The 69,937-nt window shown below is 40.5% G+C and overlaps 6 protein-coding genes across 10 annotated transcripts; 5 read left to right on the forward strand and 1 right to left on the reverse strand.

Annotated features, from left to right (window-relative positions):
- Nucleotides 1-2,837: 2,837 nt before the first annotated feature.
- SYNGR2 (synaptogyrin 2) lies at nt 2,838-7,748 on the forward strand. Its single transcript, XM_058166571.1, has 4 exons — nt 2,838-2,994; nt 4,780-5,017; nt 6,335-6,474; nt 6,966-7,748. Exons 1-4 carry the CDS (start codon nt 2,890-2,892, stop codon nt 7,161-7,163), a joined length of 681 nt encoding a protein of 226 aa, XP_058022554.1. The 5' UTR covers nt 2,838-2,889; the 3' UTR covers nt 7,164-7,748.
- A 1,984-nt stretch (nt 7,749-9,732) lies between these two features.
- TK1 (thymidine kinase 1) lies at nt 9,733-14,515 on the reverse strand. 2 transcript variants are annotated; one of them, XM_058166569.1, is made up of 7 exons: nt 14,364-14,515; nt 14,189-14,220; nt 13,306-13,419; nt 12,001-12,094; nt 11,051-11,140; nt 10,849-10,968; nt 9,733-10,735 (listed from the first exon to the last, which is right to left on the reverse strand). In XM_058166569.1, exons 1-7 carry the CDS (start codon nt 14,427-14,429, stop codon nt 10,550-10,552), a joined length of 702 nt encoding a protein of 233 aa, XP_058022552.1. In that variant the 5' UTR covers nt 14,430-14,515; the 3' UTR covers nt 9,733-10,549. The 2 variants fall into 2 exon arrangements, with proteins under 2 accessions (XP_058022552.1, XP_058022553.1); XM_058166570.1 differs by lacking the exon at nt 11,051-11,140.
- Nucleotides 14,516-20,211: 5,696 nt separating this feature from the next.
- AFMID (arylformamidase) lies at nt 20,212-32,668 on the forward strand. 4 transcript variants are annotated; one of them, XM_058166566.1, is made up of 11 exons: nt 20,218-20,697; nt 22,419-22,509; nt 23,713-23,817; nt 24,443-24,491; nt 24,631-24,716; nt 25,069-25,141; nt 25,343-25,440; nt 25,623-25,701; nt 26,284-26,416; nt 28,810-28,914; nt 31,767-32,668. In XM_058166566.1, exons 1-11 carry the CDS (start codon nt 20,695-20,697, stop codon nt 31,794-31,796), a joined length of 852 nt encoding a protein of 283 aa, XP_058022549.1. In that variant the 5' UTR covers nt 20,218-20,694; the 3' UTR covers nt 31,797-32,668. The 4 variants fall into 4 exon arrangements, with proteins under 4 accessions (XP_058022550.1, XP_058022551.1, XP_058022549.1 ...); XM_058166564.1 differs by having other exon boundaries at nt 20,221-20,828; XM_058166567.1 differs by lacking the exon at nt 25,623-25,701 and having other exon boundaries at nt 20,212-20,828; nt 26,289-26,416.
- A 707-nt stretch (nt 32,669-33,375) lies between these two features.
- Nucleotides 33,376-43,313, forward strand: LOC131189926 (baculoviral IAP repeat-containing protein 5-like). Its single transcript, XM_058166572.1, has 4 exons — nt 33,376-33,532; nt 37,288-37,397; nt 39,479-39,596; nt 40,437-43,313. Exons 1-4 carry the CDS (start codon nt 33,410-33,412, stop codon nt 40,518-40,520), a joined length of 435 nt encoding a protein of 144 aa, XP_058022555.1. The 5' UTR covers nt 33,376-33,409; the 3' UTR covers nt 40,521-43,313.
- Nucleotides 43,314-50,888: 7,575 nt separating this feature from the next.
- Nucleotides 50,889-58,339, forward strand: LOC131189927 (baculoviral IAP repeat-containing protein 5-like). The gene is made up of 4 exons (XM_058166573.1): nt 50,889-51,060; nt 52,790-52,899; nt 56,248-56,365; nt 57,747-58,339. Exons 1-4 carry the CDS (start codon nt 50,938-50,940, stop codon nt 57,822-57,824), a joined length of 429 nt encoding a protein of 142 aa, XP_058022556.1. The 5' UTR covers nt 50,889-50,937; the 3' UTR covers nt 57,825-58,339.
- A 5,444-nt stretch (nt 58,340-63,783) lies between these two features.
- TMEM235 (transmembrane protein 235) lies at nt 63,784-67,268 on the forward strand. Its single transcript, XM_058167914.1, has 4 exons — nt 63,784-63,999; nt 65,517-65,597; nt 65,932-66,069; nt 67,036-67,268. The coding sequence occupies exons 1-4, from the start codon at nt 63,792-63,794 to the stop codon at nt 67,266-67,268; spliced, it is 660 nt and encodes a 219-aa protein (XP_058023897.1). The 5' UTR covers nt 63,784-63,791.
- The last annotated feature ends 2,669 nt before the right edge of the window (nt 67,269-69,937 follow it).

The following is a 69,937-nucleotide window of genomic DNA, read 5'->3' on the forward strand; positions in this document are numbered from 1 at the left end:
TTTGGATTGAGTTACAAAATGGTGCTCTGAAGAATGTAAAATACACAAATATAAAACCTATAGGCAACTCTTCAAAATAGCCCTGTCTTTTCTGGGATTATATGGCAGTCACAAAAAGCAGCCATCATAAATGCATGCCAACTGCCAAGCTTCCAAATTTTGATTCATTAACACTGAATCACAGCTTTTTGTGTTTCCATAATAATATAAACAAGTCATTTCTATTAAGATCCATCAATCTAATCTATAAGACCCGAAGTCCATAAATTTTTTTAATTTTTTAATTTTTATTAATAAAATAATAAAATAAATAAATAAAATTTGTTTTTTTATGCCGTATCCTTAAACTCTTTCATTTCACTATCTATTCAGTGAGGGAAGTAAAAAGTAAGAATACAGGAACTACTGGCATTAGCGTGACAGTTTCTCTTTGGCCTCTCGCAGCATTGTCTTTGCAGTTTACATTTTTCAGACACTGGCAAATAGACAAAGCGTTACAGACTCAAGAGGCAGGCAACACGTACAGTGAGCAATCCTGTAATTTTGCAGAAGGATGTTGGATGAGAGGCATTAATATCCAGTGTGGAATCGATGATGGGAAGATGTTTTGTTTTGACATGTATTTAATATAATGATTTCACGGTTCATTTTTTCTTGTTAACATGAATTTTGTGTGCCTAAGAAAAGTGATATTTAGTGACGAAAAGAAGAGTTCCAGTGGAATTCCCCTAAACTTGGTGTAAAAGATTCTGGAGAAAAAAGGAATGTAGAAGAAGCTGGTAGGAGAGCTACCGGATGCTCAAGCAAGAAAATGTATTTTCTTCTGAAGAGACTAGAACCCACAAAATAATATATCCAAACTAGGGAAGGTAGAAAATTATCCTAATCTAAACATGAAACTGGAGGAACCTTATCGACCAGAGCACAGACCAACTCTTCGATCCACTGCATCATATTTATGACTCACATAACACAAACTCACGATAGGTATTTTATTTAATAAATCACATGTATTTGATTTCTAGAGTCCTGCATAATCATAATGAATCTAAAACACTGAATCAGTTGCAATAGTTTGAACTCAAAACTTATTCCAACAAGACTCAGGACTTTCCCCTACTATTGAGCTGATGGGAATAGAAAACAACACTTAAATTTGAGGTCTTCATTGCTGATCCTTATTTTGCCGCTGAAACTTCTGTTTCAAGTCACTGCAGGCCCCTGAGGTCCCTCTAAGGTGGTGAGAACCAAAGGCTAATTGTTTTTATATACCTTAAAGTGGCCTTCAGCAGTATCTTGGTAAGGAAAACATTGTTTCAAAAGTAGTACAGCTAAGGGTGACTCATGAAAAGGAGCCATGATAAAGGCCACGTCATAAGAATGTGGCAGAAAAAATATGCCAGGGCATGTTTGTGAGGGTTGGATTCAAGTGGGGGTAAGGCCATAAACTATACAATTTAGTTCAAATGAATCAAAACCACTTCTGTGGAGTTTGGAAAAAATCAGTGTATTTCAGATTAGATAACACTAGAAATTGAGATAAATGTATCTTGTGAGATTAAAGGTGCTACAATTGCTCAGGATTTAACTACTTGCTACATGCTCAGTATATTCCCTTTGTTGCATTTAATATTAAAGAAAATTTCTTCAATAAGAATTGATCCGTTTTCTTTTTTTCATAAAGGGAGCTGATGTCCTAAAGCCTTGATCCGAATGTCATTCAGGCCGATAGGTTTTGCTGAAAATTCTCCAACCGTGAACAAAATACACTCTTCAGAGAAAGAGGAACTACTCTCAACCTGTATCCCGATTGCTGTTCCTTCAATATAACAAGCAGTTGATAAAACATATTTCATTTATTCAATGTGGGTACTGCTCAAATCCAACTGCCTCTAAGCAGCTCGCAACCATATGCAAAAAATGACCAGAGTAGTACAAAAGTTACAAAATAAATATCTGAGGGCAATCTAAACAACAAAGCCAACAAAGAATGTCACAAGTGGGGAATCCCACACACCTTACTATAGGTTTTTCAAGGCCTTCCAAAACATCTTCAGGGTGGGAGCTGCACAGATCTGGGGTGGAACTAATTCCAGAGGGGAGGTACCACTCAGATAAAGCACATTTTCCAGCTTCAGATGACACTGTTTAATTAAGGGGCTTTGGAGCATGTCCACCCTGCCTGCTCATAGAGGATGGACGGAAAGCATGAGGCAGATGGTCCTTCAAATAGTAGCCCTATGCCATATATGGCTTTATAGATAATAGTTACTATCTTAAATTGTATCCAGAAATCTGGCAAACTATGTATCTTGCAAAGCAGGGGTACCATGTGGGCATTTCTTTAAATTCACATTTTTTTAAAAAATAAATATTTTAACGAGGTATGCTTAGTGTTATGCCAATGGATATTTTGCTTTCTCTGTTAGTTCAGTAATCGCTCCTATAGCGATTATACGTTCCTATATATGCCATCTAGAAATTTGCCCGACTTCAGGAGACTGAACGAGAAGCTATTTTTTCCCCCTTGGTATTGTCCCCGACCAGACTTGCATCGCTTCATCCCCTTTCCCAAAAGATCCCAAACCTGAACCACAACCCGAAAATGCATTACAATAAGGCAAAGCCTATTGTAACCCACACGCCTAACACACGCGCCCGCTCCCTTGCTTAGGAAGGGAAGAAGGAAAAAGCGAAGCGCTTTGAGGCGAGTTGGAGCAGAAGCCTCGATTCCGGTCTGTCTTAACTCAGCACGCTGTCCCTCGCTTCCGCGGTCCCGGGTCTCCTCCCAAGGGGCGGGGCTCGTGAACGCTCAAACACAAGTTTGGGCGAGGCGGCCGTAGGGAGTTTCCGGGCTGGGAGAGTCTCGGAGAGCAGCGTCAGAGAGTTATGGAGAGTGGCGGAGGCGCCTACGGAGCCGCTAAAGCGGGAGGCACGTTTGACCTGTGGCATTTCTTGCAGCAGCCACAGGTCATTGCACGCATTTTCAGTGCGGTGAGTGGCTGAAGCTGGCTCGAGCCCCGGAGAAGCTTGAGACCACCAGCGGGTTCGAGCTTGCCGGAGACCGGTTCGCTCCTTCTCTTTTCCCTCCCTTTCGCGGGCACGCCTGCAACGGTGGCTCTCACCTAGGGGGTGACGTGGCCGGAGTGCCGGTAGGTTAGGGGTCCCGGCAGCACTGAAGTGGAACCCCTAGAGGAGTGTCTGCTTACTTATTGCGAACCTGAGCTGGGACCAATACCTAGGAGTAGCCTGAGCGGAGCAGTGCAGAGTCACGCAACACTCTTAGAGCGGAGGGCCCCGGCTGGAGGAACGGCCGAGGCTGTTTCCCTCGGAGAGGGATTATTGCATTAACCCAGGGCGGATGCTTAGAGGACTCTCCCCTTCGGTGTTTCGCTTCTCCAAAATCCCGGCGGCGCTGAGCCGCTTGGGAAACTTAACGGCCGGGCTGGGATCAAGTCTTGCCCTTTGTTTTGCAAAACGAGAGGCGGGTGTTTTTGACCCTCGCCGGGCAGGACCCCTTCGGGTGCTTGAGGCGGTGACGGAGGATCGGGGTTTTGCTTCGGGTTAGCTTTGCTTCGGTTCGGCCGGATAAAACCCCTCCGTTTTTGCACCGAGCGTTGTTTGTGCGGCAGCCTAGTCATAGGAAGGTCAGCTGATGATCCACGGGCGGCGCGAGGGGCTGGCTTCCTTACAATGTAACGAGAATAGGACCAGCAAAAGGGGCACGGTCATGGCTCGGCTCGGCTCAGCTCTTCCCTTGCTTTGAAGTTCCCAGCCCTGCCTTGAAAAGAAGGTGGCAATGCCCTGCGCACCGGCTGCTACTGTAGACTTAAGGAAATAAAGTCTAGGCCAGGGGTCTCCAACCTTGCCAACTTTAAGACTGGTGGACTTCAACTCCCAGAGTTCCTCAGCCAGCTTTGCTGGGAGTTGAAGTCCACCAGTCTTAAAGTTGGCAAGGTTGGAAACTCTTGGCCTAAGCACCGTAGTACAGATAAAGACCCATTCAAATCGAGCACGACCCGTCCTTCTGGTTTTCTTAGCCAAAACAGGGAAGTAGATGGCAGCTGTCTTCTTGACTCTACTACCTCTTAACTTTCTTTTAAAGGAGGGGTAGCCTGAAATCCTAGGAAATTTGTATTTGTTAAAGACTTGAAGTAATTTATTCCGTGGCTTAAAAAAAAACTTTTAGATGTTTCTGTCCTTGTCTTCAAAAATTGCAGCCTAGGCAAAGCAAGTCCCGCAGGCACAAGAAAAGGCTGCTATGCTGATTTGGTTTGAGAAGCACGTGCTTGAGGGTGTGCTTGCTTGCTTGATTGCCTGTGATGAGCATTCAGTTTGTAATTTGGTGAGCCTATCTCAATTCCATTCCATTAACAGGAACCTGGAAACCTTTTAAGGTAGAGTTTCTTCTGTTTGTGAAAAGTGAGAACATTAATGTGAATAGTGAATTCCTCTTGAGCCTGAACACCAGAGCTAAATGATTACAGTTTTATCGTTGGGCCATGATACTTTGTTTTGTTTTGTTCCTCCTCCTCCTCTTTATCAAAGCTTTATTTTATGATGTTAACCAACCTAAAGTCTTTGAGGATTGGGCACCCAGCATACCAATAAAGTGTACATATATTGCAAGTTGGTTGCTTGCCCTAGAATAGCGCCAGGCATGAGTATTTAAGTTCAAAAACTTGGCAGAATCTATAATTCGATAAATGGTTATTATGGGATTTCCCTGGGAAGTGTTAGCATTGACCTTTTCCTCTTCTCTCTCTTATTATTTTGCAGGTATTTGCACTCATTGTTTTCTCCTGCATCATTGGGGAAGGTTACACCAGTAATACGCAACACCCTAAACTTTACTGCATCTTTAATCATAGTGAGGATGCCTGTCGTTATGGTATCGGCATTGGTGTGGTTGCCTTCCTGGCTTGTGTATTTTTCTTTATGGTCGACATCTACTTCCCCCAGATTAGCAGTGCCACTGATCGCAAGTACCTCGTTATGGCCGACCTAGCTTTCTCAGGTATGCTGCTGGGAGATGTAAACTCAAACAGGACCCTGGGAAGAACACAGCTGAGTTCTTTCTTCTCTTCCAGTCTTGGGACAGCATTTCCCCTTTTGGCTCCTATTCCTCTGTGCTTGCATGGAATTGCTCAGATCTTTTGGAATGATGCCCTCTAAAGTTTGCTTTGTGAAAGGGCAAAGGGGCTTTAAGAGAGGAGACCTCCTCCTGGGTGCTTCTTCATGAGGATTATTATTGAAGGATAAGAGAACATAGAATTGGAGCCTGTTCTCTGAATAAAAAGTCATTACTGGTAGTCTTCACTTACTGTCACTAAGCAGTCATGTGATTGCAATCATGAAACACATAACCCAGTTAAGTGCAATGTCACTTGACTATAATTTGCAACTTCCTGCTGGGTTCCCCATTGATTTTGCTTGTCGGAAGTTGGCTGTGAGGGTTGCAAATGGCAGTCATGTGACTGGAGAGCACTGCAGCCATCATAAATGTGGGTCACCAAGCACCCGAATCGTGATCATGTGGATGCTATAACGGCTATAACATGAACGAATGGTCAGAAATTTGCTTTCTCAGTACCATAGTAACTTCAGTCATTGAACAAGCAGTCCTTTAAAATTTCTTGGACTACAATTCTCCTCGGTCTCTGCCATTGTTGCTAATGATCAATACTGGGATATTGTTCAAAGCGTTTGAAGGATATATTGCCTAATGCCTATCACGAAGTTGGAATGAAGCTTGCCCATGCTGTACACCAGGGGTCCTCAGCTCATAGACTGGCACTGGTCTGTGGCCTGCCAGGAACTGGGCTACACAAGTGAGCGAAGCCCCATCTGCACATACATGGGATCCAGGCAGTGATACCACATTCCCTGATCCACAAAAAAGCCACCCTCTACGAAACTGGTCTCTGCCACACAAAAGGTTGGGGGCCGCTTCTCTAAACCATTTGTCTAAAGTGGCCAATGCTGACTTGAATACCTCCCCCCCAAAAGAATAGCGCTTTGGCTGTCTCTAAGCAGTTTACAGAATCAGCCTCTTGCCCCCAACAGTCTGGGTCCTCATTTTACTGATCTCGGAAGGAGGGAAGGCTGAGTCAACCTTGAACCGGTGAGATTCAAACTGCCGAACTGCTGGCAATCGGCAGTCAGCAGAAGTAGCCTGCGGTACTGCATTCTAACCACTGCGCCACCACAGCCCTTCAAGAATATCAGAATAGGATTAATGTGCCGTACTATAACTTTTCATAACTATAGTTAAAATGTTACTTTCATGCTATCATGTAATCTATAAGGATGTGTTCTCTTGTCCTCTGTCTAGCTGTTTGGACCTTTTTGTGGTTTATTGGATTCTGTGTGCTGACAAACCAGTGGTCATCAACGCAGATTAGTGAGATAACAATTGGGGCTGATTCTGCCCGTGCATCAATTGCCTTCAGTTTCTTCTCCATTTTTTCATGGGTGAGTAGAGTTTCTTCACGTCTCAAGAAAGTCCAGGAATGAATAGTCAGCCTAGGGAGATCGAGCAGCTTTAAGGCTTATTTTGCCTAGTTGGCAAACAGGATATGAAACTGGTGATTTTTGCTATTTTACTTTTGCTATTTCATGAAAGGACGTCAGCACAAAACCAGAGACTAATTCAAATCTCATTGTCATTAACACAGCCTTCTAATTGCCTGAGGAATATGAAAGTTATTCTTTTATAAAGGCTGTAAAAACCTTGAATGAAGGAATGCCAGGGAAATGCATCCAGGCACCTTTACAATAGAACTGACTTGATGAGATGTAACTTTTTCAGTTTGATTCCATAAGTTACAGTGTGATTAAATTAATTAAGGTGATGGCGTGTTCACAGAACACTGTGCTGAGTGTTGCAGAGGATATTTGTTCTCTAGCAAGCAAGTCTTTGTGCGCAGATTCCTACTATTGCAAATAACTCTTCCTCTCCATAGGGACTCCTGATTGCCTTCGCCCTTCAGCGTTACCGTATGGGTGTCCAAGATTTTGACCAAAGTTACATCGACCCAGCTCCAGGTCCGACACCCCCATACTCCAGTTATCCCAATGCCAGTCATGAGAGCTACCAGCAGCCACCCTTCACTCACACTGGAGAGAACTCTGAGGGCTATCAGCCTCCACCTGTGTATTGATTGCTACTCATTGTTCAAAGCAGCTGGCAGGGATAGTATCCTAGTGCTATGTATTCATTTTTCGGGGTGGGGACTATGTCTACTGTGAAATTGTGAGAGTGCCACAACCAAGATTGCGGGTTATGCCTGTATATGTATTGGGTTCTGAGATAGTCTATTGTTTTCAACTATTTTCAAAACTTGCTTCTTGCAAAAAAAAAAAAGCTGTTTCTTTTGTGGGCACAGGAAGCTTGCTGTGTGACTTGCAAGGCATATTAATTGCTGAAACGGTATTGACTACTTGGTCTTATTACTGCTGCAGCTAACTAAGCTGCTTGCTGGAAAGCTAGAGTCATTTTGCAGCAAAGGAAAACTGTCCTTCTACTGGATATGCCCCAGTGGGATCCTTGCCACTGCTATCTGCCCGGTGCTGTTACATCTGTGCCTTGCTGTGCTTGTTCATCTTGACCATTCCAGACCTCCAATGGGTCTGGTGTTCCTATGGCTCTGTGGTGCTACCCTTCCAGACTGGGAAATACCTGTGCGGTGCTTTCTTACCATTTCAGCTGCTGATACCAAAATCAATTAAAAGCATTTCTAGGTAAAGCTTTAGACGTATTGCATTAGTGATTCAACTGAATTTACCATATCGTACCTTTTCTTTGGTTTAAAAGTGGGAAAGACTTGGCTCCATGAAGAATTGTAAGACCTGTTTTAAGTATTCTATAGAGACCTACAGGGTTTCAATAATGTACCGAAGACAAACTCACTCTTACAAATTTTATTCTCCTAACCTTTCCTGATTCAGTAACAAATAGGAATGTGTGTGAAATGGAAAATATACTGCTTTGAACCCATAACACTTTGCATTCTAGAAGAGCTCAAGAACAATAGCTGCAATACTGTCTTTTGATCAAATACAAATCAGTAGGATTTTTCTGGTGAATAGAATAGGCATATTACCTTCAACCGCAGCCAATGCCAAAGCACAGCATATACCATTGCCTCACTTGTCCTGATCTTCCCAGCAGTCCCTGCCCCAAAAGCACTGCAGAGCCTATCCCCAATCTTTACAGTGCTTTTCCTTCCTCCCTGCTGTGACTGCCAGCCTCTGCATGTGGCACCATTCTTGCTTTATCTGAAACCATCTGTTTCAGTCTACCACTGGAACAAGAGACACCCCCCCCCCCATTTTAGTCTGTATGCAGACCAGAACATTCAAAATCGTATTTTAGTTCAGGCAGAAACCAGCTAAAAATGGCTGTTCTGCACACAATGATTTATACATCTCCATTAACAAGTCTTTCAGAGAATGGCTTTTTTGTATCCATAGCCTGTGGCTGTTAACACTGTTGTTTTCTAATTGCATGTTTTGGGAAACTTCAGGCAAATATCACAATATTGGGGCTTTGAAGTGTTTTAAATTTTTGCCATAGTAGAAGTTGAATTATATGTATCCCTTAGAACATATTGTGGATTTTGATGTATCCTATAATTTTAGGGGAGATGACAAATACTGTAGTTTACAGAAAGAGTAATAATTGGGCAAGGGTATATTGTCTAGCACAGTGAGGGCTAACCTTTTTGCCATCGCATGCCAGGAGGAGGTGTAGGGTGTGTGTGCTCGTATGTGCCCACACCCATAATTCTATGTGCCCCGCCCCCAAGCATGCGAAACCCCCCACCACTCCCAGCACGCGATGGCCCAGTAGGCCCGGTTTTTCTCTCACCTGACTCCAGAGCCTTTCTAGGACTTTGGGGAGGACAAAAAATGGCCTCCCCCCTCCCCCGAGGTCCTCTGGAGGCCAAAAACAGCCCATTTGCCAACTTCCAGTGGGATCGGAAGTAGGAAAACAGGCCATTTTCAGCCTCCAGGGGGGTTGGGGAAGGCCGTTTTCATCCTCCCCAGACTACTAGAGAGGCTCTGGAGTCAGGAGAGAGAGAAAAACGGGCTTTCCCCACCACCGTCTCCTGAGGCCTTCCTGAGGCAGGAAACAGCCCGTTTCCCTACTTCTGGTGGGCCCAAAAATCAGTTGGCATGTGCCGGAGCAGAGTTCGCATCCCCACTGATATGGGTACATGTGCCACCTGTGGTACGCCAGCCATAGGTTCACCATAATGGATCTAGCATATGGCCAGCAGTGGAGCTTTTAAAAAGCATGAACCCTTTTAGCCTAGCCTTTATTGCCTGCTTTTGTCTGGAAAAAAAGGTTGTATAGCTTTTGTGTGAAGATCATTTATACTGTTTAGGAGTAACTAGGGTAAGATTATTGGCAGTAATTATTAAGCTTCCCAGCATTTTCAGCTGTAATTTCCCTTCAATGAATGCCATACATATAGCTATTTCCTGATTAATGATTTAAGAGCTTTACATATTAGGGCACTCTAATGCCTGTTATATCAATGGGCATTAACAAGGTGGTAGGGTAACTAGAATACATTTTAAACTAGTAATAAAGCTCTTGTCACTGAACTTAAATATTAAGATGAACAGGTACTACTAAGTTTTACACATAAAACTTTTAAGATTACTTTTATTCAATACATCATTATTAAAATCAACCCTTCAGTTTCCATTACAGAAGTTAATACTTCTGCTCCTAAGACAACAGAAGCAAGACACAGGGGATGTTTTCAGTGTTAAAAAGATTACATTTACTCAAAAAGATGAAATGCAGATACTCATCACAAAATGCTAGACAGTACGCTAGAAAGTGTAAAGCAGGAATATAATATTTAAAACGACTAACACATTAGTAGCCAGTTTGATAAATTAAGCAAGCAAAAATAGAATATATTTAAGTTGATAATGTAAGATGTCAAGTCTCTATCCAGGAAGGTTAAAAGGAAGGCCTTTTATTAATTAATTATAAGGGCTGGGAAAAGGGCTTTTCTTTGTAAGTCCAGATCTTTACTTAGATACATGCAGCACCATATAAAAATACATTTTGTTCAGTTACCCCATTCAGTCTTTACAGTCCAAAAGCCTGTTTCATTCTAAATGAATTACCTATTGAATAGAGTAAGAATTCACCTTCCTCCAAACCCCAATTTGATGGAATTAGAAAAACGGTGTTCCAGTTTCATAGTGCAACTTGCTGTTAGTAAATTTACTTTAGCTATTACAACCGTTAAAACTCTGAATTAAACGGTTTGGGGAAATTTTGTGCAAGAGGAAATGCATTACAAAATCTTCCCTCTAGAGACTAAAAAACCAGTGCAATTCTCAATATAGAACATCCTTATTCATAGCATTTTATAATGTCCTCAAACCTTGTTGCTCCTTATAAAAACAACTCTTTCTGATGTGTTGGAGGGACATTAGCTTAGCAGTACAAAGCTAGAAGGAAGGACAGGAAAATGTTTCTTTAAATCCACCTGGGAATCAGATCTCTTGCTTCCTTTGTTCAACTAGATGGACTCCATTGCATGATCTGACGGGTAGCCAAGACTTTCCTGGAGGCACTAATATCCATGGGCTTATTCCCACCTAGTAGGTTCTCTTTGTTTTCCAATATCAACTGTTGTCGATTCTTGAAATAGCAGACCCGGCATACTGAATGGTATTTATCTTCCCCTCCTATCACTTCCACCTAGTAGGATGAAATTTAAAAATAAAAGGTTTTGCTGTTCTCAACCTATAACAGGCAATATCTCTCACAGTCAATAGCTTTAAAGAAAGGGAGAGCTTTTATTGGAGCCTTACCTCTTTCTCTGTTCCCAACCTTTTAGTGTAAGAGGCCTCACGATAACACTCCATACAAACAGCGTTAAGTTTCACGACACTCTCTGCTAAGGGGACTAGTTGCAAGATGTTCCCAAAAGCCTGAAATGAAACCATGAAATATTTTGTAGATCTGGGACATAAACTATCCAGAAATTCTAATGAAGAATTTAAAGGGATTTACCTTCCTCTGAAATGTTCCATCCAGGGCTGCCACAATGACAGTCTTCCCTGCGTTGGCCATTGTCTCACAAAACTCAACTATATCTGGAAACTAGTTGGGAAAATTAAAAGTTCATCACTCCCTCATTCCAGCCTTTAGAAGCTTTGTAAAGCAATGTCTAAGATACTGTTTTGTTGTGAATAAAGTTAGTGATGTTTCTTCACAGAACGTAAGATCTACTTAATTCACCATTCTGAACCTACTGGTGCTCGAGATGCCTCTCGGAAGCTCACAAGCAGGAGTATAACATAGCCTCCCACGGATCTTTTTTGGCAATTAACTTTTGAATATATGCTTTCTCCAATAGGAAAATAAATTGTATATAGAATATAGCATTTTAAATAATCATTTCCTTTTATTTGTTGCAATTCTAACATTCAGCTTAATTTCTAGGTTTTATAATTCAAAAGAATAAATTTGCTCATTTCTTATACAAAGAGCAAAATTATATTCTTCTGAATGGTGTGTGTGTGTGTGTGTGTGTGTGTGTGTCCTTCTTTAACTCCATGATGCTCCTTTTCAGATGAATTGATCAAAAATTTACTTGTATTCCGAAGTCTGGTTGCATTTTCAATTTATTTGAGATTATGCCATTAGAAGCATTTACATGGTATTCATAGCACAATTTTATCTATTTGCTAGGAATCTAGTCCTACGGAGTTTACTGAGGTTTGCTCCCCAGGCAAGCATGCATAGGATTGTATTTTAATTATTCAGATTTACAATCAAGTTGAGAATATAAAGATCTATCATATCGTCGCTGTTGCCCCACATTTTAGAGGTAGTATCAATGAACAAAATGGGCCTTACCCTACATTAAGTGTCTATAGAATTAAATTTCAAACTCTACTAAGCATGGAAACTATCAGTACTTGGCAGTTCATTTAAACGTTCAGGTAATATAAACTTACAAACTGGCCTTCGTCAATGCCAATCACAGCAGAATTCAGAGCCTCCTGCTGGACATCTTTGAGAGAACAAGCTGACATGGCCTCCATGGTGTTTCTGTGCAGAAAGAACATCAAGAGTTGGAAGGTACCTTGGAGGTTTTCTAGTCCAACCCTCGCTCAAGCTGGAGAGACTATTTTAGATAAATGGCTGTCCAATCACTTCTTAAAAACCTCCAGCGATGGAGCACCCACAATTTCTGGAGGCAAGCCATTCCACTGATTAATTGCTTTCACTGTCAGAAAATTTCTCTTTAATTCTAGGTTGCATCTCTCCTCCATAAGTTTCTGCTTATAAGATAAGTATTTGCAGCAGGTTAAAATTTATTTAAGGGTAACTGTTCTCAAATACCAAAATCTACAGATCCTCTTTAAGACAGACAGCAACCCTGAATCCTAAAGACCATCTGATTGCAAACATTTTAATGCAGATTCAAATAAAGGATTTAGAAAAATGTTTTACCTTTTTGCAATTGTCTTATTTACTGTATATGGAAAACAGATAACATTTTGTGAAAAAATAAAATTTGAACTTTTGAATGGCTCAACCAATATGATAAATTAGGGGATCACAATTTTAGCTTAACTTTCAAAAGAACAAAAGTTATATAAAGAAGTGTATTCAGTTACACTTCTTCAAATACGACTGAATCATAAGAGTTTGGGGTGATTTTTCTCACAATAATGATTTTGTGATGAAAACATAACTGTACACAGAAGGGCTCTGGATTACGCTAGCATTTAACTAAAAAAATATTTTATATTGTTCTTGCAGTTTTGTTTCTTCCCTCCAAAGTGACAGGAGCCATTTCTTATTAGTTTGTATTTGTAAAGAAATATTGAGCTGTGTGCAAGTGTAATATATAGGTATAGTAAAATAGTTACAAATCATTGGGAAAGTTACTATATAAGGAAATGAATTTGCCTTATTTTTGGTGAAACAATTCTTTTCATATATTAATAATTTCATATGCTTGTCTATCATAATTTAAATTCTTTTTCTAATTCTCTAAAAGCTCATATTATGTTGAGACTGATATGAAACTTCACTGTACAATATTTAAAGCCAAAAAGTGTGTCTGATATATTGTATGCTGAGGCAATAACACTAATCACAGTTTCTTGAAGATAATAAAATAAAATCCACAAGCAATCAATATTACAGGACACATATGAATTCTGTTTTCCTGAGCCAAAAAATGTATCTCTGTAAAGTGTTTTCTCCAAGTGATAAAATATTGTTTTACTCTGCTCATAGTATGTTTTCACCTGTCATGTGTGGAGACTCCATTGACACAATAGCGTGTATCTTTTGCATACTTGATTAGTAGACATTTATACTGTGCAATTTGAAATCGACGGACTCGGCGCATCAATTCAGTGCTAAAAAAGAATTAAGATTCCATTGTGACAAATGCTACTCAGAAAAATCTGAAGTATCAAAAAATAACATTTTTTTAATTCTATCATGCATCAACACTTCTTGCACTACCCAAAGTTTCAATTTTAATAATTTGGCCACCTACCTTCAAAGTAATTGAGCATCTAGGCCCTTGGATAATATACTCCCTCAAGATACCAAACCTATACCATTTCCAATGGTACTTAGAAATGGTATAGATTTGTACTGTATTCTGTATTATCAGAAACATAAAAAATGGTAGTTAATTTTTGCCCCCTGCTTATTCCAGCCTCCTCCAGCATGGTATTGAAATTACATTAAAGCTTAAACTTCTAAAATTCTTAGCCAGTTTCAAAGAAGACAGTGCTATTCTCTTCTATATGTTGTAATACATGTATAATCTATTCTTTATTTTTATTTATTTATATCTGGCTTTTATTATTTTTACAAATAACTCAATTTTCCCCACAACAAGAACCCTGTGAGGTGGATTGGACTGAGAGAGACTGACTGGCTCAAAGTCACCCAGTTGGCTTTTATGCCTAAAATGATCTCAGCCATACTTTTAATTCCTAGTCTTACTGAGTTAAGAAGAAGCATGGGCCTAGCTGAATATAACCAGGCCTGCAGACTGTCTTACTCCTCTGCAGCTTCCCCCCTCCCCCAGCAATTTATTTCACTTGAAGCTCCCGTCTTCTTTTCTAGTCATTTCAGCATCTAGATACCAGTGCTATTTTAATGGTTTCATACCTTTTTCCAGAGAACATGGGTCCAAAGATGACCTGTCATAAGAGAGGAGGGGAGGAAATGAGGAGTTAGTAGTTTTTCCACTTTCCACGTGACTGCCTTCTCACCCCCTAAATTTAAAACTTTCCATCCTTAACTATAATGCGATCTTTTCAAATTCTTAAAGCGGATCGTGTACCTGTATCTGGCCGCGGGCCTTCTGCGGGGATCCTGGCTGCACTCTCGGCATCATCATGCAACTCATAGCACCGACCGGATCCCGCCGATTGCTTTGCTCTCCTCCACTCCAAGAGCGGGATCCCCAAAAGGCGGCTTTGCTTTAGGCGCGCGCGCGATTTTTGTCTATAGCAAAGTAGCTGACCAATCGGGACGGTTTCCATCAGTCAAGCAAATCATAAAGAAGAAGAAAAGAACTTTTCAGCCAATCACTAACAAGGCGGGACTTTTTTTCCCCACTTTAAAAGTGCTTATCGACATTCCTGTTAGACGATTTATAAGGAACTCCCAATCTGTGCTAGGAAGCAAGCAAAAGTGGAGAGGGAAGAAGGATAACTCGGAATTTGCTAATCTGTTGCTGCTAATGTTCTATTTGCTTTTCTACCTGAGGGCCACCTTCTTTTGTTGCAAAATCTTTCGTTTTAAAGGGATCTTTGCTGTTGGCAAAGCAAACGGGTCATCCAATCTCCCCATCCTGTTGTCTAATTGATAACTTGAGATTTCAACTGCTTTTGTCACAAAATTTGGAGAGCATTAGTTTGAGGAAGGCTGTCGGTATGGGGCATGATGCTTGCTTCTTTAGGAACTGAGGATGAGCAAACTCATTCAGGGTTGTTCCCATTCAGGAAATTCAATATCACAGAACTAAACTGCAAAGAATTAGAAATATAGACTGGGTGAAACTAGGCTTAAGAGCACTAAGTGTGAAAAGGATCTTGGAGTCTTAGTGGACAACCAATTAAATATGAGCTAACAGTGTGCAGCGGCAGCCAAAAAGGCCAATTCAATCCTATGTTGCTTTAACAAGGGTATAATCAAGATCAAATGAGGTACTAATACCACTCTATAAAGCCTTAGTAAGACCACACCAGTATGTGGATCAGCAGTATGTGGATCGAGAACTACCAGAAGTACAGGCAGGATTTCGTAGAGGCAGAGGAACTAGAGATCAAATTGCCAACATACGCTGGATCATGGAGAAAGCTAGGGAGTTCCAGAAAAACATCTACTTCTGCTTCATTGACTATGCTAAAGCCTTTGATTGTGTGGATCACAACAAACTGTGGCAAGTTCTTAAAGAGATGGGAGTACCAGACCATCTTATTTGTCTCTTGAGAAACCTGTATGCGGGTCAAAAAGCCACAGTGAGAACTGGACACGGAACCACTGATTGGTTCAAAATTGGGAAAGGAGTCCGGCAAGGCTGTATACTATCACCCTGCCTATTTAACTTATATGCAGAACACATCATGAGAAAGGCGGGGCTAGATGAATCAAAAATTGGAATTAAGATTGCCGGAAGAAATATCAACAACCTCAGATATGCAGATGATACCACTGTAATGGCAGAAAGCGAAGAGGAACTAAAGAGCCTCTTGATGCGGGTGAAGGAGGAGAGTGCAAAAGTTGGCTTGAAACTCAACATTAAGAAAACTAAAATCATGGCATCCGACCCTCTCAATTCCTGACAGATAGATGGTGAAGAAATGGAGATAGTGACAGATTTTATTTTCCTGGGCTCCAAGATCACCGCAGATGGGGACTGCAGCCAAGAAATTAAAAGATGCTTGCTCCTGGGGAAGAAAGCTATGGCAAATCTAGACAGCGTACTAAAAAGCAGAGACATTACCCTGCCAACAAAAGTGCGTATAGTCAAGGCTATGGTTTTCCCAGTTGCAATGTATGGCTGTGAAGGTTGGACCCTAAGAAAGGCTGAGCACCAAAGAATTGAGGCCTTTGAACTCTGGTGCTGAAGAAGACTCCTCCGAGTCCCTTGGACTGCAAGGCGAACAAACAAGTCAGTTCTTGAGGAGATCAACCCTGACTGCTTTTTAGAAGGCCAGATCCTGAAGATGAAACTGAAATACTTTGCCCACCTAATGAGAAAGAAGGACTCACTGGAGAAGAGCCTAATGCTGGGAAAGATTGAGGGCAAAAGAAGAACGGGACGACAGAGAACGAGATGGCTGGATGGAGTCACTGAAGCAGTAGGCATGAGTTTAAATGGACTCCAGAGGATGGTAGAGGACAGGAAGGCCTGGAGGAATGTTGTCCATGGGGTCGCGATGAGTCGGACACGACTTCGCAACTAACAACAAAGACCACACCTAGAATACTGCATCTAGTTTTGGTCACCACACTATAAAAAAAGATGTTTTGAGACTTTCTAGAGTCTTTTCTCTGCACTTTTTCTAGAGTGCAGAGAAGAGCAACCAAGATGATTAGGGGACAGGAGGCTAAAACATGAAGAATGATTACAGGAACTGGGCACGACTAGTCTAGTGAAGAGAAGGACCAGGGGAGACATGATAGCAGTCTTCCAATATTTGAGGGGGTGCCACAGAGAGAAGGGGGTCAACCTATTTCCCAAAGCACCTGAAGGCCAGACACGGAATAATGGATGGAAACTGAACAAGGAGAGATTCAATCTGGAAATAAGGAGAAATTTTCTGACAGAGCAATCAGCCAATGGAACAACTTGTCTTCAGAAGTTGTGGGAGCTTCATCACTGGGAGCTTTCAAGAAGAGACTGGACTGCCATCTGTCAGAAATGGTGTAGGTCAGAGTCTCCTGCTTGGGCAAGGTGTTGGACTAGATGACCTACAAGATCCCTTCCAACTTTGTTAATTAACTGGCAGAAAGGTATCACTTGGGCCTGCAGCTAAAATAATAAAAGTATAGTTCATGTGAATTATTTCAATTATAAGTACCAAACATATAGGTTGCGTATACTGAGTGCATTAAATCTCTCATGAGAGAAATGAGTGAAAAAATAGAATCAGATCTCCACATTCTGTTTGGCCCATCACCAATATTGGCTGCTTCAGCACTCCCTGCATGCAAGACTGTAATGCTGTCCGTCTCTCACTCCAGCATCCACTTCAAATGCACCCTCTGTTCACGTTTTCCAGCTTTGAGTCAAAGCTACTATTCTTTCAACCTGAGCAATCTTAAGCCCTTTATGGTGGGAGGGAGGGTGAGTGGGTGGGGTCTCAGGTGCTCTGTTCTTTTTACAGTAGCAGCCCCAGCTCCAAGGGACTACAGGGCCTATTTGCTCCTCTCCTCTCCCACATCTGATCACCCACTTGGACAGTCATTTTGTGCTGGGCTCTTGGATTCCGATGTTCTCTTTGCTCAGCAATGGCTGTTTCTTGAGTCAATGAGTCATCTTCAGTCTTGAAACTCTTGCTCCATTCAAGCCTTATATTTCCCATCAGTAATAAAAGAAAATTCTGATGTTTCTTTTTCTGTTTAGCTTCAGTGTTTCCGCTTTAGCTGGGGAAATGTTTGTTTTTAGCTATATGATTTTTCATGTAGCAATTTGTTTATTTTTGACTCACCACAATAGATAAACCTACCAATTCCGATTCACAACTTATATTCACGTTCCACTTGTAGTGCAAGATTGTTTTGCTAACTATTTTTAAGGGACTGATCATGGGTGGGGAAAAAAGAGTTGGAATGGGAAGGGACTGATCATGGGTGGGGAAAAAAGAGTTGGAATGGGAGTGACTTGCAACTTCTTGCCAGCTTCCCCATTGAATTTCCTTATGGGAACCTGGCAGAGAGCATCAGAAACCAACCAGTCTCCCTCCTTCCCTCTGTCCCTTGCTCTCTCCCTCCACCTTCCTTCCTTCTTTGCGTCCTTCCCATTCTCCCTCCCTTCCTTCTTCCTTGCTTCCCTCCCTTGCTGTCATTCTCCCATTATCTTCTCTTCCACCCATCCTTTCTTCTCTGCCCCTTGCTCTCTTCCACCTTTTCTTTCCTCCCTCCTTTCCTCACTGTTCCTCTCTCTTCCTTCCTCCTTCTTTCCCAATACCTCCCTCTCCCTTCCTTCTTTTTCCCCCCTTTCCCACCCTTCCTTCCCTACTTCCTTCCCTTCCTTTCTCCTTCCTTCCTTCTTTGCCTTTTCCCCTTTCTCCCTCCCTCACCCTTCCTTCCTTGCTGTGATTCTGTCATCTTCCTCCCTCCCTTTTTTTTACCCAGTTAAAGGTCATGGCAATGAGAATTTTAATAGTATGTCAGTTAGAGTTATTTTGATTTGTAAGAATTTAGCAAAATAAAATTAATTACTTGCATGAAGCTTGGAAAAACAGATGATAATGAGTTTTAAATAACATTAAATATGATTCTGCAGTGGCGCAGTGGTTAGAATTCAGTACCGCAGGCCACTTCTGCTGATCACCGGCTGCCAGCAGTTTGGGTTTCACCGACTCAAGGTTAACTCAGCCTTCCATCCTTCAGAGGTTGGTAAAATGAGGACCCAGATTGTAGAGGCAGAATATGCTGACACTTTAAACCGCTTAGAGAGGGCTGTAAAGCAGTATATAAGTCTAAGTGCTACTGCTATTGCTATTCATATGTTGAGACTAATTTTGGTTAATCTCATCATATTAATTAATTTGGTTAACTTTTTGTTTTCTTGTTATGATTTTCTGAAAAGTAATATGACCAGTACATACATACATACCGGTACATCCATGTTATCAATCTTCAACCTTGTATTAAATTGCTGCTGCAAAATTTGATCTCTTGTCTTCCTGACAAAATGAACCAGAACATCCCTTAGAATATTTCTTATTCTCACAAATGCATTTATTTTATCAACCTATAGCAGAATTGTTGTAGCCTTAAGGGAAATTTGCAAAACTATAAAAAAGATTAAAGCAGGAAAGTTGCCTGGACCAGATGGATTACAAGGATCTTATAAATATTTTAAGGACAAAGTTTCACAAACTTTACAAAATATGATAAACTCTATTTTATAGCGAGGAAAATTGCCAGAGAACTGAACAAAAAGGATAATATAGAATTAATACCTAAAGAGGGAAAAGATTTGACTTTAACAAGAAACTTCAACCAATATCCTTATTGATTAATGACTATATGTTTTTTGAACAATTTTAACTGAGAGACTGAAAATAGGTTTGTAAGAATTTGTATATGAAGATCAATGTGTGCTTTATCTAAAAGACAGTTAAAAACAATATTAGAAATGTACGGGACATTTTGGAATATTTGGAGCAACATAATGAAAAACAATTCACATTGATTTCTTAAATGCAGAGAAGGCCTATTCAATGTTTTGGAAGATAAGAACTTTGGAAATAATTTTATTAAATGGGTAAAACTGGTTTATAGAACACGGAAAGCACAAATAATTGTTAATGGAGAGCTAACAAATCTTATGAGATAAAAAAAGGAACAAGACAGGTCTGCTCATTATCTTGTTTTTGTTTTATTTAGTTCTTGAAATATTGAATAAAGATATAAGACAAAAATGAGAAAATTGTGGGAATAAAGATTAAAGAGAAATCTATAGGTTAAGACCATTTGATTTGATACTGGTTTTTAAGTAAAGGTAAAGATTCCCCTCGCACATATGTGCTAGTCATTCCTGACTCTAGGGGGCAGTGTTCCTCTCCGTTTCAAAGACAAAAGAACCAGCGCTGTCCAAAGACGTCTCTGTGGTCATGTGGCTGCATGACTAAATGCTAAAGGTGCATGGAACGCTGTTACCTTCCCACCAAAGGTGGTCCCTATTTTTCTACTTGCATTTTTTACATGCTTTCAAAGTGCTAGGTTTGCAGAAGCTAGGACAAATAATGGGAGCTCACCTGTTATGCGGCACTAGGGATTTGAATTGCTGAACTGCCGACCTTTCGATCGACAAACTCAGCATTTTTACTGGTTTTAGAGGATCTTTTAAAGGGAATTGTAACATTAATAGGAAAAATAAAATAATTTGTTACATTAACAGGTTTGAAGATTAACAAACGGAAGACAAAGACATTAACAAAACATTCTGTATATATTAATAATGTGTGGGTGCAGTCAAAACTAAAGTGGATATATGCTGAATAAACATGTTTCTAAAACAGCTTTCATTTTTAGAAGTTGACTGGCCTTCTCTCAGTATATCTTGGTTAATATTTAACGTTATTTGCCAATTATTCATTTTCAGCATACTTATGAAGGCATGGTAGAAAAATTTGTTTATAGAGACACAGAGATCAGCAAGTTAAGACAAGCTTAAAAAAAATGGGGTGGGGTAGAGAAAACATTGCCAGGCCTAACATTACCATTTCTTCCCCAAATTTGTACACTTGCTATTGTAGCAAGAAGACAGTGAGCGGAGTTTACTCAGTGTCTCTGTTCTACAGCGAACTACTTTCTGTGTAGCCCCAATGCTGGTATGACCAATGAGGACAGCCTCCTAATCAGGAATTTCTGACGTCTTGCAGAGCAGCTGGAAGACCACAGATCAAGGAGGAACACTGAATCTGATCCGCATGGTTTGTCAGAGGCTATATAGGATCACATGTTCTCACCACTTTGTTCGCCTTGAGCCCAGGTTCATCGGGAGAAGGAATATAGCCACAATTTAGCCATTGCTATGGGAAAGTGGCAGGAAATGACAAAGGAGGTATAGCTGTAATGTTTGTGTGTGTATGATTGTGGAAGGGAGGGAAGAGAGATTTTCAATATTTGTTTAATGTGGGTGTATTTTAGAGACATTAAAAAAAAAAGATTTGGGAGTTTCCAGAACGGGAAGGGGAGAGGTACAACATATTTTGCTCTAGAACAAGGGCTAAGAAATGACTTACTCAGAGATTTATTTATGTGCCTGGAAGTTTAGCTCCCTGAATCCCTGAGAAACTCTCTGAGTCTGCTCTTGCGCCCTGCCACAAAAATTAGCACAAAAGCCCAGAAAGTTTAACCAACTAGCTCCATTTGTGACAAGAATATCACAGTCTGCAATGCAAAAGAGCTTCCACGGCTGCTCTTCAGAGCTGCTCAGGTCCATGCCTCCTGCTCCTCCTGCTCTTAGCTTTCCTGCAACATACTGTCACTTTCATACCCAGGTTCAGAGAAGAGACAAGGGTGGTAGAAAGAAGACTTGCTCAGCCAATTATTTAGATCACTGTTACAGAACTTAAGGCTAAGAGAATTCTGGGGAATAAAATGTATGTGACTGGAAGGGTCCATGTTACTCTGATGCACACAGAAGCAGTCACAAAATGTTAAACTAAATGTTAAATTTAATTTAATGTTAAATTAAATGTTAAACGCCATCAAAAAAGCTCAAAAAAGAAAGTTCTTTCTGTGCCAACTCAGAAAGCTCAAACTGCCATAGAGCTGCTGTTCCAGTTCTACAGAGGAATTATTGAATCTGTCATCTGCACCTCCATAACTGTCTGGTTTGGCTCTGCAACCAAACAAGACAAACACAGACTTCAATGGATAATTAGAACTGCAGAAAAAACAATTGCCAGCAACATGCCTGCCATTGAGGATCTGTATACTGCATGAGTCAAAAAGAGGGCTGTGAAAGTATCTACAGACCCCTCACAACCTGGACATAAATTGTTTCAACTTCTACCCTCAAAACGACATTATAGGGTACTGCACACCAAAACAACTAGACACAAGGACAGTTTTTTCCTGAATGCCATCACTCTGCTTAACAACTAATTCCCATGGCACTGTCAAATAATTTACTAAGACTGTATTACTATTCTTCTTCTCTTCCTTTCTAGTATCTATCTCTTCCCACTTATTACTATAACCATGTTGCTTGTATATTTCAAGATATATTGTTTTTAGTTTCCTAATACGATTTAAAGGCTTATTAGTAACCTTGACTATCACTAAGTGTTGTATCTTTTTATTCTTAATGAATGTATTTTATTCTCCTTATGTACATTGAGAGCATATTATACACCAAAGACAAATTCCTTGTGTGTCCAATCACACTTGGCCAATAAAGAATTCTATTTTATTCTAAATTTAAGATTAACTAAATTAACAAGGCATTTTGTGCAGACAGATGGAAGGGATTACAAGTGCAGCAATTCATATAGGCATCCTCTTGCCTCTCTTCCAGGTAGCTACCTACTTTTTCTTAACTGAGGTTAGCACCATTTCAATCTACAAGTATTTCTGAAACTGTCCACATTATGTATTGAGGATGCCACTGCCTTTGTACAAGTTATCCTACTTTCTTTTTACACAGGAGCTGGAGACTCAATATTCTCCTAGCAGATGGTCTCCACGGCTGGATAAGGATGCTGTGATTGAGGCACACATGAAAGCAGTGACTGAAGGTATGGGCTATCCAAGAGCCAGAAAAATGGAGTAAGCAGGCAGACTACCTTCCTATACTAGATATACTAGAGCATCGGAGTCCGTTCCAGCAAAACCAGCAACATCCATGCTTTTATGAACATGTGATTACATTGCCAGGATTAGTTATGTCATGGGAGGTGTTCCCTTGTTTGTAAACTCTGAAATAATTACCAAAATTTGCACACAGCTGCAAACATAGAAATCCTGATTGTTCACAAGACAAAAAAAGTACAATAAATAAGGCAAATAAAGTAAAATAAAATACAACAGATGACAGCAAGGTCCCCAAAGGACTCCTGAAAAGCTCAGCCTTCAATTTTTTTCAGAAGGTGGAAAATATTGAAATAAATTGGTGTCTATGGCATTTCTAATGAGTAGACGATACAGATTTATGGACTATCTACCCTCCGGTATGGAAAGAAAAATATACCAAGGAAGAGCTGGGCAAGACTGGAAAAAAACATGAAGGGGAGACCTCCTTCCTTTGAAGCTATGTCAAAGCGAAGAGCCACTGTTTCTCCCAGAAAGCAAACAGAATCAGATGCAGTTGTGACGATAGGTAGACCTCAACTTATGATCACAATGAAGCCCAACATTTCGCTAGCTAAGCAAGACAATTGTTAAGTGAGTTTTGTGTCATTTTACAACCTTTCTTGCCACAGTTAAGCGAATCACTGCAGTTGTTAGGGTAGTAAATGGTTACTAAATGAATCCGGCTTCCCAATTGCTTTTGCTTGTTGGAAGGTCACAAAAGGTGATCACATGACCTTGGGACACTTCAATGATCATGAGCTAGTTGCCAAGAGACCAGATATTGATCATATGACTATAAGTAAGTGTTGTAAGTGTTGTACCTTGAGGAAGGTATCTTTTCTTTTATGTACACTGAGAGCATATGCACCAAGACAAATTCCTTGTGTATCCAATCACACTTGGCAGATAAAAAATTCTATTCTATTCTATGAACATAGGGGATGCGGCAATGGTTGTAAGTGAAACACTGTCATAGGTGACTTTTTTCAATACCTCTGTAACAAACAGTCACTAAACCAATAGTTGTAAGTCAAGGACTGCCTGTATGGGGATTCAGTGACATCTGGAACATCTAGGAGGGCAGCCTAAATAATATTTAGGAAGGGTGGTTGCTGCATTTGTTGGTGTTTTCTTCCAATACTCTGCAGGTACTCAAAACGCCCAGGCATTCACCCAAACTCTGCTGAATGTCCCATATGGCTCCAGTGAGGGAGAGAAACTGGATGTGTATCTTCCTAAAAAACATGTTGAAAGTAAGAGCATAAAGGGTGGGGTGAGGGCTCTAAAAGGAGCAGGGTAGGGAAATAGGAAAACAGAGAGCTTAGAAGGCTAGTAGATGAGTATGGAAATGGCCTTCAAGAATGTAATTGTTAGGTAAACCCTCAGCCCTGAAAGAAAGAAACTTAAGATTGCCCCGTTTTAATTCTTTTGATGTAAGGGGTGGGAAAGAAAGTCTCTGTGATGCTTTCAAGAGCCTCCTATTATTATATAGTTGCCAACACTAGACTTCATAAGTTGTTGTGATGATTTCTTGACCTGATCTATCTGCAAGGGCTGATGCTATGTCTGAGATAGCAATATCACTTAGGCTTATATACCACTTCACAGTGCTTTACAGCCCTTTCTAAGCAGTTTACGGAGTCAGCCTATTGCCCCCAACAACCTGGCTCCTCATTTTACCGACCTTGGAAGGCTGAATCAACCTTGAGCCGATCAGGATTGAACTGCAGGCAGTTGACAGAATTAGCCTGCAATACTGCATTCTAACCATTGTGCCAGCACGGCTCTTAGATAAGATGAACAAAGACAGGGAGGGATGGTACATTTGGGGAATGCTACAGTAGACGATGCTTTTGGTGACTTGTTATCCCATTTCAGGCTTTCCTCTGGTCCTCTATATTCATGGTGGCTACTGGCAAAGTTTGAGGTGAGTTGTATTGAAGGTTGCAATGGTCTACATTTTCCAATTGCTAGATTTCAGTCAGTGGCACTCTGGCTAGAAGAACGTCTTTTTTGACAGAGGACATCTACTGTTATAATAGCTGACATTTTTTGTTCCTTTCTAGCAAAGATGTTTCTGGGTTTGCTGCATGTCCCCTAGTAGATCAAGGCATTGCCTTGGCTGCAGTTGGCTATGATGTGGCTCCGAAAGGTATGTTATGGTGGCTCAGGTTTATTGATCACTCTGCTTTCCTCTGATTAACCATGATCAGTGATAGGTTTCAAATTTTTTTACTACTGGTTCTATGGGTGTGGCTTGGTGGGTGTGGCAGGGGAAGGATACTGTAAAATCTCCATTCCCTCTGCAATCCAGGGGAAGGTTATCGTAAAATCCCCATTTCCTCCCAATCAGCTGGGACTTGGGAGGCAGAGGGGGTGGGGCCAGTCAGAATTTTTACTACCGGTTCTCCGAACTACTCAAAATTTCTGCTACCGGTTCTCTTAGAACTGGTCAGAACCTGCTGAAACCCACCTCTGACCATGATGTTGTATTCTTTGCCCAGGCCAACTGGAGGTGATGGTTGAGCAGGTGCGGCATAGTGTGGCTTTTGCAGTTCAGCAATATACAGGGATCAGGTAAGAGTGGCTGCAAAAGTTGCATGAGTAATAAACATGCAACCTCGAGACAGAGAAGCTTGGATTCTACTGATAACCTGCCCAAGTTTAGAATTCAGCTTAGTAGAAGTTGAGTGATTGACTCTTCAGCCAGCTTTCCCCTCTCTGTCCCCATCAGCATCTCTTCTTTGCTCATTGTAACCATGTCTCCTTTTCTTGCAGTGGTGTCTATCTGCTTGGGCACTCGGCAGGAGCCCACCTGGCAGCCATGGTACTTTCCACAGATTGGGCAAAATTTGGCATTGAGCCAAACATCAAAGGTATTCCCTGGGAGAAATTCATCCCGTTTTTCCTCATCCTTTTTTGCCTCATTATTTCCTCGGTTTCTCTTGCTTGAACATCATGCATACTGGAATATTAGATGGAGCTGGAAACCATTTAAAACAATCCAGATTTTAATTATTTAATTATTTTAATTGTTTTTAATTATTTTTCACCTTAGGTCTCTTTTTGGTGAGCGGTGTTTATGATTTGGAGCCCATTACGCATACCTATGTTAATGATCTGCTGCAGATGAGCCAGTAAGGAACATTCCTAGAACTGTTTAATTTGGGCAGAGCAGAATCATAACAGTAGATCTCTTGTAACTGCCAATTCTTCAGGTTGACTTCAAGCAGGAAGTACTATATTAATTATAAACACATGACCAGCTAAAGCTGCAGTATTTATATAATCCAGCACAATAGCCCTTTAACTCCCTGAGTGATATGTACAGGGAGAAACAAGTATACGACCAAATAATTTAAATCTCTGATTAGTTCATTATCTTTGATTTAGAACTTTTCTCTCTATTGCCTTCTGTGTATTCTAGATTTGTGTATCTATATACATGTAGCTTCTTGTCTCCTCCATTTGCATATCACATTGGCTGAAAAAGTAGAAATACTAAATCTCAAACACACTGCACATATTTCCACAGCAAGGTTTTTTGAACTTTGGACTTCATTCTCTCATTTGCATTTAGTGTGATAAATGCATTCAAAATACAGTTATACATAGAAGGCTATTTCATTTTTTTGGCCTCATTCACAGTCCTGCCCATCTGTCAAAGTCTGCTTCCTTTACCTCACTACTCATTTTAATAGTGTGTTTTCTTTCTTCAGTGCAGTGGCTCAAGAGAACAGCCCTTTGTCTTGTGTGCCAAAGGTGAAAGACAAGAAAACTTGCCAGGTGCTTATTGCAGTAGCCCAGCACGACCCACCTGAGTTCCACAGACAGTCTCAGGAATATTGTCAGGTATATTGACTACACACTCCATTTGAAATGTAGGGATTCAATGACCAAAGAAAGCATTTAAGAAAAAAAATGTGCATTTGCCCTCTTGTATGGAAACAAACATGCCTCAACAAACATGCAAACATTTTGATCCTTTGGAAATAGAGAAGAATAATCCTCGACTTACGACTACAATTGAGCTCAAAATTTCTGTTGCTAAGGGAGACAGTTTTGCCCAATTTTATGACTTTTCTTGCCACTGTTGTTAAATGAATCACTGCAGTTGTTCAATTAGTCACACGGTTGTTAAGTGAATCTGGCTTCCCCATTGAGTTCACTTGTCAGAGGTTTGCAAAATGTGACCGCATGACCCAGGACATTGCAACATCATAATTATGAGTCAATTGTCAAGTGTCCGAATTTTGATCACATGACCATGGGGATGCTGCAACAGTTGTAAGTGTGAAAAATGGTCATAAGTCACTTTTTTCAGTGTCATTGTAACTTTGAACAGTCACTAAATGAATGGTTTTAAGTCGAGGACTACCTGTATTTCACAAGGGTTTAAGCAAGAATGGCTGATATTGCCTCCTCTTCAGCCAGTCCTTTAAAAGGCATAACTAATAATTTTAACTGCTTTCATCCATCTTTTAATTCTATTATTTACCTTGAGTAATCAGCGTGAAATAGTAGGGGGTAAATCCAAGTAATAATCATGTGTTGGCATCTAAAATGTGTATTACATTTACAGCATTCATCTAAATGTAAGACTAAAAATGCATAGTCCTCAGTTTACAACCACAATTGGGCCCAACATTTCTGTTGTTAAGTGAGATATTTGTTAAGTGAGTTTTGCCCCATTTTTCGAGCTTTCTTGCCACAGTTGTTAAGTGAATCACTGTGGTTGTTAAGTGAATCCCGCTTCCACATTGACTTTTCTTGTCAGAAACTCACAAAAGGGGGATCCCATGACCCCAAGACATTGCAACCATCATAAATATGAGGCAGTTGCCAAGTGTCTGAATTTTGATCACATGACTTGGGATGCTGCAAAGGTCGTAACTGTGAAAAACAATCATAAGTCACATTTTTAGTGCCACTGTAACTTTGAATGGTCACTAAACAAACTGTTGTAAGTTGAGGGCTAGTTGTCAAATGGGCCCCTTCCGTTGTGCTTCTTCAACTTCCCCAAGTAGACAAATAGATGTGAAAGTGGCCTCTCCCACATACAAAGGTTTTTTGTTTGCCTGTTTTTTAAAAATATCTATTCTCCTATCCTGAGATCTACATCATTATTGTTGCTGTTACTTTAATTTACATTCTGCCTTTCTACTTATTTATTTTTATTTATTTATTTTGTCACACAGTATATATAAGCATAATCATGAAATAACTATACAATATATAAGCATATATAAAAGCATAAGTATGTAATAACTATATTAATTGGATATAATAAAAGGAAACAATAGGACAGGAATGGTAGGCACGTGTGTGCTCTTATGTACGCCCCTTACAGACCTCTTAGAAATGGGGTGAGGTCAATAGTAGAGAGTTTTTGGTTAAAGCTTTGAGGATTTTGAGAAGAGACCACAGAGTCAGGTAGCATATTCCAAGCATTAATAACTCTGTTACTGAAGTCATATTTTCTGCAATCAAGATTGGAGCGGTTAACATTATGTTTAAATCTATTGTTTGCTCTTGTATTATTGCGATTGAAGCTGAAATTGTCTTCAACAGGAAGGACATTGTAATATTTATTTATTTATTTATTTATTTTATTTGATTTTTATACCGCCCTTCTCCCGAAGGACTCAGGGCGGTGTACAGGCATAATAAAACCGAACATACAATATACAAATTTAAAATATGATTTAAAAAACTTATTTAAATTAGCCCAATAATTAAAATTTACCACGTTAAAAACCCCGTTTAAAATTAATAAAATTCGACATTAAAATCCCAATTTAAGCCAGCCCCGCGCGGATAAAAAGATGAGTTTTGAGTTCGCGACGAAATGTCCGAAGGTCAGGTATTTGGCGTAAACCCAGGGGAAGCTCGTTCCAGAGTGTGGGAGCCCCCACAGAGAAGGCCCTTCCCCTGGGGGCCGCCAGCCGACATTGTTTGGCGGACGGCACCCTGAGAAGTCCCTCTCTATGGGAGCGTACGGGTCGGTGGGAGGCGTGTGGTAACAGCAGGCGGTCCCGTAAGTACCCAGGTCCTAAGCCATGGAGCGATTTAAAGGTCATAACCCTTTTTTTAGCATAACCATAATAGATGATTCTATGAGTTAAACTCAGGTCATGTTGAAGGCGGCGGAGTTACTTGTTACTTGCTGGGTTACTCAGGGCAAATGCACTTGTGACTGCCATGGTGGGAGCCATTTTGTTCACACTCCTTTTATTCCACCACAGGCTCTTCGTACAGCAGGTTGGAAGGTCTCCTTGCTAGACCTAGCAGGCACAGATCACTTTGATGTCATTGAGAAACTCTCCCAGGAGAACTATCTCCTCACACAGGTATAGTGGCTAAGAGATTTGGCAATAAAAATGAAAGCATTTGGGAACAGATTGGATTGAACTTGTGCTATAAACTATGCTTCAGACAGTCATGACATTTAGAAAATAATTGGTCATTCATATTTCTTAATTGCCAAGAAAACGTTTGACAATTTGAATTGGTTTAAAATTATGGAAGGTATGGCTTTCGGTGAGAATTTTCTTCATGGAATCAAGTCAATAGCTACTGTACATCTCAAAAAGAGTTACAGTTAATGGTGATCTGACTAAATCACATGATATTCAGAAGGATTGTCCTCTGCCTCCATTGTTGTTTATTTTGGTTCTTGAAGTATTGAATAGAGACATTAGGCAAGATGAGAATATAATGGGTTTGAAAATTAAAAATGAGTCCTTTAAATTGAGAGCTTTTGCTTATGGTTTAGTTTTGGTGTTACATGGCCCTTCAAAAGGAATTGAAGTTTTGATGGAAACAAACGGAAAAGTTAGCAGGTTTTAAGATTAGTACATAGAAAACAAAGATGTTGGTTAAAATATGACTGCACAAGATCAAGATGTGTGAATTTTCTTTATTGTAATGATAAGATGATTAAATAAACATCTTACTTTAAAAAAAAAAAAGACTGAATTGTGGTTTCTATATGCCTATTTGAAATCAATTCAAATTATGGATAGATTCAAGGATTGAAAAAAATGGCTGGAAATGGAATAAGCCAGAGGTGGTATTCAGCAGGTTCTGACCAGTTCTGGAGAACCGGTAGTGGAAATTTTGAGTAGTTCAGAGAACCGGTAAATACAACCTCTAACTGGCCTTACCCCATCTATTCTCTGCCTTCCAAGTCCCAGCTGATCGGGAGGGAATGGGGATTTTGCACTGTCTTTCCCCTGGAGTGGGTGGGAATGGAGATTTTACAGTATCCTTCCCCTGCCATGCCCACCAAGCCACGCCCACAGAACTGGTACTAAAAAAATTTGAATCCCACCACTGGAATAAGCAGGGAAGTTTCCACACAATACTCAAGCATGAGCATTACAGAGCTACAAAGAGATTCCGCCTTACTAGGGAAAAGGTGCATACACAGTCCTCACCTTATGACCATTCATTCAGGGACAGTAGCACTTAATGGATGATGGTGACCAGCAGTCCTCAGAGTTTTAGCTATCCCAGCATCCTCATGATCTGTGTGCTTGGCAACCAGTTTGCGCTTATAACTGGTTGCCAAGTGCCCCATGATTGTATGATTGCCATTTGCAACCTTCCGTGCTGGCTTCCCAAGAAAATCAAAGGGGAAGCCAGTAGAGAAGATTGCAAGTCACTGAGTTAAGTCTGCTCCACCTTCACACTCTTCCCCAGCCCTTCTGGGCTCACTCTGTGTCAGCCATTCACATACACTTGTGCACTCAAACAGGCTACACACTCATGCACCTCCCCATCCCGTGCAGCACCTCTTGCACACTCTTCATTCACTCACATGGTACTTTTCGTGCACCAATTCTGTGCGGTGCCTCTAAAGGACCCTGTGCACCCTATTTATGCTGCGGACACACAGACACACACTAAACAGTAGCTACTTACCTGCCCGAGAGCCTATGATTGCAATGCTCTCTACATGGGGCTCCCCTTGAAGTGCACCCGGAGGCTCCAGTTAGTTCAGAATGTAGCTGCGCGGGTGATAGAGGGAGCCGCACGCGGCTCCCATGTAACACCACTCCTGCGCAGGCTGCACTGGCTACCTGTGGTCTTTCGGGTGCACTTTAAGGTTTTGGTTACTACCTTTAAAGTGCTCCATGGCTTACGGCCAGGGTACTTACGGGACCGCCTACTGCTACCACACGCCTCCCACCGACCCGTACGCTCACACAGAGAGGGACTTCTCAGGGTGCCGTCCGCCAAGCAATGTCGGCTGGCGGCCCCCAGGGGAAGGTCCTTCTCTGTGGGGGCTCCTACCCTCTGGAACGAACTTCCCCCTAGCTTGCGTCAATTGCCTGACCTTCGGACCTTTCGCCGCGACCCGAAGACATATTTGTTTATTCACGCGGGACTGGCTTAGGAATTTTAAATTTTTATATTTTAATAAGGTTTGAATTTTAATTTATATTTAACATAAATTTTAAGGGGTTTTTAGGTTTAATTGTTTTAAATTTTGCCAAAGCATATAATAAGTTTTTTAATTTTATGTTGTCTCGGTTTTATATTGGCTGTGAACCGCCCTGAGTCCTTCGGGAGAAGGGCGGTATAAAAATCTAATTAATAATAATAATAATAATAATAATAATAATAATAATAATAATAATAATAATAATAATAATAATAATAATAATAATTGGCAACTTCCTGTTGGCTTCCTCACTGATTTTGCTTGTGGGAAGCCAGCAGGAAGTTACCTTACCTAATGAACATGGGATTGAGTTAATGACACCAATCAAACTTCAGAGATTGCCATCGTTGAGTGATGTGATCATGGTTTATGACTGCATTGCTTGGCAAGGGAAATTATGATCCAATTGCTATTGTAGTCTAGAACTACCTACACATATTCCTGCACGAGGTCAATGTGGCTAATAATTTGGGCTTTTTCTTTTCACATCTGTCTCCTGTGGCAGTGAAAAGCTAATTAGGAAGCCAAAATACATTCAAAGGGGCCATTTTCAACAATATGGATTATGCGCCCATCTCTAAAGTACAACTTGATCGTTTCCTTTTTTGTAGTTTGTCAAGTCCATTTTGTAAAACACAGCAAAAGTACCCTTTACTCACAGGACTATTGCAAGCACAAATTGACTGATTCAATGAGAACTTATTACTCCTGCAAGAAGAAAAGAATTACATGTCTCTATTCCTTCTATTCCAGGTGATATTGAACATGATTTCAAGTGGCTGAAGCCAGGAAAGGAACAATTGTTGTCAGCCTGCTGTCTTCTTCTCCACTGTCTTTCCACTGAACTCCTTTAGATCAAACAAGGACTGAGCTTCCTGCCCCTTTTTTTTCTCAGCTGCAGATGTATTGAGACCAGAGATATCACGTGGAACTTTGAAACAGCCCACCTCTGCTCTCACACCGTGACTTCTATTATGGCATGAGAGATGAAAAGCAATAAAAAAAAAAACCAGAGCCTGAATTACATCTTTATGATAGATGTCCATTACATGATCCAAAGGATAAATTATCACTTTATTTTGCTTTAGACTCAAACTGCAGGTATATATTCTTCCCTTTGAACAGCAACTGCATATGATGTTCTGGGTGCATATAAAGCCATCATAGTCAGAATAGTAAAACTATGAGTTACCTCAGTGGTAGCTGTTCTTTTTGGTTATGGCTCCCTGTGCTTTTGAGGACTATATGTGTCTTCATAAAAACGGGAAGGAATCATCCAGCCCATTTTGCTCCTATCTCAAAGCAATTTTTGTTAGGAAATTACTGGGGCTAATTTCTAGTTTAGTTTGCACCTGGATCAATCTTAGCTAATCTTTGCATCTAGATTAGAGCAAGGATACAGCCACTCAGTCCAGCTAACAAAAGTATAGTTAATATCTATGTATTAAATATTAGCAAAGATTAGAAAGAGTTAACTGGAAAAAATTGAATAAAAAGCAAACAAAGACAGGGGAAGAGAAGAATATCAAGCAAGTATTTACATTTGTAATTGGACTGCAATTCAGGGTGAGTTTACCAGAGAATAATGGAAGTGTAAGGAAAAATAGTAAACTTTAAAGAATTAACCAGAGGAAAGAGGTAGTTATGTACAGCACTGCAAAGGGGAAATAAATCTTTGAACTTATGTATGTTTATTGTATTCACTCAGAAATTAATTCTATGGTGTTTAGTAATGTTAAGAAAGTAAATTGAAATTCCAAGTGAACTCAATTTATTGTGACTGGGGACCCACAAGTAATTTGTATGAAAATGGTTTATGATTGACTGCTTGATAGCCTTTTTCAAATTCTTAAGCTAGCCATTTCCTAGCAACCTAGTCCAATAACTAACCATACCCAACCCTGGTTAACTTTTTATCAATGGCAACAAGGTGCTGCCATCTACTGTACTTTCAGGGGCATTACCATTACTGTGCGGGTAATGGTAACACCAAAACAATGACTTGTTTATATTTAAAAGCCACAAAAACCTTCCCTTTTACTACCGCACGGATATAAAGAAAAGTGGAGTTTTTCAGTTTGAAACCACAACTTGGAGATCTAGATTTGCTTTACCCTTATACTACAACAAAATCAGTAAGGGTTTCAAAGGGCCATTTTTCTAAAAGGTGCTGTCGATGTAGAAGTGCTTTTTTAAAATTGTAGAAGAAAGGTCGTTCTTTGTTCATTGCGATCGTAAAGAAAAACTACGCTTCCCAGCATGTTCAGCGTTCATGGGGGCGTGGCATACATGACGTCAGACGCTCAGCCTATTTCCCATCATGCCTCGGGAAGGGGTTTTGCTTCCCCCCCCCTCTTTTTCTTTCGCGCTCGAGTTTGAAAACTGCGGCAACCGTCATGTCTCTCGGGGAAGCGAAACTGCAGGTCCCGCCGGCCCTCGCGTTGTACCTGAAAGAGAACCGTCTGGCCACGTTTACCCAGTGGCCCTTCGTCTCCGACTGCTCCTGCACTGCAGACAGGGTGAGGGCTTGTTTCTCCCAAGCGCTCCCTGGGTCGGGGGCGGAGGTGCGAGAGGAGGAGGGAAGTCTCCTCCACAGGTTGCGCTCATTGCTCCGTCAGCCCGGCTTTCCAAAGGAAGAAAAAAAAAACCCAGCTTGCGAAGAGCCCCGAAGAGAGCACGCAGGGCTTTCCGAATGTGAGAAGAGACAGAGGCAGGGATGGGGGGAAGAGAAAGAATCACAGAGAGAAATGAGAGGGAGATAGGGAGATAGAAAACGAAAGATAGATGAGAGAATGAGAAAAGAGGGAGGGAGAGGGAGATAGAAAAAAACAAAGATGAGAGAGAGAAAGATACAGAGGAAGAAAGAGAGAAAGAGATGCGGGAGAGACAGAGAGGGAATTACTCATTTTCCATAGAAAATGAGTAACTGACTGGATGGTGGGGAATGGAAGGATTGAAGAGCTGAAGATGCTTCTTGGGTGAGAAGCGAAACGTCTTCAAAGAAAAAAACAGTCCAGTTGCTTCTTGAAAAAGCACCTTTGGGACAACCTCTCTAAAGTTCACACTTATGACCATTGCAGCATTCCTATGGTCATGTGATCAAAATTCACACAGACACTTAGCAACAGGCATGTATTTATGACTCAAAGTTTCCTGGGATCATATGATAAATCTTTTGTGACTTTCTGACAAGCATATTCACTTAACAACCATGTTACTAATTTAACAACTACAGTGATTCACTTGACAATTGAGGCAAAAAAAGTTGTAAAATGGGACAAAATTCACTTAACAACTGTCTTACTTAGTAACAGAAATTTTGGGTTCAATTGTAGTCAAAAGTTGAGGACTATCTGTAAACTGTTACTGTCATTGATAGTTCTTTATCAGTTGCATGCATATGATGAAGTGGACCATAATCTACGAAAGCTTGTGATATAATATTAGTCTTTAAGCAACCACTATATCTTTTCTGGTTTTACTGCAGTAGACTTAATATCTCTGGCCAGTTCTGAGTCATTTTAGAAATTATAGGTCTAAAATAAAGATTCCCAACTTCCAGGCCAGGGACTGGTACCAGTCTGTGGCCTGTTAGGAATCGGGCTGCATAGCTGGAGGTGAACGGCAGAAAAATCAAGCAAAACCGAAACCATTTCCCACCCCACCCTACCTTCCCCCACCCCAAGTCCATGGAAAACTTGTCTCGCACAAACTGATCCTTAATGCCAAAAAAGGTTGGGGACCACTGGTCTATAATATATAGCAGGGGTGTCCAAAGTTTTTTTGGTGAGGGCCAAATACAGAAAAATAAGCAAAGGCCTGGGCCACACCATTGAACGGGGGGGGGGGGGGGGGATTTTTTTCGTACCAGTTCTGTGGGCGTGGCTTATTTTGGGGTGTGGCTTGGTCCTGTGACTGGTGGGCGTGGCTAACTGCTCATGTGACTGAGTGGATGTGGCTATGGGCATAGAAACTACTCAGAGGGCTAAAAAAAGTAATTTTTGACCAGTCCTCACACTTATGACCATCCTCACATTTATGCCCATTGCAGCATTTTTAACAACCATATCACTCATTTCACAACTGCTTCTCTTCACCACGGTTACAAGATAGGGTGCAAAATGTAAAGATAGTTGTAGGTGTGAGGACCAGTCAAAAGTGTGAGGACAGGTCAAAAATAACTTTTTCAGCCCTCTGAGTAGTCCTTATGCACAAAATGCTGCAACAGGCATAAATGATGACCGGTCATAAGTGTGAGGACTGGTCAAAAGTGTGAGAACCTGTCAGAAATCACTTTTTTCAGCCGTCTGGGTAGTCCCTATGCACAGTTTAGGCTTAAGTATACTATATGTGTGTGAGTTATATATATGTGCGTGTGTATCTCTATGTTTGTGTACGTGTGTGTTTGTGTTATGTTGATTTTTAATGTAATATTTTTAAATATAATTATTCAGAAAGGCATGCGGCTGGACAACAAACAGTATATAAGCCTAGTAAATTCATGTGTGGCCCGGGCCACACACAAGAGGTGACATATTGACACATGATTACTGTGTGTATTTCTAACTCACCTATAATGTGAAGAACATTGCTCTCAGTGGGAGCAGTGATGCTGTCCTTTGGATTGAAGGCGAACTCGGCCTCGGGATGCTCCGGGGACAGAAACGCCGCAAAAGAGCGACGGCTCAGCTGCCCCCAAGGGGAAGGGAGGACCCCGGAGAAGAGCCCGACGCTTCGCTGCAGCCACGCACCTGATCGGCCTCCCAAGGAGCTATGGCCGGGGTGCCCGTCAACGAGCTCAGCTCCCACAGCCAGCCCGGCCTCAGATTAGCCGGGCCCTTTCCAGCGGCTGGTGGGCAGCGGGCGCAGGGCGCGCCGGGCCTCAAAAGCAGTAGGGCCGCCCGGCCTCGAGTCCGGCTGGCGCCCTCCGGCCCTTCAAGCAGCAGCGGGGGCGGCAGCCTCCCGTGGCCCTCCGTCTCTAGGCGGAGAGCAGGTGGCAGTCAGTGGCTCCCAGGCGGCGATCCCCTCAGCCTCTTCCCCCCACTCCCCACCTCCCGCCTGACTCACCAGCCCTGGGCCGCCTCCCGCCTGGCCCGGCCTCCGAGCGGGACTTGGCCGGAACCACCAGCGGCTCTCCGTCCGCCTCCCGCTGCCTCTTCCTCCCGGGCAGCCGAGGGGCACTGCCTCGCTTCAGTCCGCGCTCCGGGGGGACGGGGGACGGGGCGGCGGCGGGAGCAGCGCCTGTGCCTATCCCACGCGCCGCTTCCCCCCGCCGCCGCCCCAGCTGATCCCGCCACCGAAATTCATCCTCAGAGTCGCCCATTTTGGCGGCGCAGCTACGCAGGCGCCACCTTTCCGTCGCTGCGCGAGCTCCCCCTGCTGCTCGGCGGCTGAACTGCCCCAACCCTCTTTGCAACAGCCCCGCGCCGGGACGGAAGAGTCACGTACAGAAACAGGAGCCATCTACGATTTTTATTACATATTTTACCCGAGACGTTGCGCAACCTTCTATTGCACCAGGCCACCCCACCTGGGAAGCCGGGCAGAATGGTGAAGGCGGCAGCCCCAGGCGGCCGCTGAGTTTCTAGTAGTGGGGCTGGTTGAGAAGTGCAACAGAGTTGAGCTCAAGCGCCATGTGCGGGCCATATTCAATTATATTTTCAGAATTTGCTGCGGGCCAATAAAAACTGACCCGCGGGCCGTAGTTTGGACACCCCTGATATATAGCCATGTATAATTAATGTTATTCTGAGAACCAGTAGTAGCTAAGATGCAGGATGAGGAATGGTGAGACCCAAGCATTTGTTCTCCCTAAACTAGAAGTCAAAAAGCATCAGTTCACAATTATATTGGACCTGAGTGGTTGATTATAGTCCATAACCTTAAGTGAAGAGATTATATATTTCAGTGAACTGATACAGGCTAATCATAATGCTAACCTGTTTATTATAGGACATTTTAAGAGTGTGCTCTTAAATTTTTAAATTTATTTTACTTATCTTGCTTCCTATTTGAATATTTTTGTGAATGTATGCACTAGCTAATCTTAGAAACTTAAAATAGAACTGCACACACAAAACATTACTATTATTTTTATATATTGGTAACAGGGTAAAAGTCAGAAGTTATTTAGAATCTAAGAGACCTCCAGTGAAATCATTTTTCAACTACAGCCCTGTTTCAGAAATAAGATGTATAATTTGAAATGTATAACTTTGTTGAACATTTTTTCTCATTTGTCTTGCTCTGTCTGTTCCCCCCTTTCCCAATTCAGATGGCTGAAGCTGGATTCATTCATTGTCCTCTTGAGAATGCTTCTGACGTGGCACAATGTTTTATATGCTTTAAAGAATTAGAGGGATGGGAACCTGATGATGACCCCATGTAAGTAGTTTGGAGTTGTTATCCTAAGACTTTTAATGATACCAAATGAGTTTAGGAAAGAAAACTCCACAAATACATTTAAGTGATCTTGCAAAACATTAAATTTCGTTGATAATATTGAGGATGATAAAGGCAATAGAATAGAACAGAACAGAACAGAATAGAATTTTTTATTGGCCAAGTGTGATTGGACACACAAGGAATTTCTCTTGGTGCATATGCTCTCAGTGTACATAAAAGAAAAGATCCATTCATCAAGAATTCTATGACTATCACTTAATGATAGTCATAGGGTACAAATAAGCAATCAGGAAACAATATCAATTTAAAACGTAAGGATACAAGCAACAAAGTTAAAAATAAGTGGAAGGAGATGGGTGATGGGAATGATGAGAAGATTAATAGTCTTGCAGATTCAGTAAATAGTTTGACAGTGTTGAGGGGATTATTTGTTTAGCAGAGTGATGGTGTTCAGGAAGAAAGTGTTCTTGTGTCTAGATCTTGTGATACGGTAGAACCTAGAAATCTGAAGGTTTCTGTGTTGTCTAGTATTGTAAGCGGTGGTAGTATGGGAGGGTTTCTCCTAAAGTCCACCACCATTTCTACGGTTTTGAGTGTGTTCAGTTCCAGATTGTTCTGGTTGCACCATGAGGCTAGTTGTTCAACCTCCCGTCTGTATGCTGATTCATCATTGTCTCGAATGAGACCAATCACTATTGTGTCATCTGCGAACTTCAGTAGTTTAACAGATGGCTCATTTGAGATGCAGTCATTGGTATAGAGAGAGAAGAGAAGTGGAGAGAGCACACAGCCTTGGGGGCGGGCTGTGCAAATTGTACAGGTATCTGATGTGATTCTGCTTACCTTCACCTGCTGTTTCCTGTTTGTTAGAAAGCTTATGATCCACTTACAAGTGTGTTCAGGTACCTGTAGCTGATTTAGCTTAGTTAGAAGAGTGTCTGGAATGATGATATTACAAATATAGAATTGTAGTACTAGATATTAATAATTTATTATGTCATCCACTCCTTTTTCCATAGTACTCTTAGCAAATTAAGCCACTTGTCAAAGATGGGTTCAAAATCTCTATCTGATTATTAGTTGTATGGCTGACAGTAATTGTTAACATGATCAGCTAATACTTTGCAGTCAGAACAGCTGGCTTTCACTCAAGTTTTTCCACTCACGGTTTTTCCCTTCTTTCACTGAGATAGGAGGATAGGAACCTGGAATCTTGACTATGTACGTACGCGGTCCAGAAACCTCTAGAATATCTTGTGGGCTGTTTGTAAGGGTTTATATGTGTTCTGTCAGCTAATCCTAAATCATGGGTGTCAAACTCACAATGTCACAGTGGCATCACGTGATGTATCAGGACTTTTTTTTCCTTTGCTAAACTGGGCATGGGCATCCAGCCATGTCCTAAATCCATCTGCAACATCTGTTCTTTTCTCTAGAGCAGGCATGTCAAACTCATGTCACAGCATCATCATGTGATTTCATCCAGTTCATAGAATGGAACACAAGAAATGTGTTCTGACCGCATTGTTGTCATATATAATAGCTTTCTGTGTAAGCTTGCCTAAGCCTTTTCCAAAAGTGTTATACATTTTATCCAGTTATAAACATAGGTTTTATAGCTGTAACAGTGCCATGGGAAGGTTGTTATTTATTCTGATCTTTCCATAAGAATTGAAAGAACAATTAAAACAGTTTATTTAAAAGGATAGTCTGGTCCCAGAGCAATTGTTATTCTATAAATGTAGAAATAGAACATGATAGGAAGGCAGCCATACACACTCTGAGAAAGAATTCCATCATTTGGCTGCCAAAGGCCCTATTTCTAGCTCCAGGGTTCAAGTCAGTTTCCCACGGGCCTAAGAGCAGAGTTTCCCCACCTGACATATGTACAGGTTTGGGGGAAAGTAATTATTTAATTGTAAATTAATAGACAAAAAGTTGGCATGGGGGGAGGGAAATGAGATCCAAATTAGGGAGGCATTCTTCACATGCAGTATGCTTGCTAATTAATTGCCTTAAAAATCCATTGTATGATTATGACTTCTATTTCAAATTTCTAGGGAGGAGCACCGTAAACACTCTCCCAACTGTGCATTTCTTGCTCTAGGGAAAGACATTTGTGACCTGACAGTAGAGGAATTCATGAAACTTCGTACAGAGAGGATAAAAAATATGATTGTGAGTATAACTTTCAAGGAACCATTAACTTAGCTTAAGTAGTCTCATCTCTCTGTAGGAGTTTGATAGCACCTTTTCAGATTAACACATTTTATTAAAGAGTAAACTACAGCTCATTTCATCAGATGCATAAAATGATGCAAATTCATTAATTAAATTAAATGCAAATTGATTAATTAAATTAAATTGATTAATGGGAAATTAAATTGGAATAAAGGAGGGAATGGAATGGGGGAGGAGAAGATAGATAAGTTACTCGGATGTAGGTTACATGCGATATAGATTATAAATTCCTTATTGCATAATAAGGAATTTTGTAATAAGGGAATAAAATTGTGTTGTATTAAAGTCTGCTGTATTTGTTGAGACATCCTAATATAGCTTGAAGCCTTTTGACATATATGTGAATTCAGCAATCTCTGATTCAATAGTGCTGGCAAAGTTTCCCCCCCCCCTCCAAAACTGCTACTTTCAGACCTGTAATGGAGTAAGTATCCTGTGAGGTTGAAACTTTGCCCTTTTTCTGAGATGCATTTGGTGAAGAAGCTGTAATAAAGATGCTACAAGGCTCCTTTCAATTTTTGGCTATTATTGTGGCTTTCCTTCTAGAATGTCTTCTAGAATTACTCTGCTTTCCCTATTGTGTTATAGGGGTCATATGGCTATATATATGGCTACATACATACAGTATGTCCTTTTTTATCTGTAAACTATTACTTTTTAATATTAATTATTTAGGTACATTTCTCTTCATTAGGATAAGATTCCCTATATAGTTTTTCCCCCTATAACTCAGTAGCTGCCTATTAATAGGAATATGTATTTTTAATTTTCTTCTAGGACAAAGAAGTTAAGCACACACTTACCGAGTTGGAGAAATATGCTACTCTGATCCGTGGAAAAATAGAGCAGCTGCGTTCATAAACTGTATATGCTATTGGATCTTTTTGAGTGTCTAAATGGTATTGAGAAAAATCAAAACCTGAGGTGCTCAGTCTGTTGTTTAAGTTTATGGTTTTTTTTTGTAGTTACTTCTTATTGAATTTCTTCTGATGTATTTATCAATAAATATTCCTTTTTATAAAATACCATGTTTACCATGTTTTAATCCTTTCCTGGGCAAAATTGTTTGAAGGCAAACATTACTCTCAGGTGCTAAATGAAGCTCTGACCCATTCTTGAAAATAGGATCAATTGAGAAGAGCAAGTGAACTGCGTTCTTAGGAAACTGCTTTATTTTGATTATGTCTTTGATTCTTTGCAATAGTCATCCTCAAAGCAATGGTACTGTAAAAGAGCAGGCTGCTTAGAAAAAATGCAGACACTTGTATTGCTTTCTTCGCCTCTTATTTAAGCCTTCTCCCTGCATCAGCACCGCAGAGTTGGCAATAACGGTGCTACCTTTGAACAGATCTAGGTGGAGATAGGAGGGTGGGTGCGTTTTGGAAGCTCTGCAACTACCAGCGAATCGAAAAGCAGCTGAACAAAATGCATTTTTCCTTTGAAGTAGTGAATAACCCAGAGAAAAAGAAGCACAAGAAAAGTAGTGGCACAGCAAGGAAAAGTTAAGTACAAAAGCATAATATGGAAAGTTGCAAATACTGTACATGCTGGCCAGTAATAGAAAAGAAAAAAGCAAAGAAATAGAGAGGAATTAAAGCAGAATAGTGTTGGGAAGAAGAAAACTTTGTTATATTAGAATTACTATAGATAGTAATATAGAAATATAGAGGCAATAGAAATATAGATTAGACGCAATAGAAAACATTTATAGACTTGTAGGCTTTATGTTTCACTGGCATAAACTAAAAAGAAATGTTAGAAAAGATTCCAAATATCCTATCAAATAATAGAGTTTACTTTGCTTATAAGAGAAAGTGAACAGAGAAAATGATCCTTCAGTTGACTTGCAATCATCAAATGAAACTGACTGCCAGAACTTTCAATAATGTAAATACTTAAGTAGTACACAACTAACTTTCAAAGTTTATTGTGGAAGGATATGTTGTAACATAAATGAGTTTGCAAAAAGATGGACTGGATATATCAGATGAACAGTGTGATGTCATTAATTCATCATCATCATTACGTCCTGTGCAGAATGTATTAGGCAGCAAGTGTTTTCCAGTGATTTTGATCATTCATAGCATCCTTGTCCCAAGGGACATTAATAAGATCGTCCTTAAGTGTTTGGTGCCAAGTTTTCCAATGCCAGCCTCGTTTCCTTTCTTCCAGGAGGTATCCCGTTGTAACTTTGAATAGTCAGTAAATGAATGGTTGTAAATTGAGAACTATATGTATTATTTTAGTTTGTATAAAACCCAATCGCCAAGAAAAATTGGAACAAAATTTATCAAAACTTTCATAATCCCACAGCATATTGTGAAGATTCCTATACCAACTATGGAGATATTGGTAGCTATAAAAAAGATTAAGACAGGGAAGGCACCAGGACCAGACAGATTACTAGTTCTTATAAATGTTTTTAAAGATCAACTTTGGAACCATTTCAGAAAATGATGAATTTCATTTTACAGGGTGATATAATGGCAGAATACTGGAAAAGCAAATAGTGTGTTGTTGCCAAAAGAAGGACAAGAACTAACCTTACAAAAAAAAATTAGATCAATTTCTTTATTGAACAATTACTATAAAATATTTTCATCACCTCTAGGAGATAAGTTAAAAATATTTTCAAGAGAGTTTTTTCACGAAGACTAATATGGATTGTTTTCTTAAAAGACAATTGAAAGAATGGGAGAATAATACTGTGATGAGCCACCCGGAGTCATTGACTGAGATGGTCATAGAAATTAAACAAACAAATAAATAAATGATGTAATATTTGCAAGAACACAATGAGAAACAACTGCATTAATTTTTTTAATTGCCAAGAAAATGACTGACAATTTGAACTTGTCCTTGTTTAAAATTATGGAAGATAGGGCTTTTGGTGAGAATTTTCTTCATGGAATCAAGTTAATAGCTACGGTACATCACAGAAAGGATTGAGTTAATGGTGATCTGACTAAATCACATGATATTCAGAAGGATTGTCCTCTGTCTCCATTGTTGTTTATTTTGGTTCTTGAAGTATTGAATAGAGACATTAGAAAAGATGAGAATATAATGGGTTTGAAAATTAAAAATGAGTTCTTTAAATTGAGAGCTTTTGCTTATGGTTTAGTTTACAGAGTCCTTCAAAAGGAATTGAAGTTTTGATGAAAAAAAATGGAAAAGTTACCAAGTTTTAAGATTACTTACTTACGGGACCGTCTGCTGCCACCGATTGCCTCTCACCGACCCGTGCGCTCTCACAGGGAAGGACTCCTCAGGGTGCCGTCGGCCAGGCAGTGCCGACTGGCGACACCCAGGGGAAGGGCCTTTTCTGTGGGGGCTCCCACCCTCTGGAACGAACTTGCCTCAGGACTTCGCCAACTTCCTGACCTTCGAACCTTTCGCCGCGAGCTTAAGACACATCTGTTTATTTGCGCAGGACTGGACTAGAATTTTAAATTTTGAATTTGGTTTTAATTGGGGTTTTTATTACTTTTATTGCTATTTTAAATATTTGGCCTATTTAATAAGTTTTTTAATTGATGTTTTATTCTGTATTTATATGTATGTTTTTTATCAGGCTGTAAACCGCCCTGACTCCCTCGGGAGATAGGGCGGTATAAAAATGCGAATAAATAAATAAATAAATAAATAAATAAATAAATAAATAAATAAATAAATTAGAAAACAAAGATGTTAGTTCAAAAATGACTAGAAGAATCATTTGTGTTGTAAATGTACCTTGATGAGCGTATCTTTTCTTTTATGTACACTGAGAGCATATGCACCAAGACAAATTCCTTGTGTGTCCAATCACACTTGGCCAATAAAAATTTCTATTCTATTCTAAGATCAAGATGTGTTGAATTTTCTTTATTGTAATGATAAGCCATAAAACCAATAATTAAATCAGTGAAAACCTGGACGGAGGAATCAGAATTAAAGCTAGAGGCATGTTTTGACTGCACTGATTGGAATATTTTTAAAGATACCTCTGCAGACCTGGATGAACTCACAGATACTATAACATCATATGTCAGCTTCTGTGAAGACCTATGTGTACCTACAAGGAACTTGCGAATACACAGTAATAACAAACCTTGGTTTACACCTAAACTTAAGCAGCTACGACATTCCAAAGAGGAAGCCTACAGAAAAGGTGATAAAATGCTGTACAATCAGGCCAGAAATGCACTAACAAGGGAGATAAGAGCAGCAAAAAGAAGCTACTCTGAAAAGCTAAAGAATCAATTTTCAGCAAATGAACCAGCAAACATGTGGAAAACTCTTAAAAATATCACCGGATATGGCAAACCTCCTTCCCAGGCTGAAGGTAATCAACAACTGGCAGATGACCTGAATGAGTTTTACTGCAGGTTTGAAAGGAAACTACAGCCACCTATCTCCACAACCCCCATCTCAGACACACCAACAACAGCCAAGCCTCCTACAACTGACCCCATTTCATTGGGTTCACAACCCTAGTGATCACAGAAAAGGAAGTGCAGGACCTATTTCACAGACAAAAGCCAGGAAAAGCTCCAGGCCCAGACAAGATAACTCCTTCTTGCTTAAAAGTCTGTGCTGACCAATTGGCCCCATCTTCACCCATATTTTCAATAAATCACTAGAGATGTGCTATGTTCCTTCTTGCTTCAAACGCCTACCATCATCCCAGTGCCAAGAAGCCCACCATCAAGGAACTGAATGACTACAGACCAGTTGCTCTAACATCTGTAGTCATGAAAACCTTTGAAAGGCTAGTGCTTTCCTACCTGAAATCCATCACGGATCCGCTGTTAGACCCTTGCAATTTGCATACCGAGCAAATAGATCAACAGATGATGCTGTTAATATGGCTCTGCACTACATCCTACAACATCTTGAGTCTCCAAAGACCTATGCAAGGGTCCTTTTTGTAGACTTTAGTTCAGCATTCAATACCATCATTCCAGACATTCTTCTAACTAAGCTAAACCAGCTACAGGTACCGGAACAGACTTGTAAGTGGATCACAAGCTTCCTAACAAACAGGAAGCAGCAGGTGAAGCTAAGCAAGATCACATCAAATACCTGTACAATTAGCACAGGGGCCCCCAAGACTGTGTGCTCTCCGCACTTCTCTTCTCTCTGTATACCAATGACTGCATCTCCAATGATCCATTTGTTAAGCTACTGAAGTTCGCAGATGACACAACAGTGATTGGTCTCATTCGAGACAATGACGAATCCGCATATAGACGAGAGGTCGAACGACTAGCCTTGTGGTGCAACCAAAACAATCTGGAACTGAACACACACAAAACCGTAGAAATGGTGGTAGACTTTAGGAAAACCCTTCCATACTTCCACCTCTCACAATACTTGACAACACAGTATCAACAGTAGAAACCTTCAAATTTCTGGGTTCTATCATATCGCAAGATCTCAAATGGACAGCTAACATCAAAACATCATTAAAAAGGACAACAAAGAATGTTCTTTCTGCGCCAACTCAGTAAGCTCAAACTGCCCAAGGAGCTGCTGATCCAATTCTACAGAGGAATTATTGAGTCTGTCATTTGCACCTCTATAACTGTCTGGTTCGGTTCTGCAACCCAACAAGAAAACACAGACTTCAGAGGATAATTAGAACTGCAGAAAAATAATTGCTACCAACTTGCTTTCCATTGAGGACCTGTATACTGCACGAATCAAGAAGAGGGCCGTGAAAATATTTGCAGATCCCTCGCATCCTGGACATAAACTGTTTCAACTCCTACCTCAAAACGACGCTATAGAGCACTGCACACCAGAACAACTAGACACAAGAACAGTTTTTTCCCGAAGGCCATCACTCTGCTAAACAAATAATTCCCTCAACACTGTCAGACTATTTACTGAATCTGCACTACTATTAATCGTTTCATAGTTCCCATCACCAATCTCTTTCCACTTATGACTGTATGACTATAACTTGTTGCTGGCAATCCTTATGATTTATATTGATATATTGATCATCAATTGTGTTGTAAATGTTGTACCTTGATGAACGTATCTTTTCTTTTATGTACACTGAGAGCATATGCACCAAGACAAATTCCTTGTGTGTCCAATCACACTTGGCCAATAAAAATTCTATTCTATTCTATTCTATAAGATGATTAGGTAAACATCTTACAAAATTTTTAAAAAGACAGAATTGTAGTTTCTATATGCCGCTCTGAAATCAATTAAAATTATGGATAGATTCATGCCTTCAAGGATTGAAAAAATGGATGGAAATGGAATAAGCAGGGAAGTTTCAACACAACGCTCAAGGGATCCCACCTTACTAGGGAACAAAGTGCAACAGACAGTCCTCAACTTATGATCATTCATTCAAGGACCATCTGAAGTTACAGCATCACTTACTGGATGGTGACCAGCAGTCCTCAGAGTTGACCAGCAGTCCTCAGAGTTTTAGCTATCCCAGCATCCCCATGATCTGTGTGCTTGGCAACCAGTTTGCACTTATAACTGGTTGCCAAGTGCCCCATGATTGCATGATTGCCATTTGCAAACTTCCGTGCTGGCTTCCCAAGAAAATCAAAGGGGAAGCCAGTAGAGAAGCTTGCAAGTCACTGGGTTAAGTCTGCCCTACCTTCACACTCTTCCCCAGCCTTCTGGGCTCACTCTGTGTCAGCCATTCACATACACTTGTGCACTCAAACAGGCTACACACTCATGCACCTCCCCATCCCATGCAGCACCTCTTGCACACCCTTCATTCACTCACATGGTGCTTTTCGTGCACCAATTCTGTGCGGTGCCTCTCAAGGACCCTGTGCACCCTATTTATGCTGCTGACACACAGACACACAGACACGCACTAAACAGTAGCTACTTACCTGCCCAAGAACCTATGATTGGCAACTTCCTGTTGGCTTCCTCACTGATTTTGCTTGTGGGAAGCCAGCAGGAAGTTACCTTACCTAATGAACATGGGATTGAGTTAATGACACCAATCAAAACTTCAGAGATTGCCATCATTGAGTGATGTGATCATGGTTTATGACTGAATTGCTTGGCAAGAGAAATTATGATCCAATTGCTATTGTAGTCTAGAAATATCTACACATATTCCTGCACGAGGTCAATGTGGCTAATAATTTGGGCTTTTTCTTTTCACATCTGTCTCCTGTGGCAGTGAAAAGCTAATTAGGAAGCCAAAATACATTCAAAGGGGCCATTTTCAACAATATGGATTATGCGCCCATCTCTAAAGTACAACTTGATCGTTTCCTTTTTTGTAGTTTGTCAACTGGCTGACCAACCACACTCAACGTGTAGTCCTCAACGGAACTACATCCACATGGAGGGAAGTATGCAGTGGAGTTCCCCAAGGCTCTGTTTTAGGCCCAGTACTCTTCAACATCTTCATCAATGACTTGGACGAGGGGATAGATGGGGAACTCATCAAATTTGCAGATGACACCAAGCTGGCAGGAATAGCCAACACTCCAGAAGATAGGCTCAAATTACAGAAAGATCTTGACAGACTTGAACATTGGGCGCTATCTAACAAAATGAAATTCAACAGTGAAAAAAGTAAGGTTCTACATTTAGGCAAAAAACCCAAAATGCACAGGCACCGTATATTCCATGGCTTAGGGCCCGGGTACTTACGGGACCGCCTGCTGTTACCACATGCCTTCCACCGACCCGTGCGCTCTCACAGAGAGGGTCTTCTCAGGGTGCCGTCCGCCAAGCAGTGTCGGCTGGCGGCCCCCAGGGGAAGGGCCTTCTCTGTGGGAGCACCTACTCTCTGGAACGAACTTCCCCCCGGTTTACGCCAATTGCCCGACCTTCGGACCTTTCGTCGGGAACTGAAAACTTATTTATTTATCCAAGTGGGACTGGCCTGATTTTTAAATTTTTAAATTTTAAATTTTTAAATTTTAATATTTTATTGGGTATTTTATATGGTCAATTGGACGGTTTTAATTTCGGCCTTTATTGAATAAGTTTTTTATTGTTATTTTAGTGTGTATATTAATTGTTTTAATGTAGGCTGTACACCGCCCTGAGTCCTTCGGGAGAAGGGCGGTATAAAAGTTTAATTAAATAAATAAATAAATAAAAATAAATAAATGTGGTACCTTGCTCAATAGTAGTACCTGTGAGAGGGATCTTGGAGTCCTAGTGGACAACCATTTAGATATGAGCCAGCAGTGTGCAGCTGCTGCTAAAAAAGCCAACACAGTTCTGGGCTGCATAAACAGAGGGATAGAATCAAGATCACGTGAAGTGTTAGTGCCACTTTATAATGCCTTGGTAAGGCCACACTTGGAATACTGCATTCAGTTTTGGTCGCCACGATGTAAAAAAGATGCTGAGACTCTAGAAAGAGTGCAGAGAAGAGCAACGAAGATGATTAGGGGACTGGAGGCTAAAACATATGAAGAACGATTGCAGGAACTGGGTATGTCTAGTTTAATGAAAAGAAGGACTAGGGGAGACATGATAGCAGTGTTCCAATATCTCAGGGGCTGCCACAGGGAAGTGGGAGTTGGGCTGTTCTCCAAAGCACCTGAGGGTAGAACAAGAAGCAATGGGTGGAAACTGATCAAGGAGAGAAGCAACTTAGAACTAAGGAGAAATTTCCTGACAGTTAGAACAATTAATAAGTGGAACGACTTGCCTGCAGAAGTTGTGAATGCTCCAACACTGGAAATTTTTAAGAAAATGTTGGATAACCATCTGTCTGAGATGATGTAGCGTTTCCTGCCTGGGCAGGGGGGTGGACTAGAAGGCCTCCAAGGTCCCTTCCAACTCTGTTGTTATTATTATTATAAGTCCATTTTGTAAAACACAGCAAAAGTACCCTTTACTCACAGGACTATTGCAAGCACAAATTGACTGATTCAATGAGAACCTATTACTCCTGCAAGAAGAAAAGAATTACATGTCTCTATTCCTTCTATTCCAGATGATATTGAACATGATTTCAAGTGGCTGAAGCCAGGAAAGGAACAATTGTCTGCCTGCTGTCTTCTTCTCCACTGTCTTTCCAATGAACTCCTTTAGGTCAAACAAGGACTGAGCTTCCTGCCCCTTTTTTTTCTCAGCTGCAGATGTATTGAGACCAGAGATATCACGTGGAACTTTGAAACAGCCCACCTCTGCTCTCACACTGTGACTTCTATTATGGCATGAGAGATGAAAAGCAATAAAAAAAACCAGAGCCTGAATTACATCTTTATCATAGATGTTCCTTACGTGACCCAAAGGATGTAGCTTGGGAATGAATCTGTCAGAAATACAAGATTGCTGCATAAATTATCACTTTATTTTGCTTTAGACTCAAACTGCAGGTATATATTCTTCCCTTTGAACAGCAACTGCATATGATGTTCTGGGTGCATATAAAGCCATCATAGTCAGAATAGTAAAACTATGAGTTACCTCAGTGGTAGCTGTTCTTTTTGGTTATGGCTCCCTGTGCATTTGAGGACTATATGTGTCTTCATAAAAACGGGAAGGAATCATCCAGCCCATTTTGCTCCTATCTCAAAGCAATTTTTGTTAGGAAATTACTGGGGCTAATTTCTAGTTTAGTTTGCACCTGGATCAATCTTAGCTCATCTTTGCATCTAGATCAGAGCAAGGACACAGCCACTCAGTCCAGCTAGCAAAAGTATAGTTGATATCTATGTATTAAATATTAGCAAAGACTAGAAAGAGTTAACTGGAAAAAATTGAATAAAAAGCAAACAAAGACAGGGGAAGAGAAGAATATCAAGCAAGTATTTACATTTGTAATTGGACTGCAATTCAGGGTGAGTTTACCAGAGAACAATGGAAGTGTAAGGAAAAATAGTAAACTTTAAAGAATTAGCCAGGGGAAAGAGCTAGTTATGTACTTATGTACAGCACTGCAAAGGGGAAATAAATCTTTGAACTTATGTATGTTTATTGTATTCACTCAGAAATTAATTCTATGGTGTTTAGTAATGTTAAGAAAGTAATTTGAAATTCCAAGTGAACTCAATTTGTGACTGGGGACCCACAAGTAATTTTCTGGGCCACAATACAGTATGAAAATGGTTTATGATTGACTGCTTGATAGCCTTTTTCAAATTCTTAGGCTAGCCATTTCCTACTGACCTAGTCCCACCCTGTTAAAGACCTTAGAGTTTTCATATCAAATGATCTAAGTGCCAAAGCCCACTGCAACTACATAGCAAAAAAGGCTCTAAGAGTTGTAAACCTAATCTTGTGTAGCTTCCTTTCCAAAAACACTACACTACTAACCAGAGCATATAAAACATTTGCTAGACCAATTCTAGAATACAGCTCGCCTGTCTGGAACCCTCACCACATTTCTGACATCAATACAATTGAACATGTCCAGAAATATTTTACAAGAAGAGTTCTTCATTCCTCTGAAAACAACAAAATACCTTATCCCACCAGACTTGAAATCCTAGGCTTAGAAAACTTGGAACTCCGTCGCCTTCGACAAGACCTAAGTTTAACTTATAGAATCATCTATTGTAATGTCCTTCCTGTTAAAGACTACTTCAGCTTTAATTGCAATAATACAAGAGCAACCAATAGATTTAAACTTAATGTTAACCGCTTTAAACTAGATTGCAGAAAATATGACTTCTGTAACAGAATCATCAGTGCTTGAAACACTTTACCTGACTCTGTGGTCTCTTTCCATAATCCCAAAAGCTTTAACCAAAAACTTTCTAATATTGACCTCACCCCATTCCTAAGAGGACCATTAGGGGCGTGCAGAAGAGCACAAACGTATCTACCGTTCCTGTCCTATTGTTTTTCTTTTTCTTCTTCTTATATATATATATATGCTTATACCTCCTAATATTTACTCATATATATGTTTATATACTATATAATCTTTTTTGTATGATACTTATATATATTGAAACATATCATGAAGAATATATATATAAACGATAGGCACTTTTGTGCTCTTATGCACGCCCCTTGGAGATCTAGGTTTGCTTTACCCTTATACTACAACAAAATCAGTAAGGGTTTCAAAGGGCCATTTTTCTAAAAGCTGCTGTCGATATAGAAGTGCTTTTTTAAAATTGTAGAAGAAAGGTCGTTCTTTGTTCATTGCGATCGTAAAGAAGAACTACGCTTCCCAGCATGTTCAGCGTTCATGGGGGCGTGGCATACATGACGTCAGACGCTCAGCCTATTTCCCATCATGCCTCGGGAAGCGGTTTTGGTTTTTTTTCCTCCTCTTTTTCTTTCGCGCTCGAGTTTGAAAACTGCGGCAACCGTCATGTCTCTCGGGGAAGCGAAACTGCAGGTCCCGCCGGCCCTCGCGTTGTACCTGAAAGAGAACCGTCTCGCCACGTTTACCCAGTGGCCCTTCGTCTCCGACTGCTCCTGCACTGCAGACAGGGTGAGGGCTCGTTTCTCCCAAGCGCTCCCTGGGGTCCCTCTTCTCTCGTGGGTGCGGGTGGGCTTTCCTTCCCTGGAAGTGATCGTTCTTCTGTTTAAATGGGCTCTTATTCCCAAGCATATATTGGGCGTCAAAATCACACCAAGTATTAGTACCGCTTTATAAATCCCTAGTAAGACCACACCTGGAAAGCTGGAATCAATTTTGGTCACCCTACTACAAAAAAAAAAAAAAAGATGTTGAGATTTTAGAATAAGTTCAGAGAAGAGCAACTAAGATGGTCAAAGACCTGGAGACTAAAATATGAAGACTGGCTGCACGAACTGGGTTGGGCTAGTCTAAAGAAAAGAAGAATTAGGGATGATATGATAGCATTATTTCAGTATTTGAGGGGCTGCGATGAAGAAGAGGGGGACAAATTATTCTCCAAAGCACCAGACAAGGAGCAATGGTTGGAAACTGATCAAGGAGAGAAGCAACCTAGAATTCAGGAGAAACTTTCTAATAGTGAGGACAATTAACCAGTGGAACAGCTTGAATTCAGAAATTGTGGCTGCTCCATCACTGCAGATTTTTAAGAAAAGACCAGACAGCCACTTATTTGAAATGGTAGGGTCTCCTGCTTGAGCAGGGGGTTGATCTAGAACAGGGGTCCCCAACCTTGGCAACTTTAAGCCTGGTGGACATCAACTCCCAGAATTCCCCAGCCAGCTTTGCTGGCTGGGGTATTCTGGGAGTTGAAGTTCACCAGGCTTAAAGTTGCCAAGGTTGGGGACCCCTGATCTAGAAAACCTCCAAGATCCCTTCCAGCTCTGTTCTGTTCTCTTCCTATTCTTATTCTTCAGGGATTCATAACCTGCTTTACTCACAAATGACAAACTCCATGCACAGACTACAAAGGGATTTTTTTTAAAGGGAAAAAAGCACCATGGGTCTTGCCTTTCCTCAGGTGGTGTGCATCCTCCCTGCAAAAAGGCTTCGATGGACTGATGTAATCAGCCAGTTGTAGATTTCTTAAAGGAAACTGTGATTCCTTTAAGTCTGTCCCCAAATCAGTGTGTTGATTTGAGCCTGGCAAACAAATGGCAGCAAGTGCAAGCTTCTTTCTTTATATGCTTGATATGCCAAGCAATCCTGGCTGGCTAACAAGATTTTAAAACATTGTAGTACAATAAAATGCCCTCTCTTAGTGTCCGGAGACCATCTCTTATGATGTCCTGGTTCAACACCTGGGGGAAGAACCAACTCTTAATATGGGAAGAATATACTCCTTTTATGCTGGAGAAATCAATTTCCTAGCTATTTTCATGTCAAAAAGCTCTTGAAGGGGAATCTTGCTTACAATGGTTGCTCTCTCTATATATATTTCAGTGAATTAATACGTGCATATTGCTAACCTGTTTATTATAGGACATTTTAAAAGTGCTCTTAAATTTTTAAATTTATTTTACTTATCTTGCTTCCTATTTGAATATTTTTATGAATGTATGCATTAGCAATCTTAGAAACTTGAAACAGAACTGTACACACAAAACATTACTAAAATTTTCATATATTTGTAAAAGGGTAAAAGTCAGAAGTTATTTAGAATCTAAGAGACCTCCAGTGAAATCATTTTTCAACTACAGCCCTGTTTCAGAAATAAGATGTATAACTTGAAATGTATAACTTTGTTGAACATTTTTTCTCATTTGTCTTGCTCTGTCTCTTCCCCCCTTTCCCAATTCAGATGGCTGAAGCTGGATTCATTCATTGCCCTCGTGAGAATGCTTCTGACGTGGCACAATGTTTTATATGCTTTGAAGAATTAGAGGGATGGGAACCTGATGATGACCCCATGTAAGTACTTTGGAATTGTTATCCTAAGACTTTTAACGATACCAAATGAGTTTTAGGAAAGAAAGCTCGACAAATACACTTAGGTGATCTTGCAAAACATTATATTTTGTTGCTCAAATTAAGGATGCTAGAGGCAAATATAGAATTGTAGTACTAGATATTAATAATTTATTATGTCATCAACTCTTTTCTATAGTGCCGTTAAAGCCACGTCAAAGCAAATTAAGCCACTTGTGAAAGATGGGTTCAACATCTCTATCTGATTATTAGTTGTATGGCTGACAGTAATTGTTAACATGATCAGCTAATACTTTGCAATCAGTACAGCTGGCTTCCACTTACGTTTTTTCCCCTTCTTTCACTGAGGTAGGAGGATGGGAACCTGGAATCTTGACTATGTACTTATACGGTCCAGAAACCTCTAGCATATCTTGTGGGGTGTTTGTAAGGGTTTATATGTGTCTTGTCAGCTACTCCTAAATCACGGGTGTCAAACATCATCACAGTGGCATCACATGACATATCGGGATTTTTTTTCCCCCTTCACTAAACCGGGCATGGACATGACCAGTGTGTGATGCATCCAGCTCGTGGGCCGTGAGTGTGACAGTTCTGTCCTAAATCCATCTGCTACATCTGTTCTTTTCACTAGAGAACTCACATCATTGCATCATCACGTGTCATATCATGATTTTTTCCCACTTTGTTAAACCACACATGGGGTGGTTAGCGCGTGACGCATCTGGGCTGTGGATGCCAGAAAAGACTGGCATAAAAGTTATCTATAGAATAGAATAGAATAGAATAGAATAGAATAGAATAGAATAGAATAGAATAGAATAGAATTCTTTATTGGCCAAGTGTGATTGAACATAAGGAATTTGTCTTGGTGCATATGCTCTCAGTGTAAAAGAAAAGATATATTCGTCAAGAATTGAAAGGTACAACACTTAATGATAGTCATAGGGAACAAATAAGCAATCAAATCATATTAGAAAACAATCAATATAAATCTTAAGGATACCAGCAATAAGGTTACAGTCATACAGTCATAAGTGGGAGCTGTTGGGTGATAGGAACGATAAAAAGATTAATAGTAATGCAGACTTAGTAACTAGTTTGACAGTGTTGAGGGAATTATTTGTTTAGCAGAGTGATGGCATTCGGGGGGAAAACTATTCTTGTGTTTAGTTGTTCAGGTGTGCAGTGCTCTGTAGCGTCGTTTTGAGGGTAGGAGTTGAAACAGTTTATATCCTGGGGGGCGGTCTGTAAATATTTTCACAGCCCTCTTTTTGACTCATGCAGTGTACAGGTCCTCAGTGGAAGGCAGGTTGGTAGCAATTGTTTTTTCTGCAGTTCTAATTATCCTCTGAAGTCTATGTCTGTCTTGTTGGGTTGTAGAACCAAACCAAACAGTTATAGAGGTGCAGACGACAGACTCAATAATTCTTCTGTAGAACTGTATCAGCAGCTCCTTGGGGAGTTTGAGCTTTCTGAATTGGTGCAGAAAGAACATTCTTTGTTGTGCTTTTTTGATGACGTTTTTGATGTTAGCTATCCATTTTAGATCTTGCAATATGGTAGAACCTAGAAATTTGAAGGTCTCTACTGTTGATACTGTGTTATCTAGTATTGTAAGCGGTGGTAGTATGGGAGGGTTTCTCCTAAAGTCCACCACCATTTCTACGGTTTTGAGTGTGTTCAGTTCCAGATTGTTCTGGTTGCACCACGAGGCTAGTTCTTCAACCTCCCGTCTGTATGCTGATTCATTGTCTTGAATGAGACCGATCACTGTTGTGTCATCTGCGAACTTCAGTAGTTTAACAGATGGCTCATTTGAGATGCAGTCATTGGTATAGAGAGAGAAGAGAAGTGGAGAGAGCACACAGCCTTGGGGGCGGGCTGTGCAAATTGTACAGGTATCTGATGTGATTCTGCTTACCTTCACCTGCTGTTTCCTGTTTGTTAGGAAGCTTATGATCCATTTACAAGTGTGTTCAGGTACTGCTAGTTAGTTTAGCTTAGTTAGAAGAATGTCTGGAATGATGGTGTTGAATGCTGAACTAAAGTCTACAAAGAGGACCCTTGCGTAGGTCTTTGGAGATTCAAGATGTTGTAGGATGTAGTGCAGAGTCATATTAACAGTATCATCTGTTGATCTATTTACTCGGTATGCAAATTGCAGGGGGGGTGTCTAACTGCGGATCTGTGATGGTTTTCAAGTGGGACAGCACTAGCCTTTCAAAGGTTTTCATGACTACAGATGTTAGAACAACTAGTCTGTAGTCGTTCAGTTCCTTGATGATGAGCTTCTTTGGCACTGGGAAGATAGTAGAGCGTTTGAAGCAAGAAGGAACATATGACATCTCTAGCGAGTTATTGAAGATACGGGTGAAGATGGGGGCCAATTGGAAACACATAAGCTGTTTGGAAATCAATTTGACTAAAGAAGAGAATGCGGATATTAGTCTCTCTAGAGCTGGCTAGGCTGTGATTATAGGTGATGAATCATGACAAAGTGTATGTCACTATTTTCTATCCTTCAGCCACAGAAACAAAGCAGCCAGAAAGGCAAGCCAGGCCTTGGGAGCTGTTGCTTCAAGATGCACCATAGTGATGGCCCCTCGGGAACAGTGAGAGGAACTCTGAGGTCTCGGCCCCTGATTTCATCCAGTTCATAGAATGAAACACAAGAAATTTTCCAATCTTCTGATTGCATCATTGTCATATATATCTTCTATTCAGCGAAAATATGGAAGAGCTCATGTGTGGGAAAGTAGGAGGGCGGAAGCTTCCGGCCTAGTATGGCTTCCAAAGCTGACAGTATAATAGCTTTCTGTAGCTTGCCCGAGCCTCTTCTAAAAGTGTTATATATTTTATCCAGTTATAAACATAGGTTTTATAGCTGTAAAAGTGCCACAGGAAGGTTATTTATTGTGTTCTTTCCATAAGAATTGAAAGAACAATTAAAACAGTTCATTTAAAAGGATAGTCTGGTCCCAGAGCAATTGTTATTCTACAAATGTAGAAATAGAACACGATAGAAAGGAAGGCAGCCATACACACTCTGAGAAAGAATTCCATAATCTAGCTGCCACAGGCCCTATTTCTAGCTCCAGAGTTAAAGTCAGTTTCCCACGGGACCAAGAACAGAGTTTTCCCACCTGACATATGTACAGGTTTGGGGGAAAGTAGTTATTTAATAGTAAATTGATGGACAAAAAGTTGGCATGGTGGGGAGGGAAATGAGATCCAAATTAGGGAGGCATTCTTCACATGCAGTATGCTTGCTAATTAATTGCCTTAAAAATCCATTGCATGATTATGACTTCTATTTCAAATTTCTAGGGAGGAGCACCGTAAACACTCTCCCAACTGTGCGTTTCTTGCTCTAGAGAAAGACATTTGTGACCTGACAGTAGAGGAATTCATGAAACTTCGTACAGAGAGGATAAAAAATATGATTGTGAGTATAACTTTCAAGGAACCATTAACTTAGCTTAAGTAGTCTCATCTCTCTGCAGGAGTTTGATAGCACCTTTTCAGATTAACACATTTTATTAAAGAGTAAACTACAGCTCATTTCATCAGATGCATAAAATGATGCAAATTCATTAATTAAATTAAATGCAAATTGATTAATTAAATTAAATTGATTAATGGGAAATTAAATTGGAATAAAGCAGGGAATGGAATGGGGGAGGAGAAGATAGATAAGTTACTTGGATGTAGGTTACATGTGATATAGATTATAAGGCTTCCTGTTGCCTTCCGGGTGCATTTCAAGGTTCTGGTTACCACCTTTAAAGCGCTCCATGGCTTGGGACCTGGGTACTTACGGGACCGCCTTCTGTTACCGCATGCCTCCCACCGACCCGTACGCTCGCACAGAGAGGGCCTTCTCAGGGTGCCGTCCGCCAGACAATGTCGGCTGGCGGCCCCCAGGGGAAAATCCTTCTCTGTGGGGGCCCCCACTCTTTGGAATGAACTTCCCCCTGGTTTACGTCAAATACCTGACCTTCGGACCTTCCTCCGCGAACTGAAAACATATCTGTTTGTTCATGTGGGGCTTTCTTAAATTGTTTAGTTTTAAATTTTAAACTTCTCTCTGGTTTTAATTGGGGTTTTTAGATTCTTAACTATTTTAATTTTGGCCACACTGTATAATAAGTTTTTTAATTTTATTTTAACTGTACATTGTTTCTTTTTATTTTGGCTGTACACCGCCCTGAGTCCTTCGGGAGAAGGGCGGTTTATAAATCTAATAAAATAAATAAATAAATAAGTTCCTTATTGCATAATAAGGATTTGTGTAATAAGGGAATAAAATTGTGTTGTATTAAAGTCTGCTGTATTTGTTGAGACATGCTGATATAGCTTGGAGCCTTTTGACATATATGTGAATTCAGCAATCTTTGATTCAATAGTGCTGGCAAAAAAAAAATTTTCCCGTCCAAAACTGCTACTTTTAGACCTGTAATGGAGTAAATTCCTGTAAGGTAGAAACTTTGCCCTTGTTCTGAGATGCATTTGGTGAAGAAGCTGTAATAAAGATGCTACAAGACTCCTTTCAATTTTTGGCTATCATAAATGATTGTGGCTTTCCTTCTAGAATGTCTTCTAGAATTCCTTCTAGAATTACTCTGCTTTCCCTATTGTGTTATAGGGGTCATATGGCTACATACATACAGTATGTCCTAATTTATCTGTAAACTATTACTTTTTAATATTAATTAATTAGGTACATTTCTCTTCATTAGGATAAGAGTCCCCATATAGTTTTTTCCCCTATAACTCAGTAGCTGTCTATTTATTAATAGGAATATGTGTTTTTAATTTTCTTCTAGGACAAAGAAAACAGACTTACGGAGTTGGAGAAATATGTTAATCTGATCCGTGGACAAATAGAGCAGCTGCGTTCATAAACTGTATATGCCATTGGATCTTTTTGAGTGTGTAAATGGTATTGAGAAAAATTAAAACTTGAATTGCTCATTCTGTTGTTTAAGTTTATGTTGTTTTTTGTAGTTACTTCTTATTGAATTTCTTCTGATGTATTTATCAATAAATATTCCTTTTTATAAAATACCATGTTTACCATGTTTTAATCCTTTCCTGGGCAAAATTGTTTGAAGGCAAACATTACTCTCAGGTGCTAAATGAAGCTCTGACCCATTCTTGAAAATAGGATCAATTGAGAAGAGCGAGTGAACTGCGTTCTTAGGAAACTGCTTTATTTTGATTATGTCTTTGATTCTTTGCAATAGTCATCCTCAAAGCAATGGTACTGTAAAAGAGCAGGCTGCTTAGAAAAAATGCAGACACTTGTATTGCTTTCTTCGCCTCTTATTTAAGCCTTCTCCCTGCATCAGCACCGCAGAGTTGGCAATAACGGTGCTACCTTTGAACAGATCTAGGTGGAGATAGGAGGGTGGGTGCGTTTTGGAAGCTCTGCAACTACCAGCGAATCGAAAAGCAGCTGAACAAAATGCATTTTTCCTTTGAATTAGTGAATAATCCAGAGAAAAAGAAGCAAGTAGTGGCACAGCAAGGAAAAGTTAAGTACAAAAGCATAATATGGAAAGTTGCAAATACTGTACATGCTGGCCAGTAATAGAAAAGAAAAAAGCAAAGAAATAGAGAGGAATTAAAGCAGAATAGTGTTGGGAAGAAGAAAACTTTGTTATATTAGAATTACTATAGAAAGTAATATAGAAATATAGAGGCAGTAGAAATATAGATTAGAGACAATAGAAAACATTTATAGACTTGTAGGCTTTATGTTTCACTGGCATAAACTAACAAATGTTAGAAAAGATTCCAAATATCCTATCAAATAATAGAGTTTACTTTGCTTATAAGAGAAAGTGAACAGAGAAAATGATCCTTCAGTTGACTTGCAATCATCAAATGAAACTGACTGCCAGAACTTTCAATAATGTAAATACTTAAGTAATGTACAACTAACTTTCAAAATTTATTGTTGAAGGATATGTTGTAACATAAATGAATTTGCAAAAAGATGGACTGGATATATCATGAACAGTGATATCATTAATTCATCATCAGCATCATTAGGTCCTGTGCAGAACATATTAGGCAGCAAGTGTTTTCCAGTGGTTTTGATCATTCAGAGCATCTTTGGCCTTGTCCCAAGTAACATTAATAGTCTTAAGATCTTCCTTAAATGTTTGGTGCAAAGTTTTCCAAGGCCAGCCTTGTTTCCTTTCTTCCACGAGGTATCCAATGTAGAGCAATTTTTAGGCATATGTAAGATAGGGCCAACAAGTCACATTTGGCATTCATCCACACTTTTCAATAGGTATCTAAATCTGATCTTTGTAATACTTCTTCCTTAGTGATGTGGTCATAATATGAGAGACAAAGTATTCTCAAACAGCATTGCTGGAAAACATTTAACCATTTAATCATCTTGGTTGTACACTTTCATGTTTCACAAGCATATATTGCTGTTGAAGAGTTTTATCTTTGTGGTAATACATATATCTGCCAGAGACCAAATTGGGTGTACGCACTGAAACACAGCTGCTTCTATTCCAAGCCAATATAATTAATGACCTTATCTGTACCTCCATTGATAGATATAATGCTGCCAAGTTAAGTAAATTGTTGGACTTGTTTTATAGCCTGGCCACTGACTGTTATAGGTGTATCCTGAGCACTTCCAACATGCATAAAGTTGGTCTTCTCAAAATTTATATGTAAGCCAATTTTGTTGGCCTCGTTATCTAAGCTGGTGATCATTTCTTGCAAGCTCGTCTTTTTGTTTCATCAAGCAGTGCAATGTTATCCACAAAATCTAAATTTGTTAGATGGCTTAGCCATTGCTCTTGCATAACAAAGTACATGGAGAGGAGAAAGAAGAATGGCCATAGTATTAACTATTTAACTCCTGTATTAGCAATAGCAATAGCACTTAGACTTATATACCACTTCCCAGTGCTTTACAGCCCTCTCTAAGCAGTTTACAGAGTCAGCATATTGCCCCCAGCAATCTGGAACCTCATTTTACCCACCTCGGAAGGATGGAAGGCTGAGTCAACCTTGAGCCTGGTGAAATCGGATCTGCCAAACTGCTGGCAGCTGGTGATCAGCAGAAATAGCCTGCAGTACTGCATTCTAACCACTGCACCACTGCGGCTCAGTATTGATGTTAAAGGCTGTGTTGCCACATCCCGTTCCTACATAACAGCTAGAATTATAATACAGGCTCTTAAACATGTTGATAAAACTTTGAGGAATGCCAAAAAACTTTACAATAATCTAAAGCGATTCTCAGTGAGTTGACTCAAAAACCTTTTTGAAGTCAATAAAATTGATTACCATTGGCTTCCAAAATTCTAAACTTTGTTTGATGATATTTCTTAAGGTCAGGATCCGGTCGTTACAAAAGTGAACTTTCATGAATCCTGTTTGTTCAGTTTCCTGAGCAGCACAAGGTATAGAACTTTTCAAGGGATTGATAGCAACGTTATGCCCCTCCAGTTATTATAATCTGAGGTTCCCTTTCTTTGGTATTTTAATGATTACCGTCCTGCCTCCAATCTTCCAGTACACATTACTGGTGCCAACAGTTGCTTAATAAAATAGGGAGCTCTTTTACCAATCTCTATGACTATTATTAAGTACCTATGATTCTTGATGAATGTATCTTGTCTTTTTATGTACACTGAGAGCATAAGCACCAAAGACAAATTCCTTGTGTGTCCAATCACACTTGACCAATAAATTCTATTCTATTCTATTCTATTCTATTCTATTCTATTCTATTCTATTCTATTCTATTCTATTCTATTCTATTCTATTCTATTCTATTCTATTCTATTCATGTTTTAAGAGCTCTGTGGATATCTAATCCAAGCCACTTGCTTTGTCATTTTTTAACAATCGTGTCCTGAACTTCAGTAATTGTCATTGGTTCCATATTAACCTGAAGGTCCTCTGGTTGTGGAATGTTGGTAAAATTGTACATTAATTGTGATCTTGATTCACAGTTATGTAATTCATCCCTTCTCAGTAAACAATAGTACTTTAGATTACCTTTTTAAAAGATTTAGGAAAAATTGAAAGGGTGTTAATTCCTATAAATGACGGTAGTTAAAATAGATGTGGGATTTAGTTGCTTGCCAAATAGCTAAAGAGTACTGATTTTACTTCATTTGTAGATTTTAAAATATCAGATCTGGTTGGGAATTGAATGATGTGATTGACCAGTTAATTGTACCCCTCAAAACAAGAACTGCTCTATCACTGTAACTTAAAATGGATCCTGCTCTTTAATAGTTAACAATATTACAGAGAAAAGCCAGCCCAATTATAGCTGAAAGCTTGTGGTATTAGTACTTATAACAGCCGCACAACATATATTCAGACAAAGCATTTTGAGTAATACAAAAGCTTTATTGCAAGAATAGTTGGTGTTGTCAGGTCTGGCAGGTGAACAACTATTTTGTAATAAGGGTCTGGCTTCTATTGTTCCTTTAAAAATTCACTTTTCAGGGTAAAGATGGACAAAAGGGCAAGAGGCACATGTATTGCTTTGGGTATATTTAATAGGAGCTGGGTTTTTTTTCTACAGTAGGCAGCCTTCTTATACAACATCTCCAGCATGGCCAGAAATTACCCACATTGTGAGACTGTAAAGTTCCCTCACACTGTCGCAAAGCTTAACAAGCTAAATAAACAGCTTGGAAAGGGTGCTTTATGTTCTTAACATGTTGAGAGCATTCCTAATGACCCCCAACAATGACATGCAATGGACAGCGTTGCTGAGTTTCTTAGAACTTTAACTATGTTCTTTGCTCAGTGGTGAAACCATAATAGATCCCTAGTGCAACTGTAATGCAATTGAAACAATGGCACTGTAGGTTTTTTTGACACATTTGCACTAATTCATATCACAGTAGGATATTTCTAATAAGACCGGGTGGCTGCAACCATCTTTCAGATCAGAGAGAGCCCCTGCAGCTAGACAGGGTGGAGCCTCCCCCCCACTCTGGTAGCAAGTTTTTGAATGCCACTGAAGGGCAGTGAATCATCAATTATTTTTCACTCTGGTATTGAAGGTTTAGTGATTGATGGAAGAGGATGTTGAATTTTCCATTTCAGGCAAAACATCTTTTTGTTTCTTCACAAGTTAATTATAAGGCGGCAATACAGAGTGGTTGTTACATTATTGGACATAATATTGCCTTTGTGAATGGCACTTTGCAAGCCTCTTGAATCCCTTCCTTATAATTCTAAGGCATGCAGAAACCATGGAAAAGAGAAATGCGCTTACTTCAATTACTGATATATTAGAGCAATTGGAACTTAATAGGAACTAGGGAGATTAACGGCTCCTCAGAAGTAATGAGTTTTGGCGAGAAATGTAAAGCACCTTCTATTTGGTTAGCATGATTGCTGCAGATGTTTCAAATGAAAATATAGGTAGAATAGAATAGAATAGAATAGAATTTTATTGGCCAAGTGTGATTGGACACACAAGGAATTTGTCTTGGTGCATATGCTCTCAGTGTACATAAAAGAAAAGATACGTTCATCAAGGTACAACATTTACAACACAATTGATGATCAATATATCAATATAAATCATAAGGATTGCCAGCAACAAGTTATAGTCATACAGTCATAAGTGGAAAGAGATTGGTGATGGGAACTATGAAACGATTAATAGTAGTGCAGATTCAGTAAATAGTCTGACAGTGTTGAGGGAATTATTTGTTTAGCAGAGTGATGGCCTTCGGGAAAAAACTGTTCTTGTGTCTAGTTGTTCTGGTGTGCAGTGCTCTATAGCGTCGTTTTGAGGGTAGGAGTTGAAACAGTTTATGTCCAGGATGCGAGGGATCTGCAAATATTTTTACGGCCCTCTTCTTGATTCGTGCAGTATACAGGTCCTCAATGGAAGGCAAGTTGGTAGCAATTATTTTTTCTGCAGTTCTGTAATGAACACAAGCGGATGAGGACATCTTGGGAGAAACCTGAGAAGTACAGCTTAAATACTATTGAGTCTGACAACTATTTTTGAGTTACCATGTTTACTAACCCAGCTAAATGGATGATTCAATAAACAAAATCAATATAATGTAAAACCATAGCTTGGTATGAACTGAGAATCCAAACTTTATAAATATTTTGGATACTTCTGAGATGTTTTAGCGCTTTGAAATGTAACTCACTTCAGACAGTAAGTTCTTTTTCTTGCTATTATCTTGGTCTCTTTCCTTATGTTTTTGTAATAATTTCATTTGCTTGATCACCTGTAGCATTATTGCCCCTATCAGAAAAGATTCAAGGACGGAGAAAATGCTTTTTCCAAATTTTGCAGTTTTACTCCAAGGATGATAGTAATCTGTTATGGATCTCTGGATTAGGGGTGAAAGAGAACCCCTCAGCCACAACCCCTCTTACTCTTTTTCATTTTGAGAGATGAACCCAAAACTGACCTGGACATCCCATCCCAGGTTTTAGGTTATTGTATGAATCTCAACTATATTTCTAGATGCAATGGAAGTAGATGAAAAACGAATAGGGGAGATTCTGCCACCAAGTAAAATCTAATCGGGTTTCCAAGATCTGATTTTGCTGTCGACTGGCGCAGAGTCTTTTGTGGATGAAGCTCGTCTTTTTGTGCTCCGCTTCCCCGATTTGAAGGATAAAAAGGCAGCAACTGCCCCCGCTACCTTCTTGTTTTCAATTGACTGAGCGACTCAGGAGCCCTCCTCGCTCGTGGGTTCCCCCGAGGTCTCGCAGAAGGTAGAGCTGCGTCCCAAAAGCGGGCGTCTCTCCCTCTCTCTCTCTCTCTCTCTCTCTCTCTCTCTTCCTGTCTGCAGCTTCGCGGCTCCTGCTCTCGCCGTGCTGGAGGCAGGATCATGGTACCGAAGTGCGGGACGGCTCTGTCTCCAGGCACACTGTGCCTGGCCGCTGCGCTCAATGGGCTACTCAGCTTCGGCTTTTTGGCTGCGGCCATCGGCACCGACTACTGGTACTTGATCCACGTGGACGGGGCAGGGCGCAACGGCAGCGCTCGGGATGGCGAGGAACTGAGTTCTCACTCCGGGCTCTGGCGGCTCTGCGAAGGTAAGGAAGGACCGGGCAGCCTTTCTTGCTCCTTGCCTGCCAGTGTCGCTGTCCCATGCCATCTTCTTGGCGTGGATTGGAACTCCGTGGCTACTTGATCCCGGAGGTCTGTGGCATTTCCATCGATCCATCGATCCATCCGTCCCTCCACCGATCCATCCATCGATTCATCCGGCGGCTTTCAACCGACGCGGCAGTGAAAACTGCATCCGCCTCGGAGCTACAGTCCCTACTGAAGGCTGAGCGCTTGAGGAGAGCGAGTAGCGACTCGGGACGTTGAACTCAGCTGGCCCTTCATTTCGGCCGTCCCCACTCAGCACATTTGTGCTTCCTCCGCTGGTTTCCCTGCTAGTTGAATAATATGATATATCGTTGGAGGAAAAATGCCAACTGGGGGGGGGGCGGCTCCTAACTCTCTTGTGGCTTTACTTATGGCTCATTAAGCCCACCCCCTCATCCCTAGATTCTGTTTCCCAGTGCCTTTCCGGTACCCGTGAGACCTGGGGGTCTGCAAGCCTTAGGAGTACTCCTTAAGTGGAGGAGAAGGCTTGATCTCCTGGACAAAGGAGACAACAATGAAGAAAATGTTGGGGGCTGCTGCCAACAGCTGCCGTCTGCTTCTTTAACCATCATCTCTGAAGAATGCACCACATTTCTCGTGCAATTTTTTTATATATATAAGTGCAAGCCTTACTCGTTGGGAAACTACTTGCTATCTCCTTCGAATGCCTAGCATGACTTTTAGTATCTCTAATCGTCAACTGGGCTCCCACTGAAATGGCACGTATATTCTGGATCCCAAGCCGATCCTAAGCGTCTGCATGCATTTGCATCGGGTTGTGAAACAGAGCCATGTTCTATCTTTTGAGCTTTGCCTCCTTTTGTTACAACCGACTGTAGCATCGAGACCCCGTCTTCTAAGTGTAGGGATGGGTATTGTTAGGATTGCCTCGTTTCTCAATATGACATAATCTGGGGAGGAGAAGGACTTTTATGGCAGCAGAGGTGGGTCAAGTATACAGTTATCTACTTGCATAGCTAGGAGAAAAGTGTATCCACCATCAAGAGAGATTTGCAACAGGCAGAGTCTCTTTCTCACCTAAGAGACACACATCCCCTGTTCTTCCCATTTGTTCTTCCTCCAAGTCACATCAGAATTGTGCAACTGCGTATGAAATGAGGAAAGAGTGCCCCCTGTTGTGATATTATCACAGGAAAAAATTAAATGTACAACAGGCTACCTGAAGGGGCTTGATTTGTCCTTTCTAGCTTTTTTAAAAAAGCATTCATTGTCTAGACTGAGCCAAATTAGTGATTTTGAGAAGAAGAAAAAACTTCTCTAAGTATTCAGCATAAATATTTGTTGGGCTGCTGTTATTTAGTCTAGCTTGTGGTTTCTTTGAAGTTTCTACTGAACTAGGACATACCTGTTGCTGGGTTTGCATTGGTCAGCAATCCAGCACCGTGAACCCCAATGCTAGATATCTGTTGCTTTTCTTATTTTACTGCTTCCCCAGGACAAAGTGCCTGTATGCCCCTGATCGATCCCTTTGGCGCAGAGAGTTGGCTGGTGCCAGCATCGCTCCAGCATCTTATCTGTGAGTAGAGAGATTTCTGTGACTTCGGCATCCTGGACGGTGATAGGAAATTTTATATAGCTCTTCCCATTTTGAAATTTACACTGTCCTCTGTAAAACACTAGATCTGGAAAAGGGGATGGATGAAGCCTTTTGTAAAACTGATTATTCCTAGAAGTGGGCACTGTTTTTATTTTTGGGGATGAGCACAAAGGGAATATTTGATAGATGCTTAAGAAGGAGTAATGTTTCCGGCAGAAAGATTCTTATAATTCAGCCAATGCATATCCTATTATTCAACTTCCAGGATTTTACTTTCTTCTTTTGCTATGCTACTGTTTTTTTCCTTTGTCAGACATGCATCGAGCCTTCATGATCTTGCTACCACTCAGCCTCATCTTGATTATTTTTGGCTGGATCTGTGGGATCATTGGCTCCTTGGCCCAGATTTCCTGGCTTCTGCGCTTCACAGGCTGCTATTTTCTGTTGGGTGGTGAGTGAAATTATGTCTGGAAAGATTCTGAAGAATCCCATAGCATCTTGCATTATGAGCCTGCCAGCTACTCCTTGTTGGATCTGACATTTCAAATGATAGTGTGTATGGTTTGTTTATTATATCAAACATTCACCCCCATCATCTCAGGTCCAAGAAGTAGCTCTTGAGATTATGCAGGACAGATTGTATTTTTAGCAATTAATTGGGACTCACAGCAGACTTAGACATAAATTATCTGTGAGATATCTCATAGTAAGCAACTCAAATTGCCAGCAGATGAGATTGCTGTGACAATCACATTCACTATGATAGAAGCTATAAACAATGAAGCCAATAGGACACATGATTGAAGCACAGTTGGTAGCTAGATTTATCCAGGTCTTTTCTGGACAGAATCCCCAAGCATTTGTCTGGCAGGGACCACTCTCCTGTGTGACTTATTTCTTGGATACTTACAGCAAGACCTGGAAACTTATTTTATGAAGGTGTGTCATCTAAGGATTTGCTTTATTGAAATGCAAAGATCTATCTAGTTTACAAATGCTTCCAGAAATTTCCAAGCAAACAAGGAGATGGTAGTCCCGCCTCTTTGCTTGATCCTCTGTTTGTGATCTGGATTGCTCCATTTACCTCCATTGCAGGGGTGAAATTCAACAGGTTCTGAAAGGTTCTGGAGAACCGGTAGTGGAAATTTTGAGTAGTTCAGAGAACCAGCAAACTCCAGCTCTGGCTGGCCCCAGAGTGGGGTGGGAATGGAGATTTTTCAATATCCTTCCTTAAAGTGGGGAGGGAATGGGGATTTTGCAGTATTCTTCCCCTGCCGTGCCCACCAGCCACGCCCACAGAACCGGTAGTAAAAAAAAGGGGGATTTCACCACTGCTCCATTGATATGAACAGAATGACTATATTTGCTACTCAATTGTTGCTCTGATGATTTCTTCTGCACTTTTCTTCCCTTTCAGCACTCCTGACTCTGTCCGGGACAAGTACCTATATCTGCTACTCCAAAGCTGCATTCATTGAGACCGTGCGTATGTTTGACCAACAGCGTTTTGACCATGTCCATATTACCTTTGGCTGGTCCCTGTCACTTGCGTGGCTCTCTTTTGGCACAGAGGGTTTGGCTGGCATCCTGCTTCTCCTGGCTGCTCAAGGATTCCGTCGGAAACTGGATGCACATTCAGCAGACATTTAATCCTGGGAGAAGGTGGGAAAGGAAATGAGGCAGTGCCAGGTCTGTGAAATAATTCTTGCTCTGCAATATGGCTTTCCTTCATCTTTCTTATAGGAAATAAATGCTGATGCTCACAACCTGCTCTGGGGTAAATACAGCACACACACACATAGACTGTGGGGTTACAGGGCCAGGTGCCTAGTGTAAAAGAATCCCTGTGAATGAGAAAGGCTAAGGAGTAACACAAATGGAAACTTCTGTTAAAAAGACATTCGGATTCCAATTCTGATTATTGTTTTCATGAACATTGTCAGGGAACATAGAATTGAACTCCTAATGTGCAAATTGAGATAAGGCGTGCAAGCCAGGATTTGTTGCCTCTCCAAGAATTATGACAAACCTGGCTAGTTTGCCCTGATTGTTTAATGCATTCCTTATTTCTCCTTTTCTTCAAAGTATGGCTTCATTTCTACCTTCTGATTAATTCGGGATCTCTCTCAAAATAAACAAGCAAATCTAACATCTGGCTGTTAGTTTCTTATTCTCTCCCTGAAACAAAAAGAAAATGTAGCTTCTGTGTGTCACAGGTATAAAGTAGTTATCGGTGCTGTGAAAATTGGATTCTCCAGACCTCATCTAGCAGATATAATTAAATAGTTTGTAGTAGCCCAAGGAAGTAACTCTCTGGTACATCTCCCATCCTGCCCTGAAAGTGCAACAAGGTATAAAAAAGAAAAATGTATAACAGTGTCTCTTTCCATGCAGGAATGATTCTCAGTTAAAACTGATCTTGATGCAAGGTGTTTTGGAGAACATTGGAGCTCTTGGCCTTCAGACCTGCACCTACAAACCAGCTGTTTTTCTCATCCTGCTGAGATCGGACTGGCTACTTGCAGTCTGCTACTTTCCTATTGTTTTCAACTTAAAAGGTTTTAGTGCAAGGATATGTAAAAGATGGAACACGCTTTGGAACAATTTTTACCTTAGCCTTTGGTGTCTTCTGGGAGCAGAGGATGGGAAGCAGGATTCCCTAAACACACCATGTCTTAAAAAACAGAATCTGTTTCCGTTTTATAGCTGTGGAGTAGTCAAGGAAAGTTTTAATGGAAAGGAATGAAATACCCATGCTGGAATTTTATTCTGCTAAGTGCTTCTCTGTTTAAGGGTAAGTCTAATTTGCATTAGCCAAACTGAGTATATTTTGATGTAGTCTAGATTGGTGTGCCAAGCATCAACTTAACTTCTGGTGTGCGGATTGACTTGTCCTCCAAAATATGTAATCTAATCTCTGCTTCTTTGATGTTTCCTGAAGATTTATAGTGCCAGATAGCACTTAGGTAGAGTTCACCCTATGGGGTGAGCTGGATGTTAATAATTTCGTCCATGACTGCAGCACCTTCCTCATGCATAGCTTCATGAGCTCACATAACATGCAGGAGTTAATTAACCCAGGGTAATACTGGTTTCTACTATTACTGGACTGATAGAATAGAACAGAGAATTACAGGTGCAGACCACTTCAGAAGAATTCTGAGATCAGAAAGCTGGGATGAGCCATCATCCAAAGCACATTAATTTTCAATCATGTAAAAACTGTGCCTCTTCGGAGGAGGGAACTGAGTAATTGCTGCAGAAGGCTCTAACTTGCATAAACAGATTTGAAAAAAACATCCCAGTCCCTGCACCACCAGGAGAAAATTTAGCTCAAATAGTTAACTACACAACTCTTCTGCTCTTTCTCCTTCTCACAGAAATGGTACATTGAGCAAACCTATTGAGCACTTTTCATTGTTTTATCCATACAGTTTAATCCAACAAATGGAGCTGCTGTCAGAACCTGCCTTTCTCCCCCAAGCCACTGGGCTACGCTTCAGTGATGGATTTGCTTGCCTCTAGCCCGAGGACTCCTGGCAGGGGATAGCCACCTCTTGTTAAACAAAAGGGGAAAGATATGAAGGTTACATGCGAAGGCACTGGAGAATGTGAAAGCCAATCCCTTCTGGATCCAGGCCTCGTTTAGAACCCTGAGAAACAACCATCTCTTGGTTCTTGCAGATTGCTCTGTCCAAGCGTCCAATTTAGCTGCATATCCAAGTAATAATCACAGAGTTTACATTTTTATTAGGTACTGGAGACATCAAGGGAGTATGAGAAGATTTGGGCAAGAAGCAGGGGTGAAATCCAGTAGGTTCTGACAGGTTCTGGAGAACTGGTAGCAGAAATTTTCAGCAGTTTGGAGAACCGGCAAATACCACCTCTGGCTGGCCCCAGAGTGGGGTGGGAATGGAGATTTTGCAATACCCTTCCCCCAGGAGTGGGGAGGGAATGGGGATTTTGCAATATCCTTCCCCCAGGAGTGGGGTGGGAATGGAGATTTTGCAGTATCCTTCCCCTGCCATGCCCACCAAGCCACACCATGCCCACCAAGCCATACCCATAGAACCAGTAGTAAAAAAATTGGATTTCACCACTGGCAAGAAGTTACTATTGTCTTTTCACTACAAGATTATTATTTTGGAAGCAGTGAGGTAGAAATGCAAGATGGTGTTGTAGGTCATATTGTTGCTAGTTAAAATAACCCAAGATACACATTTATCTAGAGAACAAGATGATTCTTCAGAAAAACTAGTTGGGCTGAGGAAGGTAGGCTGGTTCTTAAGATTTATCTCTTGGAGTTACTGAATGAATTA

Source organism: Ahaetulla prasina, chromosome 2, assembly GCF_028640845.1.
Source record: "Ahaetulla prasina isolate Xishuangbanna chromosome 2, ASM2864084v1, whole genome shotgun sequence".
Lineage (NCBI taxonomy): Eukaryota > Metazoa > Chordata > Lepidosauria > Squamata > Colubridae > Ahaetulla > Ahaetulla prasina.

Bases quoted from the DNA above. Each gene is read 5' to 3' on its own strand.
- AFMID (XM_058166564.1), top strand. From the start codon at position 20,799: ATGGGAAAGTGGCAGGAAATGACAAAGGAG. The intron at 24,492-24,630 runs GTGAGTTGTATT...GTTCCTTTCTAG, and splicing joins GGCTACTGGCAAAGTTTGAG to CAAAGATGTTTCTGGGTTTG. The intron at 28,915-31,766 runs GTATAGTGGCTA...CTTCTATTCCAG, and splicing joins AGAACTATCTCCTCACACAG to GTGATATTGAACATGATTTC.
- TK1 (XM_058166569.1), bottom strand. From the start codon at position 14,429: ATGAGTTGCATGATGATGCCGAGAGTGCAGCCAGGATCCCCGCAGAAG. The intron at 12,095-13,305 runs GTGAAAACATAC...CTTTCTGCACAG, and splicing joins GGAGTCTCCACACATGACAG to AAACACCATGGAGGCCATGT. The intron at 10,969-11,050 runs GTAAATCCCTTT...GTTTCATTTCAG, and splicing joins ATGGAACATTTCAGAGGAAG to GCTTTTGGGAACATCTTGCA.
- TMEM235 (XM_058167914.1), top strand. From the start codon at position 63,792: ATGGTACCGAAGTGCGGGACGGCTCTGTCTCCAGGCACACTGTGCCTG. The intron at 64,000-65,516 runs GTAAGGAAGGAC...CTGCTTCCCCAG, and splicing joins GCTCTGGCGGCTCTGCGAAG to GACAAAGTGCCTGTATGCCC. The intron at 66,070-67,035 runs GTGAGTGAAATT...CTTCCCTTTCAG, and splicing joins CTGCTATTTTCTGTTGGGTG to CACTCCTGACTCTGTCCGGG.
- LOC131189927 (XM_058166573.1), top strand. From the start codon at position 50,938: ATGTCTCTCGGGGAAGCGAAACTGCAGGTCCCGCCGGCCCTCGCGTTG. The intron at 51,061-52,789 runs GTGAGGGCTCGT...TTCCCAATTCAG, and splicing joins GCTCCTGCACTGCAGACAGG to ATGGCTGAAGCTGGATTCAT. The intron at 52,900-56,247 runs GTAAGTACTTTG...TCAAATTTCTAG, and splicing joins GAACCTGATGATGACCCCAT to GGAGGAGCACCGTAAACACT.
- LOC131189926 (XM_058166572.1), top strand. From the start codon at position 33,410: ATGTCTCTCGGGGAAGCGAAACTGCAGGTCCCGCCGGCCCTCGCGTTG. The intron at 33,533-37,287 runs GTGAGGGCTTGT...TTCCCAATTCAG, and splicing joins GCTCCTGCACTGCAGACAGG to ATGGCTGAAGCTGGATTCAT. The intron at 39,597-40,436 runs GTGAGTATAACT...ATTTTCTTCTAG, and splicing joins AGAGGATAAAAAATATGATT to GACAAAGAAGTTAAGCACAC.
- SYNGR2 (XM_058166571.1), top strand. From the start codon at position 2,890: ATGGAGAGTGGCGGAGGCGCCTACGGAGCCGCTAAAGCGGGAGGCACG. The intron at 5,018-6,334 runs GTATGCTGCTGG...TCCTCTGTCTAG, and splicing joins GGCCGACCTAGCTTTCTCAG to CTGTTTGGACCTTTTTGTGG. The intron at 6,475-6,965 runs GTGAGTAGAGTT...TCCTCTCCATAG, and splicing joins TCTTCTCCATTTTTTCATGG to GGACTCCTGATTGCCTTCGC.